The sequence below is a fragment of the Rissa tridactyla genome, chromosome 3, assembly GCF_028500815.1.
Source record: "Rissa tridactyla isolate bRisTri1 chromosome 3, bRisTri1.patW.cur.20221130, whole genome shotgun sequence".
Lineage (NCBI taxonomy): Eukaryota > Metazoa > Chordata > Aves > Charadriiformes > Laridae > Rissa > Rissa tridactyla.
Window position 1 is genome coordinate 50245200 of NC_071468.1, and position 72089 is coordinate 50317288.

Sequence of the window (72089 nt, forward strand, 5' to 3'; positions counted from 1 at the left end):
GTACGTACCTCTACCAACGTTTACCTCTGCAGGCAGGGGTTTTTGTAGTGTAGACCAGCACCATGCTTGGCAGCAATTTCTGACCATGTGAGTGTAGAGAAGATGACATTCAATGGCATGGATAGTATTTTCATATCCCATCGTGAGGTACCTCTGCCAGCAGTAATATGTGTAGTATGCTCTGGAAATCCCTTGATGTACCTGTGAATTCCTTTATGGACTTCTGTATGGATGATTTAGGAGAACTATTAGCCATAGTTCTTGTAAGTGAAGGCAGATTCTTCTTGAAGCTAAACAGTAGGGTAACAAGATCTTCTGCACTGTTCCTTCCAGTAGCACTGCAGTTTAAGGATTCGCCTGTATGAGGAAAATTGATTGGCAGGACTGTTCTCTTCAAGCTATTAGGGTATAATTTAGCTGTTCCAGAATAACTCCCACATGTGGATGAAATATTCCAAAATAAAAATGATTTTATTCTATAACAATTATTTCACTTTGGAAATGGAGTAATTATCCCAGAATAAAATAATCACTCTACTTCCAGAGGAGAATAATTACTACAGAATCAGAGTTGCTTATTTTGGAATGAGCACTGAGGAGCTGTTATGGAGAAGTTATTTTACTTTATTTGCCCTCCTTAATGTTCACAGGCAAGTGAATCCTGCTGGTCATACTGCGCAGCTAGTGGTCTTGGAGTTGTGTTGGGGAACATGCGTGCTGCAAAAAGGGGTCTTCAGTCATATAACCAAAGGCTTCATGTTAAAAAAATCATCTTAGTGTAGAAAGTCTTTGAACTCTACAGTATTTTTAGAGGTTGATTATTAGTACAGGTGATTCAGAAATAGTTTATTTAAATAATGTGTCCATTACTAGCGTAACACAGGGTTTCTTGGGGTTTTTAATACTGAGAGGCCCTGCTTATCCAGGGCCAAAGGGTTGGAAACTGAAGCCATGCTCAAGTGAGAATGAAGCTGTGCCTGTGGGAGGTCAGTCAGGCAATGGAAGAGGCTACCAAGGGGAGAAGGGTAGTTGCTCTTTATTAGGGTCTTCAAGATGTCTAGGGGCCTATGCCTGCCCTAGCCAAACCAGGCTGTCCTTCCCGGGAGAGGAAGAGCAGCCAGGTCCTGATCTCAGCTGGGTGTGTGCCTGGCATGGGAGCAGGAAGTCTCGGGATGCCGATGTCTGAAGGAAACTTGACATATTTCCAGAGTCGGTGCAGTTCACTGGTGACGACATACAATCGCTGTCACCTAGGAAATGAAACACGTTCCCATGGCAACCCCAAGGCTGCGTTATTACTCAGCTTCAAAATGTTGACAGTTGGAAAAAGGCCTCTTCTGATATCTGAAACCTGATAAGGGTTCCCCCCCCCCTTAATAAATGTGCTTTATTATTTCATCTGAAACAGGGAAAAGGCATATATTTAACTCAAGATGCTGCATGGAAATAAACCTTTTGGTGGGGGGAAAAAAAAAAAGGCAGGATATTTTACTCACTAAAAGACTCCACTGCCTCCTAAAATAGTTCCAGATCCTGTGAGGGTAATTTTAATGAAGTGTATGGCGCTTCAGTTGGCTTAAATCATCAGACAGCTCCTGAAATTATTTTGCTGGATCCTTTTACATAGTTTGAATCACTCTGAAAGTCTCCATCTGTAAACCGTAGCTTTGTTTTGTAACCATATAAATAAGTGGGAAATGAAACCTTCATTTTACACTAGTACGAATGGAGACACGCTTGCTATATGCTTGCTGCCTTCAGCATTTCTTCAGTATTTATTTTCCATGGTCTTTTTCCTTCAGTTACCTGCCCAGATCTTCTTGTCAGTCCTACTGACAGCACCTGTGCGTGCACAGACACACTTCTCAAAGCAATGGTTATAAACTTGTAGGAAGTAAATGCTGAAGTTAGTTATTTGTGGCAAAAAGGACCATGCTTCTTGCTGAGAAGCTCACTGACAGCAATGAGGGCTTATGGCCTTAGTACCTGCTGCTGTTTCTGTGGGGTTATGTCCCATACCTGTGTGACCTTAGTGAGGTTGCATGGACGGAGGGATTTCATCACAGTGATTCTCAGTTTGTTCAAGTGTCTTTTTCTTGCTATCTCAAGTCTTGTCAGTGTTGACAGTGCCTCTGAAATTCATGTTTTCTGCACATTTTCATCAGGACTCCCTGCTTCTTCATACTAAAGTCTTTAGTAAAAATATTAGGACCAACCTGTGAGGAACACAATTTCTCTCCTGTAGACAGTGCTTTTCAGCACTACTTGTTCCTGGCTGTTTCTCCACCTTTTTAATAACCCCAAGCAGTCATTTGCTTCCACTAATGAATTAATTTCTACATGGCATTGTATCAAGCACTTCTCAAATAGATGAGAAATACTTCTTTCGATTTTTGTTTGGGGTTTTTTTGTGGGTTGGGTTTCTGTTTTTTATTCCTAGAAGATTACTTTTAAAAAGGTATGTCAAGTTAGACAAGCAGAGTCTATCCTTAGTCTATCCTTATCCTATTTTCTTTTCAGCTTCACGTCTTCTTTTATCCTTTAAGATCTGTTGTAAATCCTTGCATGCAAGTAAGATTCCATGGTTTCTTGGATCCTTCGTCCCCACCCTCTTTTTGAAATAAAGGTCCTGTGTCTCCTATTCTCCAATTGATATCTCCTTGTGCTTGACTTCATTAGGAAGATGTAGAGCTGAATCAGCAATTTTGGCCTTTGGATCATTTCAGAGTCCTATTGCAGTTACTTGTCCCCTTCCCCTATGTACTAAGACATCTGTGAGTACACTGAGCTTTTGGCTGGCTTGCAAAATTTGTTTTCGTATCTTCATTCTCTTTAGTCATCCTGCTATAACAGAGATGTTCATTATCATACTTATTGGTAACTCAGACAAAGCATTGACTTAGGCTTGAGACCATACTTGCATTAGTTTTTGCAATGTGCCAACTGCAATGTGCCCCTTCTTTTTCTGTCTTTATTTTCTTGTTTATATAGCAAAATAAACTTGCCCCTTTCCCCCAACACATAGTAAAGTGTATCTTGGCTGGATTTTTGATAATTTTCACTTACTCTTTCCCTTCTTGATCTCTGATACTAGGAAGATCACATTCTTTGCCATTTCATCCTCTTTTTCCATTACTTGATAGGCTTTCCACTTAGTATCCTCCTTCAGGTATTTATTCAACCACTAGATCTGATGCCCCTTAACAGAAGTCCTCCTAATTACTGAAAATATAATTTCAGTATTTGTATCCTGGGTACCTCTTGGAGAAGTCCCAGACCCGCTTCACAGCCAACTCCCTGACATCCTCAATCCATCTGATTTTACTAATAGAGTTTATCAAAGCTGTCTGTTTTCCATGTAGAAATCTGTTGTGGGCTTGCTTTCTTTGTATTTCTAGTTGATTTAAACAGGGACCTCTTGTGATCATTCTGTCCAAGGTCATGTTCTACAGCTAGATTTTCTATAATGTCCTTACTGCTCACCAAAAGCAAATCTAAATTTGCTTTTGTTATTGCATTGAATAGCTGAAGAGGTCAGAGTAGCTGATTGTATCTGTCATTTTTAGCTCCTTAATTGTATGAGAAAAAGGTTTATTATTGTTAATATTATTACTCCTTGCTAAAGCTGTTGAATAAAACCTATCATTTTACTATGAGATGTTGTATTTATTTCACTGTAAATGCTGAAATTAAACTTCTGATGCAGTCTGGAAGAAAGCAATCTGGAATAGCTCATGATTTTCCATTTGGTGAAATTTTGTGTGCGTTTTAAAGTTTACATGTAGCGCCACTTCATTCTGGATCAGCTAATAATCAGTAATATATGAACAAAACTAGATGGTAATTCCTGTACGTTGAGAAGCTAGTGTGGACTGTTGCAGTGTTTCAGCTGCTAAAACTACTGCTACCTTAAACGGGCATCGGGATTTCTCCCTTGGTGTTTCACATACGTCTTTCTGAGGAATCTTCATCTGGAAATATCAAGGCATTTCAGTACCTGCCTCACTGTTAACTCTCCTCATAAGGTTGATATTGGCAATACTCCCATCAGCTGCTGATTCAGAATGTGCTGACTAACTTAACCACTGTCAGGTAGTCTCTTGGCTGTGACCTCAAGTCAATTGAGATGTTGTGAGGTTGTAGAGATTAAATAACAGATAAATCACAAGGTACACTGGAAAGGATTAAGCCTTCGCAAAGAAGGTAGAAAATCTTGTCCCAGAATTTGGTTGTGTTTATGGAGCCTAGTGTTCAGAGATGATATGAAATAGATGTTAGGTTTCAAACTACCTTGGGAGGCAGCAAGTGCCAGTGGATTAGGACAAGCTTTCTCTGTTGGGCACTGATCAGAACTGCATGGGAAGGTGGAGTCATAATGTAATGAAAATAAGAACAGCACAGATGCAAGGTGTATTCCTTCTTTCAGATCAGGTACTGTCAGATACTTAATGCAGATATCTGAGGTAAAATTAAACATGGATTTTAGGTGGGATATCTTTTTTCCCCCAGCATTCATTAAAACCCGTAAAGGTTAAAATATTTGAGTAGAAGTCAGATATTTGAGGAGTGATGCAGGGACCAAAGCATAGGTAAGCATGTAATGTGGTGGTATGTTTCCTGTGGTACCTGAGACATTGGTAAAGAGGCAGCAGATACAATACGAGGTTTATGGGAGACCCACCCTATTCTAGGGCAGGAGCTGAAAGCCAGACTGGAATACCTTATGACTTTGGAAATGCTCATGCATACCTAAGTTTAAACACTTGAATCCCTCTCCAAATAGCTCTCTGGATCTGGATTTTACCCTTTAGTGTCAGTGCTCTGTGTGTGAATGGACTCGGAGATGAACATCCAAACAACTATACGTGCAGAAGCTGTGATTGCAAGTTGCCTTTTTCTGTCATTTCCTCTCAAACAATAAGCTTTTCAGGTGCTATGAGAGCTGTGAGTCCTTGCTGTTCTGCCTGACAGTCCTTTTTCTTCTATCAAAGGAAGATCCTTCTCCAGAGCTCATCAGAGAAAAGGAGATACTTTGATAAGGTCATTGATTCCTCTCTGCTGACCTTGACAGAAGATCTAATTTTAATTTTATTTTTGTAAGCTTCCTCAAGGTAGAGGACTGCTTTTTTAATTCACTTCAACTTTTCCCCCTGTCCCTCATGTTTTTCGTTAGCCTTCTCCCCCTCCCCCCCAGGTCAAAATCCTGTCTCTGGTTACTCTATAACGTGTTGTACCTCCCTAAACCTATGCAATCATCGGAGGGCAGAATGTCCTGCAAGCTTAGCAGACAGTGCTGTTTCTGACTGTGAGTCATAGTTTGCAGACTGATCAGGGTGAAGACCAATAAGATATTAGAGAACAGGGAGATTAAGGGGGGTGGGGGGAAAGGTTGCTGAGCAACAACATGACATAAGCATCGTTACAATCTATTTTTACAGCAAGAAGGTTGCAGGAGACTATAGAAAACATTTGTTTTCCAGATCCTTATTCATATCTGTGGGATGATAGTGGCCTGAAGGGAAGAAATACTGTACTGACTTCAATAGTAGCTGTGCCCTTATAATTGCCTCACTGTATGGCCAGGGCTCGGCAGCAGATTAGAAGAGAACAGTCATGCATAATGGTCATTCCACAGTTTCTGATGGAAAAGGCCATGGCTATAACACAAGAAGGTGGAGCAGAGAGGCACAACTGCCAGTAAGATCTGGAAGTTACTTTTTCCACACGCATCAGATACATGAAATGTTCTTGTTTTGTAAGAAGTCTAAAATCATAGAATGGGTTAGGTTGGAACAGACCTTAAAGATCATCTGCACCCAGATGAGGGGGACACCTCCCACTAGACCACGTTGCTCAAAGACCTATGCGGCCTGGCGTTGAACACTTCCAGGGATGGGGCATCCACAACTTCCCTGGGCAACCTGTTCCAGGGCCAGTGAAAACTTTCTTCATGATATCTAGTCTAAATCTACCCTCTTCCAGTTTGAAGCCATTATCCTTTGTCCTATCACTACATGCCCTTGTAAAAAGTCCCTCTCCAGCTTTCTTGTAGGCCTCTTTCAGATACTGGAAGGCTGCTGTAAGGTCTCCTGGGAGCCCTCTCTTCTCCAGGCTGAATAACCCCAACTCTCAGCCTGTCGTCATAGGTGCTCCAGCCCTTTTATCTTCATGGCCCTCTTCTGGACCTGCTCCAACAGGTCCATGTCCTTCTTGTGCTGAGGACTCCAAAGCTGGATGCAGACTCCAGGTGGGGTCTCACCAGAGCAGAGTAGAGGGGCAGAATCACCTCCCTCGGCTTGCTGGCCATGCTTCTTTTGATGCAGCCCAGGATGTGGTTGGCTTTCTGGGCTGAGAGCGCACATTGCCAGCTCATGTTGAGCTTCTCATCCACCAACACCCCCAGGTCCTTCTCCTCAGGGCTGCTCTCAATCCATTCTCTGCCCAGCCTGTATTTGTGCTTGGGATTGCCCTGACCCACGTACAGGGCCTTGCACTTGGCCTTACTGAACTTCATGAGGTTGGTATGGGCCCACCTCTCAAGCTTGTCCAGGTCCCTCTGGATGGCATCCCTTCCCTCCAGCGTGTTGCCTGTGCCACACAGCTTGATGTCATCAGCAGACTTGCTGAGGGTGTACTCAGTCTCAGTGTCCATGTTGCCGACAAAGATGATAAACAGCACCGATCCCAGTACTAACCCCTGAGGAACACCACTTGTCTCTGGTTTCCACTTGGACATCGAGCCATTGTCCGCAACCCTTTGAGTGCGTCCATCCAGCCAATTCCTTATCCACCATCCATCAAATCCGTGCCTCTCCAATTTAGAGACCAGAATGTTGTGTGGGAGTGTCAAACACTTTGCATAAGTCCACGTAGATGACGTCAGTTTCTCTGCCCTTATCCACCAATCCTGTAACCCCGTCATAGAAGGCCACCAAATTTTTCAGGCATGACTTGCCCTTGGTGAAGCCACGTTGGCTGTCACCTATCAGCTCTTTATTTTCCACGTGCCTTAGCAGGGTTTCCAGGAGGATCTGCTGCATGATCTTGCTGGGCACAGAGGTGAGACTGACTGGCCTGTAGTTCTCTGGATCTTCCTCTTTTCTCTTTTTGAAAATGGGAGTTACATTTCCCTTTTCTAGTCAGTAGGAACTTCACCAGACTGCTATGAATTTTCAAATATAATGGAAAGCAGCTTAGCAATTTCATCCGCCAGTTCCTTCAGGACCTGTGGATGGATTTCGTCAGGTCCCATGGACTTGTGTACCTTCAGGTTCCTTACATGGTCTTGTACTTGATCTTCACCTACAGTGAAGTTCTTCATTCTCCCAGTCCCTGCCTTTGTCTTCTGCACGTTGGGTGGTGTGGTTAGGGCCCTTGCCAGTAAACACTGAGGCAAAAAAGTTGTTAAAATATGTTAGCATAAATTTTCTTTGGCCAGCCAAGATGTCTGACACATAAATTGTTCAGTGCATGAGACAAGGACATGAGCGTCTTTTCTAGCTTTTCTTTTCACATGCCTTCCTGATCCCCTAGGAACAATTGTGCTCCCCCCATCCACTTTTATGTCCAGAATGGGCTAACTGTAATCATGGAATTTGTCACCTTTTTCTATGGGGCTATTCAAGCGCAGTCAGGAGGGGGAGTCAAGTCTAGCTATCGCAGTGCAAAGATCACAATTTTGATTAGCTGGAGTCCTGAAATCAAACAGAACTGTACCAGTTATGGCATCTTCAAAGGAGGCTGGTTAATCTTTTTGGCAAGAGGTGCATTGCAAACAATTGACATAGCCTACAACTTCAAAATACTGATGATTTACCAACTACGGTAGCATGGATCTTGATTGGTTTGGTATTGGACAGAGAAACAAAGTGGTAAGGTAAGAAGAAAGTGGAAAAAATTATGAACAGAAGATGTAGCATGAATTAAAAATAAATATTTCATCTAAATTTACTATAAAACAATAATGGCTTGAAGGCTTAGACAGAATAACTTTGCACAGTAGCAAAGTTTATAAAGAAAGCATCAATAGAAGCTTTATGAACAAGTTCCTGTGAACCTACTTCATAACTTTCAGTTAAAGGTGGCTCTGCAAAAATTACATTAAATCCTTATTGTGTGCCATTCTAAAAATGTTCTTGTTGGATTGTGAGGTTTTCGGTATTGTTTCTTATTCTTTAGTTTAATAATAATGATAAATACAGAAGTTCAATCCCAGCTTTTGAAGTCTACAACTCACATGAAAAGTTTAAAAAGCCACCATTGGATTTTTTTTGTTCTTTTTCTATATGCTTTGTCTTCTGTTTGAGTTCCTCATTACTGAGAAGGCTTTAAAAAAAATGGTGAGGCACGAATTGTGAACTCCATGCAAGATATATGCACAATTTACTTAATTTTTAAATAGGCAACGTCTTTTAGTTTGCCTGTGGCAAGTGCCCTCAATCAAATGAACCCATCTACGTAAAACATTTTACATAAATTTTTAATGTACCTGAAACAGGAAGAGTATTTCTCTCTTGAGATGAATTTTGAATGTGGGGTTTTTTCCCCCTCTGGTTTAGTTTTTATGGATGCCTTTTCAATATTAACACATTTAAGCAATGTAGTCTTCTCAATTACGATTTACTGTCATTCCACACAAATTTGTTCCCCATCTTAATTTTGCAGATTATTATTTACTTTGGATCAAACAAAGCATCCTGTTAATTCCCAAGTTACATTTTATAATGGCATCCTATATAATTTGATTTCCTTAAGCAATATTTTTTTTTTTAATGCGTTTGACCTGCTAAGGTGTGGATTCATGCATTACTGTGTCTGTGTGCCTGAAGACATGTGTCTTTGCCTATGCATATGGGAACTTGGATTACAGTTCAGGAACTAGTTCTTCTGTTTCAAGTAACAATAATATCTATAAATCAATTGTAATACTCTTGTCTCTTGCTCAGCTGTTTTCTTTATATTCTAACATTTGCTGCCATCCTGTGGTGTACACGGAGAGAGGCACACATACACAAACAAGCGTTGGTAGAGTAATATAAATGGAAAATGTTTAAACATACAGGATGAAGGAAACTGTGGAGATTTTGAGATGAGAAAACACAGGCAAACAGTCTTCGGTTGTTGATAGTTTCAGCAGTGTAGTGTGTGTCTCTTTCTCACAGGTACCAGAAGGAAGGCTTATGTGTCATTGCAAGAATGGAGAGAAGTTCTATGTAGTTCCATTGAAGGTGCTAAGGAAACCTGAGGTTTGGCTTTTTTTTAAATAGGGACTACTTCTTTAAAAAAAAAAAAAAAAAAAAAGACATTCTCAAACAGCTTCCCTCCTTACTGCTTAGCTATTAATGATAAATGTTTCAAGAGCTGTAGAGCTGTTAAGTGCCAGATGCTTGGAAAAAATGTTCCCAGGGAGCTTCATGCAAAGGCTGCTGAGCAGTAAAGCCAGGTTCTTATGCTGGTTTGATCTGCAATGATGAGGCAAACCTTGGGCCAGTTTTTGTGGCAAACTGAGAAAGAAGGTAATAGTGCTTTAGATTAGCTGGTATCTTACTGGCTGTGGATTGTGTAAGATCCAACAAGTTTGCCAGACACTCACCTGGATCTTTTCTGTCGCGTAGGATTGTTACCTTTGAGAGGAGGATGCGTACTCTAAGCAAGATGGAGGACAGAAATGTTTCCATGTTGCTCTTAACAATGAAGTTCACCCAGAATCTGAAACACCTTCTTGATGAATGGTTTGGGTCTTTCTTGCAGAGGGCTTTGGTTTCAACAAAGTGGCATAGTCTGATGAAAGACCTTTTAAAATCAAAACTCAGATCAGCTATAAAAGTAGTGCCTATATTCCTTTATAAAAACGTTTCACAGTTGTATGTAACACTTAGCATCTGAAACAGAAGAAATGCCTTAAAGGAAAGCGGTGGAGAATGGCTCTTCCTTTTCTGTCTTTTCTCACCTGCTCCCTCTCTGCACCTTCTGAGGGCCCAGCCTTCAGCCTGACAGCTGGGACCAGCCTGAACAGGGCTTCCAGAGATTTCTTGCATGCTAGAGAGACCAAAGGACCTCTTCTTGATTCCCAGATCATCTCATGACCCAATCAGTGTTCCCCAGTCCTGTAAAGCATTTCACGATTAATAAACAGGTGGATTAATATGGGCTTACACTGAAAAGCATATGAAAGATGAGATCAAAGATTTCTGGAGGTTGACAAGAAATCCAAAATCTACAAATAGTACTGTTCTTATTCTAGGTGTTGAAGTAGGCAGTCTGTGCCTTTACTGAGGCAGCCATGCTTGGTTGTGTACAGGAAAATTAAATCTTGTAGAACTGGATCTACAAGTGTGAGGAAACAGGGCGAAGTTTGAGTCTAGAACTGTTTAGCCCTATCTCCCAAGTTTCTGTTACTTGCCGTTGGTGTTTTCTGGTAAGATTTGTCCTCTTTTTCCTCTTGGCAAGCCAGTTTGTTTTTTTTCTTACTGCTCTTTCCTTGCCTTTTCAAGATTATGAGGTCTTCTGGCAAAGTAGGAGATGTTCAGATTTCCCCCTCTCCACCAAGACAAGATAACTGAATGTGTAGTTGTTGTTATTCTCTAGTGAGCGCTGCTCTAAGTACTTGTTACTTCTAAGCTTAGTGCCAAGTTGGCTGGCATGACTGGAAAAAGTTTTGTCTTTCCATTCTTCTTGGTGAATAGGGTGGAGAACAGAACCTTCATTAGTTCTAGCAAAGACTTGGTGAGGCTGTAAATGTTAACAGTCCCACAGAAGACCAAAGGCAGAAGACCAGTGAGCTGGCTCTCAAGGCAGAGATAAGATGGGAAAGAACATTCCACAAGCAAATCCTCCTGGAAGCCATTTCCAAACATATTAAGGATAAGAAAGTGACTGGGAGTAGTTAACATGGATTTATGAAGGGGAAAACATGCTTGACAGCTGGATAACCGTCTATGATGAGATGACTGGCTCAGTGGATGCAGGGAGAGCAGTGGACGATGCTTATCTGGACTTTTAGCAAGGCTTTTGAAACTGTCTCTTACAATATCCTCATTGACAAGCTGATGAAGTACAGGCTAGATAAGTGGACAGAGAGGTGGATGGAAAACTAGCTGAATTGCTGAGCCTGAAGGGTTGTGACCACAGGCGTGAAGTCCAGCTGGAGTCCAAGCATTTGGTGTTCCCCAGAGATTGACACCGGGGCAAATACTATTTAACTTCCTCATTAATAAACCTGGATGATGGGAGAGTGTATCCTCAACAAGTCTGCAGGTAATACAAAACTGATAGGAGTGGTTGATGCACCAGGTGGCTGTGCTGCAATTCAGACAGGCTGGAGAAATGGGCCTACAGGAAGCTCATGAAGCTCAACAAAGGTAAAGGTCCTGAGTCTGGGCAGAAAGAGCCCCATGCACCAGCACACACTGGGAGCTGTCTGCAGAAAACAGCTTTGCAGGAATGAACCCGGGTTTTCTGGCGGCAAAGAGGGCCAACAGCATCCTGGTCTGCATCAGGGAAAGCATTACCAGCAGGCTGGGGGAGGTGATCATTCTCCTCTACTTGACACTGGTGAGACACATCTGGAGTACCAGGTCCAGTTTTGGGCATGCCTCAGAGAGGCAAGAGATATGGGTATATAAGAGATAGGGACGCTGGGGTGCGTCCGGCGAAGGGCCATGAAGGTGGTTAAAGACTTGGGGCATGTGATGTCTGAGCAGAGGCTGAGAGAGCTGGGACTGTTCAGCCCACAGAAGAGAAGACTCGGGGGGGTCTGATCAATGTTTATACATATGTGATGGGGGCAATAAAGAAGATAGAGCCAGATTCCTCTCAGCAGTGCCCATCAACAGGATAAGAGGCAATGGACACAACTTGAAACACAGGAACTACTGTTTAAACATAAGAAAAATATTTTTCTAAACTTAAGGGAGATTGAACAGTGGCACGAGTTGCCAGTAGAGGTTGTGGAGTCTCTATCTCTGGAGATATTAAAAACCCAACTAGACATGGCCCTGAGCAAACTCCTGTCGCTGACCCTCCTTGAGCAGAGGGGGTTGAACCAGGCGATCTCCAGAGGTCTCTTCCCACCATCCTGAGATTCTGTGACTGGTGAGCTAGGCGACTGGTGAATGCTGTTAGAAGCACTTTCTTCAGGGGGGAACAAAAAAAACTAAAACAAACCCAAAACCAAGAGAGAGGGATTTTATGCTGTGGAAAGTACTAGATATGGGGCTATTAAGAAACAGAAACTCTCGTTTGATGGGAGAATTTGCTTTAAACAGTATCTTTTCATCCTTAAGCACGTCTCGTTTTCTCTATTTGCTGCAGGCCTTTCCTGCCACGTTAGTAAAGCAGAACCCACAGAGCAGCAGCTCAGAAGGCTTCATGAGTGTGGTAGCAAGGGCATACGTAAAATGTAAGTGTGAAGCACATTAGTATATCCTGCCACTTGTTCAAGGGTGATTTTTTTTTTTTTTTTGGCAGAATTGGGACAGCTTGAAAGTGGGAAAGACCAGTGGTCTGTGTCCATGGAATGCGTGGAAAAGACAGAGGATCCCTGGGAACAGGGCCTGGAGTGTTTATTGTTAAGGCGCTGGGAGCACCATCAGGCCTTGATTGTTCCTGCCTGGCCCCAGCTCAGGACCCCATGTCAGTCCCCGGGGCTGTCAGGCGCTGCCCCAGCGACCCCGCAGCAGGGCTGGTCTCCAGCTCCCCACAGCCCTGACCGTCCACGGGTCCTGGCCCATCCTGGCCTGTCCTCATCCCCAGGGAGGTTCCCAATGCCCGGGGCTGGGGCTGCCCTTGTACCCCGCTGCCTGCTCCTGGCTGGGAGTGGGGTTGGGCCCTGGCTGCCAGACCCTGCCCTGATGGACCCCCATGGGCAGCCTCCAGCGCACGGGGAGCCCCCGGGGCCGTGGCAATTGCTCCACCACCTTTCTAGAGATGTTCTGAGGCTGTTTGTCAGCATTAAGTTATTGCCTCCACTGGGTTTCTTTGGGACCTAGCTCCTGACCAGAACTCCCTTTGTCGCAGCAGAGTCCTTGGGTGAAAATTTCTAAATTTTATCTATGTTTCACTGACTTTGAAAGACACTTGTGCTGGAGTCAAATTAGAAAATGTAATGTGGGTACCTTGAGAACTTTATTCCTCTTATTTCTCTGACAGAGCATCGCTATTAAAATAGCATAATAGATGTGCACTACGTAGTGCATTAGGAGGAAAAACAATGGGAAACTAACTTCTGAAAGGCTATAGATAGTGCACTAAATGGTGACTTTTTTTTTCTTACTAACTTGGGTATCTTGTCATATGTTAATTAAACGCCTGGAAAAATCTTTAGGAGATAATAAGAAGATAATCGTGCATAGATTTTAATGTAAATTGGAAGCATTACGCTAGATGTCTTAGTCTGTCTTACTTTTAAAGTTCAGTAAGAATTCTTTGCTCAAACAATCAATCTTAATGTACTAAAAAGTAAGACAATTTAAAAGTAAATTAGAGAGCTGAAAAGCAAGCTTTCTGAATTAAAGTGATTTGGTCTGTCTCCATCATTTGAACTCCCCGTTTCCCACTTGTTCATGTATCTATTTTAGGGTTTATATAAAGGCTATCCTTGTCCTAGCACATCTTTTCCCACTGTGAAAAAACAGATCTCATATGTATTTCTCTGTTCCTCCTTCCTCCCCATTTCCTTTCACTTTTGGAAGTCTGCTTCCTGTGTTTTTTATCACGGGTGTGGAACTATAGTCTGTGCATTCATGCAAAGGCGTTGGGAAAACGTCTGCCATGGCCGTAATGAACTGAATTCTGCTACCCTTGGCAGAAGATGGGAGAGGGACATGGCTTCTGATTTTCCTCATGACTGCACTGACTGTTGTTTGTCACTGTAAAGGCTGATACTTGCATTCCAGCAGGGCTTGATCCTGCGAACCACACAAAGCAACCTCACCATTCCTCTTTGTCCTCCCCAGCGCTAATTGCAAGAAAGAGCCCTTTGCTCTGAGGAGGAATCCTAGGCAAAGCTGTGCTGTCCTGTCACTATCTTGTTATCTTGTAAGACTGGATAGTTTGCTTATGTTAGATGCAGATAACAAAAAGATGTTTGGAGTGTGTGCAAAGTCTGGCCAATATATTCATCATATAAGTTCCTGAACACCCCGATGCTCTTGCCTTTTAATGTCTTGTGTGGTCCACTGAAATCCTTCAGCAGAGGAATACATTTCTCAAAACACAGGGAAAATAGGAGTTTCTTTTACTTCCTTTCTGATGTCGCTTCATTTCTTTCTTTTCCTTTCTTCCTCCTTTCCTTACTCTCTCCTGGAAAGGGAGACATGACACCTGTATTCTGTATTGAGACCAGTTGTCCCATCTGTTCAAAGCATTACGTTTGAGAAGGCAGTCCTGGCTTTGAACTCTAGCTGCAGGTATCTGCACTTGGAAGGAACCATGCTAATGGCCTCCTGCATGCTTTCATGCAGCCTATGGAAATGGACCACTTGAAATCCCAAACAATCCCAGAGAGACAGTTCAGAGTAGCGGCATTTACTCTGTCAAAAGTAAAGAAGTTATTTGTATGATGTGTAGTGAGTGTTGCGGCTTGGATCAGAAAACAGGGATCCTCCTTTTCCTGTGTTACAGGACAGTCATTTTCTGCAACAATTTCTGTCTGATAAATTTTGCTGGTTTTGCCTGTGAAGTGGAGAGAAATTGATGCTCTCTTCAGTTTGGAAGATAGTGTTTACAGGAACTGCTTTATTCTGCACTGCAGCAGTGGTGACTGCAGACGAAGAAAGACGTCAAATCATACCAGATTTTCTCATCCACCTACAAATCTGTCCAAAGGTGTTGGTGAAGACTTGTCTTGAGACTTTGTGATCATGGCTTCCAGCTATGGGCAGCTCAGCTTGTATACCTCAAAGGCTTGTGAGAAAGCTATACAAATAGCTATTATGACTTGAATGTTTCCTTTGCAATCAAGATATTGCATTGGTGGAAACACCAGCTTCTGTAAGAGAGTGCCTTTCTCTGCGTGATTATCAGTGGTTTTGATGTTACTCTACACCAGGAAGGGGCTCCATGTCGGCAGATAAAAGCATAAGTCATGTCTGTTTTTCAGGAAACTCTACTTGGGGAGCTAAGAACTCATTTGGCACACAGAGATTTCTCATTTCTAAAATATCTAACCATTAAAATACAGAATTAGCATTTTCTTAAATTAATCAGGGGCGACGTTCACCTTTTGCTTTCCAGCTCCGTCATCAGCCATACTATGTTACTTCAGGCAGCCTGAGCTCCCACAGCGCTTACATACCTGGCAACTCAGCTCACCAGTTTCCAGCTCAGGACACCTTTGTATGCAAGAGTAACTGTTTTCTTTAAAAAAAACCCAAACACTAAGAGCATGTATTTGTTCTTCTTTTCCTGGCTTCTGAATGATGCTGTCATAAGATTAATGGGCTCACTTATTGAACTTTGAGTTTGTGTTACGAATTCCATTGTTTTCAGCCAAACAGTCTTTATGTTAGAAATTGTAGCAGACAGAAAGGTAGGTGAGAGGGACAGAACCCCCATCTGACATATTTTATAAAGATGAATTGCTTTTTTGGATCTTCTTTGCTGTTTTTACCTCACTAATAGAAAAAGATTATAGTTGAGATTATGTTGCTATGTAGCATTTTTCCATAAAAACATGAAAAAAAAAAAAAAGGGTTAAAGTAAATTTCACAATTTCAATAATCAGGAAATTCTGTTTCTACCTAGATTAATTTAGCTATTTAAATCTGTCTCTCATATTGTTTTTCATTTATGGGAACAACATGAAAGGCCCATTAATTGTAACACAGGTATTTGGAGTACTAAAGATCCCATGCGAAAGATATGTGGGAATATTAAAAAAAATAATAAAAAAAATACCCATTGTTACTAAATAGGTTATTAGGATTATGTGATTCTTTTGGCTGGGCTAGGCTACAGTGTTTTCAGATCCTCAATGTGTATCCTGTGGTACAGTGACTCAGCAGCAGGGGTCTTTATAGAGAGAAAAAAAATTGAAGTAGCAGTAGCAGAAGGGGTGACTTCTGTGACTGGTTCGTGAGGAGGTGTTGTCCATCTGTATTCAGTGACTGTGCAATCTATAGCTAAGCAGACAGTCAAATTCTGCATCGTGTCCCAGAGAGATGAACAGCTAGGATCTCCTTATATCTCTTTTGAAGGTACAGACACTTGGGATATAGACATGATTCCCAGTTGATTCTGCTGGTTTGAGGAATCTAAGCATGTATATCACCAGTGGAAAATGTATGGGCAATTCACCTGAAGAGCAGAAGCAGCTGTAAAAAAAGTGATGACTTCTCCTTGGTGCCAGTAAATTTCTGTTTTGGCTAGCAGGTTGATCCTGAGCAGTGCTGAAAAAGACTTTTGCAACATGTTCTTTTTTGAAAATGTGTTTAATAGATGCAAAGAGTTTTATGAGCTGTCTTCTGTCACAAGGGAAATGATTTTTTTTTTTTTTAATATCTATTTTTAGGAGCGTACATACAGATCTGATTTGAAGTTATTGCAGAATATGAGTTTTCTTTCATTCCTGTTAATAGCAGGGTCTTCAAAATCCATGGAAACATCTTTTTAAACTTTTTCATTTATAACCTCACATCAACAATTAAATATAGTCATGTTGCATGTATTCATATTGGTGTCTTTAAATGACAGAACCCATGGAGAGCACTTCAGGCTTATGAAATACTTGTTTGTATGTGAATGTCAAAGGGGACATTATTTGTTTTTACGCTGATAGTCTCTAAGGGCCCTGTATGGGATTGGGATGCTGTTGTGCTGGTGGTTTTGGAACCATGAAAGCCTGTACCATTCCGTTATTGCGCAGTGAGATTTTATATAGTTTGAAAAATACGGAGCTAAAAAAAGTGTAAGCGTTCCCGATGTATTCAAAGCATAAGGGATATTCACATGCTTGTCTCTCCCATCTTTTTATTTTACTGTTTTACTACTTCATCTTAGAATGGAATCAATCTGTGGAGCTACGTTAAAACAGCTTTTCATAAGTGACTGCCATTCAAAATCCAGAGGTAGAAATGTCAGCAAAGTCTGAGCAGATGATGAGCAGTATCAATTGATGTATTGTCCTATAACCAAAGGGAGGTGAAGCCAGCTAGCTGGGAAAAGTATTATTTCCTAGGAGTTCGCTAGAGGTTTCCGCACTTCCTCCCCTTCCTCCTCTCTCTTTGGAAGTAGGCTTTTGTTTTCTAAACCTGGAGAAGGGAATAGACAGAGTACTTCACCTTCTTGTCTTTTACTTTTAATGCAGCAGGTGAGATAATAATTTAAACGTACTGTATCCCACAAGCGTCATGTACAAATAAATGTATTTGCTAATTTTCCCTCCCCATCTTTAGTTCTTTCCAGAACTATTATGAGTATGTACAAACCCCTTTATGAACCCTTGGGCTGAAAGGTGCAGCAGCGTCTTCAGTCGAGAGTACCATTTGCGTCAGCATTGAAATTGGAGACTAATAATGTTCATTTTGCTACTTCCTGCTGGTTTTAACCGTCCTATTTGCACAGAATCCCTTCCAGACTTCTTAACAGTGCTGTGAATTTCTCCAGAGGGAATATAGCAATTATGTTGTGGTCACTTATTTAGTGGTTTGGTTGTTTTTGCTTCCTGGACTCTTCTCCTGTGCATTACTTGGGAATTGGTCAAGGGTACGTTCTCTCCTCAGATTAGGTTGAGAAATTACTTTTCTAAGAAAAAGTCATTTGGAGTATTAAAGGATTTGTTTCTGCCAAACTATAGCTAGATATGCCGGTAAACTCAGTTTATTTTGAGCTTATTTTGTGCTACAGATGTTCTAGGAAGTTTTGTTCCTTTTCTGACTTTTCTCAGGATTTAAACAAGTCTACCCAAACAACTGGTTATCCCAAAAGCAAAGATTTTCAGGTTAAGAAACACTCTGTCTGAAGAACCTTTACTTTTGTTGTGGCTCTTATAGTTGAGTAGTAGTTCTTCTTCTATGTTCACCTATTGTCTGAGCCGAAAAGAGCACCAGGTGCTGCTGGACATTAAGACACCACCCCATTTTTAGCAGAGTAGACAGTCCTCAAAGAGCTGGAGGCCTGCTGGCAAGTTGCTCTAAGCCTTCAGATTTTACCCCAAAATGGTGCACTCACTGTTTCTTCTTCAGCTGCCTAATTCTTTGCTGCTTCCTGTCTTGTCTGCCTAGAATTGGGTGACACGCACAAACATTTTGCTTTGCCCACCACTATTTTGAGAATGTGAGTATATTCAAGGAAGAGCCATTGCCTAACGCTGGGGATGATGAGGGTGACCATGCAAGAGGAACGAAGTCTATCCAGATGATAAGAGAAACCTAGTTTTCATATAAGGTAGGGGAAAAAGATCTGAGTTTTGGGGGAAAGCTGAGAGAGACAGATCAGTGTGTCTGGGAACTGGGCAGATTCTGCCACTCCGACTGTCGTTTCAGCCGTGTTCAGACAATGCTGCATCAGTTGCCAATCATGTCATATCAGAAAGTATTTCAGATCATAAGGATAGAAACCTAATGTGGAGCTATACTGAACTAAAGTACACCAGCTAAGATTCTGGTTTAATGGGGAATCAGTATAAGGTTAACAATCTGTAATACCACATTTAAAACAAAAGACAGATTCCCTGGCAGATCCCCTGGCTCTGGGAGAGTGAAATATGGTTGGACCTGAGTGCTATAATTTTTTTTTCTCTGTAGGCTGCTCGTTCTTTTTGTATTGTATAGCAACCACTGCAGTGATGGCTGCATAAATATTCCTCACACTTTATTCTCATTTACTTCAATGCCTAAGGGAAGAATTTTATTGAAAAACTTGAAAAAATAATTTAGGCATCTGTAGAATATAGAAAATGTGTGTACGTTTGTGGTGAAGAAATTTACTACTTACGTGTTCAAAAGCTGAAGGGAAAAGGAAGATAGTCTGTGGTTTGTGGGGATTTTGTTTGTTTTGGGTTTTTTGGTTTTGATGGTTTGGGTTTTGTGGAAATATGCCTTTTGGAGAACTCTCCACAAGTGTTTTAGAGATGTCTTGTTTTGATTTGTTTGCATTATATCATATTTGAACAGCACAGCTATCACACTTCCTTCTGTAGGTCCCTTTGGAATTGAGAGGTTTCACAGAGGCTATGTAGCTTGCTTAAAGGAATACTGAAAAAACTGGTTCTGAGGTGAAACTTAATAAAATCTGTAGTACCCCTTTTGTTTACTTTAATGATCTGTGGACTGGAAACGTGATGGAAACAGACAATGCAGTGAGGTAAAGCTTCACAGGAGTCCTGTGGTCTTTATGGCCTGTCCTACTATGTTAGCGATGAAAGACAAAGGCTTCTTATCTGCATGAACTAATTTGCTAGCAAAATAGAAGCTCTGCTACTATTTAGGTGTATTTAATGAGATTCTGCTTGGAAATTTGTTAAGGTGTGGTGTGGGATGTACTCTGTTACTTGGGAAAATAGTTATACTTGTTAAATGCCTCTGTTGCTTATTAGTTACAATATGCTTTAGGCTTCTAGGTAATTCCAGTAGAGCATAGCTCTATTGCCCTTCTATCTGCTAGCTGATAAAACTGCTGCCCAAACTCTCGGGGGCCGTCCTCACTCAGGCTTTGTAACCCTTCTTTGTATCAGGAGCTGTTGGAGCAGAGCTTTCTCTTTCCGCCTTTCATCATGGACCCTCATTAAGAGACTGCACTGAATAGAGTCTATGGACCTGATCCATTTTTTTCTCTTTCAGTGCTGGGCTCAGCTGCTGTGGTACAGTTTTAGTTTAAAATTTTAGTTTGTCATTTGAAAGACTAGAATAGGCGTGTGGAAGTCTATTGGAGAGCTTGGAGATAATGATGCCAGCCAGCCATCTTTGAGCTTTTAGTCCATGGTAATCCTGTTCCATGTGTGGTCGGAGGGGTCACAGTCCTGAGTTAGTGCCATGGTGTGGTCCACATAAAACTGAATACTATGAAGGAGAGGATTATCCCTGGATATCTGTATCCCTTGAAAGGGGGGAGTTAGGGATGGAAAGGAATCAAGTGAGAGGGAGTAGGGGAGAGATCTACAAAATGCAACGCCAATTTTATTGTTGTGACTGGGAGACTTCCCTGGAACATTACCCAGGCAGGCGTAATCACTCTGCGCTCTGAGGTACAAACCAAACCGTAGAGCTGACGTGAATTAATTCTACTTTTATTTTATTTTTTTAGCTGTAGGGACAGACCAATAAAAATGAAACCTGTGAGGAAAGCTAATACAAAAAATTATTTTTCTTTACGTTTTCCTTTACTGATGACTTTTCAGTCTTGTTTGCTACCATAGATAACTTTTCACCATGCCTTTGCGTGCTTATTGTTCTTTGATAAGCTAAATTGCATCTCTTCCTGGGATACTTCTGATAAGCCTCATCAGTTCACAACCTAGCTTGCGCGTCATATACTCTGCAACCAGCTGGTGAGAGAATGGTGCCCCTCCCCTGTCTCCGCTGCCGTGTTTCTGCGTGCTATGTGCTCTCCTCCCCGCCTTCCTGAGGGCACGGCACCAAAAAGCAAAACTTGCCAAGGCGCTCAGCATGAACTCTTTGTTCTTCCATTCCACAAAAGAGTTTGAACTGAGGTTGGCTTCGCTGCTGGCTGTCATCATTAGCAGCTGTGTCCTGCTTTGAAAGTCCAGTTTGTGGACACTTGCATTTTGGCTGCTGAGAAATTTAGTGTGGGTAGTCCCATTGAAGTCACCTGGTGATATGCATCTAAGGGAGAGACCTGTGCGCTAGCCCTGAGTAGCAGTGATACACACCAGGCATAGAAGGATCCAGTGATTGTTAAGCTTAGTTTCTTGAGGAAATTGGGCTGCAGTGTCTCTGGGTCTCCTCCCTTTGCCCTTTCCTCTTCCCTTTTCTCCCCTTGACTTTTGGACTCTCAGGCTAAATTTAGCCACAGTTCAAACAGGGAGAGAAGTTTAAAATAGACTTAGTTTCGTTACTGTCCCTTGCAATGCTGTTGGAAGAGAACAACCCAAATTAGCAGAGGAAAAACTGGGCAAACTTCCACCACGGGGTATTGTATCCGAGACCATCCAGGTGGCCAGTCCTCCCATGTTCAGGCTGGTCAGCCAACATGCACCTAGCTCCAGAATAGCCACAACATGTATCATCTCACACAGAAGACATTAGGGGCGTTGGCGTTACTGTTGGAGTGAGGAAGGTTTAAAGGATGAAGGACACAAATTGACAGAAAATTAATCTTCCTTAGTTCATGGGATAATCTTTGCAGTTAGATATGAGAAAAAAGATCTTATCTTTTATAGGCAACCGCTGTATATTAGCAAATATAATTTACCCGCTGGAGTAATGCAGCTTATCTGCTTTTGCCTTCATGGCGTGGACCCTCTGTGGATATTATTTGTTCCATGTTGCGCTGCCAGGGTAGGAGCAGCCTGGCTTGCAGCCTCCTTGGCTGTGACAGTTTGCAGATGGAGTTCTGTGGGAAGCATTTTCTATATTTCTTGTATAAGAGTAGAGAGGAGATTGGGCAATTTTATACCTTGGTTTAGAGCCCATACTACAGCTTTCCTGTATTCCAATGCAGCTAATAACAGACTGTCTTTTTTTCTTACATTTCTTTATATTCATATTTTTTGTAATAAGTGTGTGATTAAGAAACTGCATGATATATTGCCTCTTCCAGAATCTTCCTGGAACAGATTTTGTTTGAAGTGTTACAGAAACAACTTCTATGCAAACATAGCCAGAATGACAGTGGATATGGAAAATCTCATGAGCTTTGGCAGTCAGGTGATGCTGCTGCAAGTCACGTATGTGATTTGCATGTTAGACAATTGTATATTTTCAGTTGCTAGCATTTTTTACTATTTTGGAAAAAATCTCATGTGCTATTTGGATCATTTTAACCACTGAAAAAATAAGGTAATACATGATTTTGTCTGTAACAAAACTATCCTGAAGAAGCACTGTCAATTCTGCATGCCAGGTTAACAAAAATCTTTGCTTTTAGCAGTAAATATCATTTAACAACATTATCCAGTTTAATCAATTCTAGTTACTCTTTGGCATTTATAAGACATTTACTTTATATTATACCTGAAATATCTTATTACAGCTCATTATATCCTATTAAATTCTATAATACAATAAGCATTACATGCTTATTTTTAACAGTGACACAAATATTTGCTGTCAGCGTGCTCCTGGGGTATCCTTCTGTTTTCTACGTGTCCTGCAGCCCTCATCATCAGTGTCAGAGACGGTTTTCAGACCTGGGAAGGTTCATAGGAGCAAGGATTAAATTACCCCTGAGTCGCAGAAGGCAAAGCAAAGAGTTCCTGACCGCTGGTCAGCATCATGCTGGTGCACACAGTGCTAGGACTTCATAGAGGACACGTATTAAGTCACAGATATCCAGATTTGATGTTAAAGGTCAAATAAACCATCTGTGTTATTAAAGGATAAGCTTAAGCTTAAATGGACTGGTTTTGCCAAATGTATTGTTAAAGCCTTTAAGCAAGCAGAAATTGAGGGAGAATGATAGAAGTTGTTACAGAGATGGTGTGCTGTCTCCGTAAATTAATTTCAACTTGTGGATTGCTCACAGACTGCGTGGGCTTGATTTGTTTCATATTTGCTGTTCCCAGTGGCATGACTGGTCCAGGGAAGTTCCCTTTCGTGTCCTGTTCCTGTGATTTGGTTTTAAAACACCCAGAAAGACTTCATTAGTTTTGTATGAACAAGCCTGTTTGTAACAATGCAAGACTCAGGCAGAAAACGTTTGTGAGTGGCAAAGGGCAGGCTGAGGTGAATAACATTCTGCTGATTTAATAGCCAGGTAGGCACTGGAAGCAGCCTTCTTGCTAGAGTGGTTACTGATTGCCCCACGGAAACAAATGAGCAGAAATCTTTGTGAACTTATGGGGGAAAGCACCAACCAAAGCAGCCTGTCACAGCATGCAATTAGTACTACAAATGTTTTTAAAAACAGCTGAAACCAGCTCTAAATGTTTCACATAGCTTGTCCCATACCTCAGGCCTGGCCCCAGTGTTTGGGGAGTGTGTGTAATACATATGGGATATATTAAAGATGTATTTTAAGCTTGGTATTTGGTCCTGGGTGCTGCCTGGGAGCAGTGTCCCACCTATGCTCACTACAGCTGCATTTCTGTTCTTTACCAGCATGGTGTATAGCCACAAAGGGCCACTTCATATTGCTATTAGTGAAGCTGATTCAAGATTTTTTTGCTCGACTCCCCTCTTGTTTTCATTGCTGCTGACTGCTCATAAACTTAATAGGAAACTGAGGACACTTGCAAGTCACTCTGGTGAAAGGCAGCTATAAACAGCTCCGCCTCTGAAGTGGTTAGAGGGTATTCCTTCTAAAAGTGCTCCTAGAGATGTGGTGGTGGTTCTGTTACTCTTTGTGATTCCTGCAGAGGATGTGTGCCCCAGTTGATGTGAGACACTTGAAAGTTCACCCCAAGGGTAAGGCTCCCTCCTTTCATACAGGCTTCTCTTACCATCCTGGATATGTCCAGCTGGAGCGGAAAAGCCAGAGGCCGCCAAGGAAAGTCCCACGGACTTCGTAGCAGCTTCGAAAATCTGATCTGACCCAGCATCAGCATCTTTCTTTTCCATGGAGTGTCCAGGAAATAATGACTAATTGGTGATTGATGCTTGTTCATTGTTTCCTTTCAGATGTTTTGAGGTTAAACATAACGCTGTGTTTTGAAATTCATGCAGGAACCAGAAGTCTTGTTGCCATACAATCCTTCTGTTGGCTTCTTAAGCTGCAAACAGGCCCTGCTGCCAACAGTTCCTACCAGATCGAGCTTTCCCCAGTTTTCCTTTCAAGTGTAAATTGCATACTGGTCAAATCGGGTGAAACATGCACTCCTTTCCTCCTTTCCTGTGTCCCAGTCTTTCAGCTTAAATCAATCCTGCTTGGCAAGAAGTCCGGGCCACAGATTATTGCACTTGTTAGACTGCAGCGCTGGAATTGTGAAAATTACCGTATGATTGACAGTCATGAAAATGAATCCCACGGCACTAAAGCAAAGTCTCTCCACTTTTCTTGGCAGACTATTGATTTCAGCTGTGCTTTGCTTGAAAGATAGAGAATTTCTCAGAGGTGCAGAAGCTGATCGTGATCAGTCTTGAAAGCAGTGTCTCTGTGCATATTCTCCTGAGTCACAGGTACAGCTTTCTTGCAGAGCCGCAGGGAGGGCCAGCGTTGCCACTCTCTGCATTCATCATCTGCTGGCAGTGTGGCATTTTTGGGGGAAGCGTTACTCATACAGAGTATGAAGTATATAGAGAATAATCTCTTAGCATGCTGTAATAGGGATGTTCTCAGATTTGAAATATTAAGTGATCAGAGTTCACTGCTGTGAAGTTCCTTAATTAAAAACAAATCTGCTGTGTTTATAAAATGTCTAAACGTGCTGTTATGGTTAGAAGAACACACAAGAGAAGGCTTTGTTGAAATGTAAACACTTTGTGAATTATTACTGCAGCGCACTGTCTGAATGCACTCATCTAATGACACAGTGCTCAACATTCAAGTGAATATAATTGTAGCAAAGCACTATTAAGCTCAGATTCAGTGTTTAGGCTCCTAACTTTCCACTGAAACAGTTTATTGAATCCAGATCTTTTGTTAACTCTTGCTGTTTTCTTTTTTTTCTTTGCCCCCTTTTTTTTTTTTTTTGGTATTTCTGTGAGCTTTTTTCTTTTTAGGGTAGTTCCTTACAGTGATGGAAACTAGTAATTTACTGTTTTGAATGTCATTGTGCGAGATTAATTTGCTGAGGGGGTCATGTTTGTAAATGAGATCTTCAGCACTGTCTTTAACACCCTAAGAAGAAATGGCTCCATCAGAACAGTGGGGAACGTTGTGGGAATCTGAGGAAAATGGTTCTCCCAAAGGGATAACTAAAAGGACGTGGCTTATTTAGGGCAAAATAGGAGTTTAAACTAGCTTTATCACTCAGCTGCAGCTGGTGCAAAGTGTAGAGGAACTGTTGTAGTGGGCTCATAGGTGAGGACAGGGCAGAAGAGACTGTTTGAGAGGTCAGAGATGCAAATGCCACTGGACTCCACCAAAACCTCATCTACTGTTATTGGCTTTTGGATGCCCCACGTGATAGGGGTTAGAACTGGTATCCTTATCAGGGGTAGGTGCTGAGGTGAATGGCTCCTCTAAAACTAGAGCTCCTGAGCAATGGCAGCACAGTAGGTGTAGAGCTTAAGGCGGTGGAGCAGTGGTGTCTGTAGATTGAACAGTTTGCTCACTAAAATCCTTGCAAACTACCTTAAATCTCACCGCAGTGAACAACTCCACATCAGAGTGTCTTTAGAGTGAACTGTGGAAAGTTTGGATGGATTTCAGAAGGAGAATAAGCTCGGCTTTCTATTCAGAATTTGCCTGCTGAAATTTGTAATTGAGTCATCTCTGGCAAAGATTTAGCGCTTGTGGGCATAACAGAGTGTTAATGTTACGCTCACAAACTTGATTTTAGTCGGGATTTTGAAGAATTTACTACAGGCATGGTAACAGGAAATGTCAACCAGACGTCTGAAAACCATGCTGATGGGAGCTTCTGTATTTTATATAGGCTAAAGAGTATATCCTCAGCTTTGGGACTATGGGGATTTGGTCAATAAGTGATTTAATTTTCCAAAGTTATCCGTTGTAGTTTTTTGCTGATTTGAACTAATGAAAACACAAAGGCATGCCATATCAGGAGTATTCCTCAGTTTTGGAAACTGCTGAGTTAATGTGGATCTTGCTGAAATCATCCCCAAAGCTAAAATCTTGAATGTATAGCGTACAGATGGTCTTAAAAGGAGACAGTGGTCTCTGCCCAGTATTTGGCTGAGAATACTTCTACAATTAAGCAGACCAGGGCTAAATACTTTATTCTGCTGAAGTGAGCTGCGTTACGGGCAGGCAAGGCTTGGTGAGGAGATGATGCTGCAGTAGCACAAAGCAGCAGCATTTTGGGGGATCCAGTATCCGCCGCTGAACACCAGAGGGCACAAACTCTCTAACAGTTGCCTCTTCTCTCCCGGCTCTGTGAATTGCCAACATTTAAACAAGTCCAAATAAAAGCAGGCTTAGAAACGCAAATACGAAACTATACTGGAAAAGCAAAGGTAAAGCCAATGCGCTAGCAGCTTCGGAGTGCAGATGAAAGTCTCACACATGCAGGATGTGTACAGCTGTATTATGTGAACTTGTGTCAAGGACCGTTGTATGATGTACACATGTACAGGTTTATTTTTAAATGCAAGAAGGTGTGTTAACAGTATGTCACCACCACATATTGATGAGAGTTGCTTTACGTACGAATGAGAACATACATGGATTAATCAGGTCATTCTGAACAAGCGACAATCAGAATTACTTTATATAAAATGCATTTATTTCTCTAGGTTGTGCTTTGTAGAAAGATCATTTTAGAAACAAGATAGGACAATTTCGAACCACTTACTTATCTGACTGCCTGGTTCTCTTTGCGTCAAACTGAGTAGTTCTGTTCTCATGGACTCATTTGCACAGAGTTGCAGGGAAAAATTATCGATGCTAAATCTAAAGACTTTTCTAAGCCCGGCATATTATTATTGCGACATTAGCCTTTCCTAGCTAAGAATATTAGTGAGAATTTGCAAGTGGGTGCATGTGAGTTTTCAACAGATTTTTAAAGCTAATCAGTAGCCAGACTGTGGTCTCAGAGTCAGTAGCTTGGGCCCTCCAGGCCTCAGAGTAGGTGTTATCTGTCCCCCTTTGTCAAGCTTCTGCTTTAGGAAAGTATAATACTCCTCTTTCGAGCTGTGTGAGGCTGTCAGCTTTACAATGTTGGAATTAAATCTGTAAGAAATAGACTTGAGAGCTGACTGCAATTTATCATGTGATACAATCTCAGTGTATTTTATTTTAAATTTGAGTCTAAAAAGGGTGAATAAAGCTGTAATCATCCTGTCAGCACATGTAACTACTTTCAAAATTAGACAGTGATCAGTCTAACTGAGCAAAATTTGGTTGTAATTTCAGTAATGCCATTAAACTTCTAATTACTAGCAGGTGAGGCTGGTCCAGTGGTCCCAAAGTGTATCTATGATCTGGGAGACCCAAATTTAGTCCCTACATGTCCCATTGGCCTCCTGTCGGATGTTAATCTCCTGGTGCTTCAGGCCCTCAGAGAGAACTAACTCTCAGGAACTTGGGCAGAGTTCAGGATACCCAAACATATCCTAAAAGTGTTATTCAGGGTGCTTATCCAAAGTCTGGGTCTCTCAAGAAGAGGTGAAACCTGTCTGAGCAAGCTCATCTGCGCAGGAGGGGAAATCCTCGACTAGCTTTTCATGTAGGGTTGGCTGGGTGTATAGGAGTTTGTGCTAATGTGGAAAACCCAAACTGTTCTGGTGACACGAGAGCCCTCGTCTGGGCATTTGGTGTGGCTGGCGTGTGGGCTGCAGCCTCCTGCATCAGGGAGAGCCTTTGCTTACATCATCCATAGCTGGTTGCTGGAGTTTATTTTATTTCTTCTTTTTTTTTTTTTCCTGGCAAACGCTTGCATTTAGGATGCTATAGGCCAGAGGTTACATGTCAGCCTCTGGGGAGGATGTGATTAGCTCAGTGTATCACGGCAGGCTGCTGACAGATCACATCAGGCTGGAAATTAGAAATGGAGCTGCCTGCAGATTCCCACCTCTCAACCAGAGTAACAAAAGATGTGTCTTCCTCTATGCAGGCGGTGGCCATAGCAGGAGCACTTCTGGCTTGTGCTCTTGGTCTTTTTTGCCCAGGACAGCCTAAATCAGCAACTGCGGAAGAATATTCCAGTTTGGGAAAGGTCCTGCTCTCCCTGCAGGATGTAATGATGCAGTAGTGGTGGCAGCAAGGCTTCAGGCCCAGCTCTGTGCTGGGCAGGGAGGTAGCTGGGGCTGCTGTCTGGCAATGTTAGACCAGCACAAGAAGACCTTTCCCCTGAGGGGACACAGTGTGCTCCCTGAGGAGGAGCTCCCCAGCAGAAATGTCCTTGCAAGATGGCTCTGAACCAAAATTGTCAGTCCCAGGTGAGGAACCCAGGTGGCAGGACTGGCAGGTGCGTGCTGTGAGTGACAGGGACAGTCAGAAATGTCGTCAGGGCTCCCTTGGTGTTAGCACCCACCTTATGCTGGTTAATATCCTGCCCTTGGGGGAGTTTGAGCTCCATCACACACGTCACTGCTGAGGCTTCCTCTAGTCCCCTTGTGCTCCCAGTCCAATCTTTTAAATTTTGTTGCAACACTGTTAGTAAATCTGATTAGCCATGTCTTTCAGCTTTTTTTGAAGAGGTGCCTCAAAGCAGGATGATTTGGACAGTGCAAGTAGAGACTGGAGCGTGTTGGTACAGCTGCAAAGAGTTATTTGCACTATGCCTGCCTCCAGCCTATGCAAATAGCAGGAGAAGCGATTCCTCACTTCCGTACGACCTGACTCCATTCATGGATAACTGTGTGCACCTGTGCATTTATGGAATATAAACAGACTCTGTGGCAGAATGGAAAATCTACGAAGAAGCACAAAAGTACCTGTTCTGTTTCTGAGACCACAAAGGCACCCAGGAGAGCATAGCATTTGAGCAAGCTGAAGAAATAAATTTGGAGTGTGTTACTAGACATTTTGCAGGCATATTTTAAAAAGGAAAAAAAAAAACTCCTCCCTTGGAAACAGTTGTCTTTGATCTCTGCAGCCTTCGAAGTAGTGCCTCTTTGCTTTTAAAGCAGCCAAGACTCATTGTGCATCAGATAGTTAAAAAATCTTGTGTGAGATCAGGAAAGTGACTGTAAGAAGTGTCTTTCCCTGAATTCAGTGGTTCTTTTATGAGTATATTTATCAAGGAGGTAATGGACAGAGCGATGCATTTAACACTGATGTTACTCATCAGCAACACATCTCTGAATTTTAATGAGTACTTCCTAAGCTTTAAAGAGCCTCCTGTTTTGTTCCCATCAAGTGCCCTGCCTTTTCTGTATTCCAGCTCTGTCACACCCATCGAGGACTGCTCCTTGCTGTCCTGAGCTCCTGGGAAGGTACTCAAGTTTTCTCCATGGGTTTATGAAACTGCATTCTTAACTGCATCATCAAGTTAGGACAGTGATGTGAAGCGTGTAAAGGTCATGCTTAGACTTTCAATGCTGCTCCTTCTAAGCACTTAAAAAATCAGATACTTGCCGTTTCGTACTTGTTGATTTGAGAAAACCCACAAGAGATTTCAATTTCCTGTGATGTTCCAGAACTGAGATGTCCCTAGCTCTCTGATCTTTTTCCTTGTCGGATGGTGGCCACCATTAGTCCAGCTAAAGCAGTGACTACAAAATACTTGGGGCAGACACTTGATTTCTTACACATGCTTCATGACGCATGTTATTAAGAGTAGCAGCGGTGGTGCTCTAACCAACAGTAGTGCCATTTGTTAATAATATTAAGCATTTACTGAAAGAAAGGACTTTCAGGTAATGGTCTATCAAAATTAAGTGTTGGTTTTCTATAATGTGCCTGTAATCTGGGATAAAATCAACTAAACCCCTTAATGTCTGTAGCCATTCTAAATAAAGACCTAATCCTCTGTAAAATATATAATACTCTTATTTTAGTGTACATCAGGATTTTAAATGCAGCTGCATTCACTCGGATGCTTCTAGGCTTGCCTGGAGACCAAAGTTTCAGTTACTCTGTAAATGCAGCGAGTAGAGTATTCTGGTGGGGGGGAATTTAACAATATTTTATTATCTGGTTTATGGCTCCTTGCCAAAGAATAGTGCCACTAGGGCACTCACTACTGTTTATATGATTTTCATTGACTTCAGTGGGCATTGAATCAGGCCTTATAAGCACAATTTCCTCATTGTTAGCAGCTGTTCATTGCTTAGCATTACTTGAGCCACTATTCAGTTGGCCATCTGTGATCTGGGACTTCTCAGACTGCAAGAAAATCGTTAGCTGTTCCATTTTGGCAGGATAATATTGTAACTTATCTGAGGGATGTATTTGTACAAGGAGTAATAATGTTTTTCCCCAATAGCTATTGCTTGTCACTTGCCCATCTGTGGTTCTAACACGCAAATGTTAAATAATAAATACAGTAACAGAACCAGTGCTTCATACATTCAAAGGTATGTTTTTTCACCAGGATGCTGAGCGATTAATTCTGTTAGCAGGAGGCAGTCCATATTATCAGTATATATACTTGTTCTGACACTAGTCAGTCCACAGAGAACCTAGTAAAAGTTTACAAAATTACAAAAATAGGTCCCTGTCCTGGAGATCTTGGATGGTGAGTTATGACACCCAATCATGACTGAGACTCGGATGCAGCTGGATTAAAGGGAATAAGAGAAGAATTGACTGTGCATTACATTAAGTGTTTGTGTGGCTGAGAGCAGCCATTTAGAGGCAGAAGTATTGTCCTCTCCAGAAAGAAGCAACTGTGGAATTGGAGGTCTGTACCACTAAGTTAGCATTTCAGCTAAACTACTAAGTGTTCTTCTGTATGGCTCGATCCCTTCCAAAATACATCTGCACCTACATTCCGCTTCTTGCAGGAGCCACTTGCAAATTCCTGATGACAAATACTTCCCTTAAAACTGAACCCCATTTTTAAGAAGGTCTAAAGGAATGCAGTAAGGGACAGAAAGAAGGAATGAAGGATCGTTACTATAAGTCTACCCATTTCAAGGAAAGGCTATGTTAGCCATCGCAGGTGATGTATATGGAGAGCTTACTAGAAGGGAAATTATCTTTTTTGTTTAGAAATATTTCACCCATGTTTATATAATTCCTGGGCTAAAAGCTGCTCCTCGTTTTGCTCATGTGGTAAAGCAAATGACAGCAGCCATGAGTTTGGCTTCTGGTGAGTAGCCCTCTGTCCTTTATGTGCTTTCAGTCATGTTCTCCGTAGGTACCGGAGATGCACATCTCTGGCCCTGGGTGGGAAAAAATCTTAGCTTTCTCTGGTTTCTGAATTGAGCTTCTTTCACCTTCAGGTTTTCATCTCAGACCAGGAAAATCAATTTCACTGATGCTGCTGAAGCTTGACTGCACATTTATGTGAATAAGAACTACAGAAATGAGGTTGGGGGGAGGAGGGGGATTTCCCTGACTTCCTGAAAACAGGATTTCACTGTGCCCAAATTTTCCATTTCTATTTCCGGCACAGAGCATTATTGTCCGATGATAAGAAAAAAATTCAGTATGTCATCAAAGATTCCCAGGCTATGGGAACTTACCAACTTTTATGCAGATTTCAAAAAGAGTTTTCTGGCTGCCAAAATAAATGTCTGACTTCACTATGCCCTGGGAGGAGAGCCTGCTGAGCTCTCCCGCAGGGGGAGGGAGGGTCTTTGCACTGCACTGGGTTCTTTGTTGACTCTCTGAGTCCGTCAGCAAAGTTTTGGAGAGAGATAATATGCAGGACTGTACCTTGCTCTGGGAACTGGGAAAGACTCCATCCTATAAACAAGACGTGAGACACAAGTTCTCTCTTTCTCAGCCAACTGAGCAGCTCAGAGACCGTTCCCTCCATCAGGCGACAGGGAGGGCGGTGAAAGATATTCATGCATCCTCCAAAGTGTGTATTAAAAGGGTTTAAAATAATGAAAGAACAGTTTCCCCATAGTCAGGCTTTGTTTGCCAAATCATGAAGTCTATGTAGTAAGTAAACCTTATGAAAATGTAATAAATCTTCTACGTATTTAGCAGATGTTGGTGCATTTATCCACTATAGGAAGTTATATATCAAACTGTACAATTTAATGCCTGTTTTGTGTACTCTGTGAATCCCAGACATGTTTAATATTTCTCCCTCTGAGGTTTAACAGCGTATAAATAACATTTAATAAACAACCTTTAACTCTAAACAAACGTATTCAGACATATGAGGTCTGCTCAGATCTCATATTTTAAAAACGCATCTAAATACTGGACAGGACTGATAAAATCTAGAAATATGTCTTTAATTTACATGCATTTCAGACTCTCTCCCAGCAACATCATTTTCAGTGTCCCAGTTAAGGATGCATTACTTCTCTTACAAACTGTTGTTTCAAAGGTGGGCAATTTTGCAATCCTGATTTGCAGAGAATTTAAACTTGGCAGGTGAAATTCCTGCCCAAGAGCCAATTTTTTTTCCCCCTAAATGTATTCAAATAGTTTATTCTTCATGTTTTTATGGTGGAAAAACAATACCTCAGTGCTTTCATTCCTCTGATTTTTAGGCCTAATAAACACAGTGCTTTAAAATTCAAACTTGTGAGATATGCACTAGGATCTTAAGCTACTTTTCAACTAGAAAACTTTAAAAAATTTAAAAAAATCCCAAACAAAAAAAAATTCCCCTTTACCTCCTCCAGTGATGGAGTTATTTTTGGATTAGAAACTTCAAGGCATGCAGCAACTCTTACGTCCTTAAAATTCAGGATTATTTCTTTTGATGATGGCAAATAATGATCTGAGAACAAACCAAGGAAAAAATAAGAACCCAGAGGCCAAATATATGTGGTACAAGAAAATGCAGAAAACAGATTAGCAGGTATTTAAAAAAAAAAAAACAACCCACAAGCAATCAACCAAGGAATTGAAAATAGCAAATTGCTGTAATCAGCAGACTGCTGATGGGCTCTGTATTCTTGGAGCGTCCAATATTGTCAGCTTACCTCTGGTTTACCTTAATGTCTGTCACAATGAGACTTAGCTGAAGAGGTAAGTAGGCTTGAGAAGCTAGTTGTGGTAAGGCACAAGGAATGAAAAAAAAAAAGCAGCCTTGCTCTTCTCTAGGCTTTTTTGTTTGGGTTCCCAGTCCCTCAGTGTGTTTTCTACTCTTCCATCATTTTTAATTGCCTAGAGTGGAGCTTTCACCATTGACTTAGAGAGATTTTTGGGTGCTCAGCAGCTGTTAACGTTTGTCTTCGTGTAGCATTGCTTGGTGTAAGGAGCCTGCTCAGAATAAGTGGGGATGAAGGAGGGGTTGACTGACAACCGAAACTTGAGCTATTGGAGATACTGACACCAGCTTCAGTGAGTGTGTTAGACTGCGATTTCTTGATTGCAGTCGTGTCTGGGGATTTTCTTGTTGCTCACCTCAGAATACAGATGCCTTCTTCAGCATCACTTTAATGTGCATAAAAGGACATTTTGAGTATCTGTTGCTTATCACTTGTGTTTCTTAATGTGCAGCAGTTTTTCTGTGATCACATGAAAAGGGGTTTGTTAGCATTTTGATTAGATTACCTACGGTAAGAATCCCTAATTCAAGGAGACAGACATACAGCTCACATGCAGTAGCTCCCAAAAGCAGAGATTTACGATCCTTGTCGTAATGCAACATACTGTGTATCTCTTATTGTTAATGGAAGTCTAAACTTGAGTGTCCAGAGGGTATCAAGGCAGTCATACTTCACGTTTTGGCTTGTTAATGGTAAAGGCAAAATATCTACTACATGTTTAAAGCTGCACATTAGTTGCTCAGGAAAATGGGAACTGTTCTCAGTTTCATTTCATATTATCCACTGCCTGCTTTGTGCAGAGCTGCATAGGTGATTAGGTAGGGAGTGGAGATTTTTCTAGCCCCTAAACTGCCTGTTCCTTAAGGACAAAAATTGAAGGTAGTAATTCTTGGTGGATCCCAGCTGGTGAAAAGTCCTTTGCCCACACATAGCAGCAAAGTGTTACTAAGTGCTGTACTTTGTCTCTTTTGGTTTAAAACCCCAGAGGAGCTTTCTCAGACTAGTTCTGCAGAGCTGTGTGAAGCGAGTGGTGCTCTAAAACAGTTTGCGCTTGGATTTGAGAGCACTTTATTGTCAGGTGCAAGCATCAACACCAATATGCGTGAAGTGGGTCCTTAGGCTTTCACCCAGGGTGAATTGGTAGAGACACCACTATTTGTTGTTCTGCTGGCTTTGTTCAAGGTGAGGTGACATGACCTGAGGGGAGAGGTCAACAGACCCTTTCAGGCCATCTTCAGCTCAAAACTTCAGGAAGCAGACTGGGTGCATGTTAGGAGGTTCCCACAACTGGCATTGCTGGAGTAAAATCTGGGATCTTATGGATTAGTTGTCAAATTAAAAAAAAATCGCGCTGTGGGAATTCTAACTGTTTTGTATAACCGTTAAGTGAAACATTCCGTTTTCAATCTATTTAATATTTTTAGCTTCTTTTCCTCTTAAATTTGAGTCAGTTAAAAAATTCTGTGTTATAGCAAAACATTGACATGTGTAATAATGTGGAAATGAAACATTTCAACATTTTTGAAATGAATGATTATGGTTAGAAAATGTTGAAATAAAACCTTACATTGTTTAAAACATTTTCCCCATTTTTTCTGGCCAAACGTTTTCATTAGATGTGACCTGAAATGGGAATAGTTCTGTTTTTGCCCCGCCCCCTCCTTTCCCCTGAAATTGTAGGTTTTGGCTAATTTTAGCTGTTTATGAAAAGAAAAAAAAAAAAGTTAAGTCTGGTTGTATTCTTCACTTACTTCTCTAAAATTTAATGCTAAATGAAGATAGGCTTTATAGGTTTCTCAATGGTGTCTTCCACTCCTCAGATCTTGACCTCTAAGGTCAAGGGACTGTATATAGGTGGAGGGAAGCAAAACCAGTTAAGAGAAGAAGAAGTAAATGTAAATGTAGACTGGTCATGTAGGTTTTATGCTTATTGTGAAAGGGCTGAAACATTTCACCCCAGTCCCGACCGGGCTCAAGCGTACCACTGAGTTACCGCAGCTGGAAGCGTTATGACACATTAGCCGAGCTGTGGAAAGTAGTCAACTGATCTGGTAGCTTGGGGCAAGCCCGAGGTGAGACACATTTGTCTAAGCATCTTTCGCTGAGGTTTATGCTAATGGGTTTTACCTCCTGTTCGTGGCAAGCATGCTCAGCTGACATCATTGCGTCCTAGTAATCAGACAGAAGGATCTTCCTATCGGTGAAACACACCGTGGCCCGTAGGGATGATGCGAATAAAGGCCACCATGACAACCAGTTGGCAAGTTTTGAAATGAACACAAAGGGCATGTTTTTCACCTGTGCTTTTTTGTGCCATATTTCAGCTAGCTCGAAGTACAAATCAAGCCCCCACTGTAACGGTGAGTAGTGCAGATAAAGAAAAGGGAGTTAAAAGAAATATTAATTTACTTTGCGGCATCAAGGATGCAAGCAGCATTTTCAGGCAGCAGTCACATTTTTTCTGCGTGTTCGTAGCCTGTCTTGCTCACTACAGGTCCTAGCTTGAGCCCTAGCAGCTGTAGAAGGCAAAGGGTTGTGCGTGAGGCATCTTGATCAGCTCCCAGCTGGCTGCTGCTGTTCCTCCCCATCCCCCTCCAAATTACCAGGGTTACCGCCTGGCTCAGATTTGCTCAGGGTTACGTCTGCAAGCGTCACCTCTGCAACTGTAATACAGATAAGAATTTACCAACAATCTTGAGAGACATTCCCTGGCCTGAAGTGCTCAGAGGCATGTGACAGCAGGATCCAGGGCTGTGCTACCAGCGAGACAAACAAACACAGTCACGTCCAAGCGGTTGTGTTGCCTCGTCAGACCTGGCAAACTGATGATATCGTTCAAATAGTCTGTCTTTCTGGACTGTTCAGAAAGCTTCTGGCTGGGAAGGTTTTTATGCAAAGACTTTTTAAATGTTTCTCTGCCTTCTGCTGAGGTTGTCCTTTGCAGATGCAAGGGGAGGAGGAAGGCGGTGTGTCCAAAAGGCAGGTCTTGGACAAAATGGAAGCTGCCAGGTCAAACTGAAAAACCCAAACTAGGCTTAACTTTAGATCTGCTACATTTCCCCTAGCAAATGTGTCTGTTTTATAATAGGTTCATCCTTACCTGGAGGACTGTCTGTTGGCTGCCACTTCAGTGAACTACTTCTGGCTGTGCACTGTCGCCGGGCTCCGTACAGGGGGGCTTAAGCTTAAGAGCCCTGCCTCTGCTGTGATCGGGCTCTTCCCAAAGAGTTTCTGCTAGTTGACATATCATTTTCTCCTGGTCTGTGTCTACTGGGAGAAGAGAAGGAACTGAAGAAGGTTAAAAGATGTCGTGTTCCCCCCGCCATCATAGCAAAAAGGGGATTATGAAGGATAGCCCAAATGCAGCGTCAGCTCAGGCACGCTCCTCTGGTGCTGGAGTGGATGAACCAGGGACCTGTGGGAGATTGAGGGCATAAAATCACGTATCCACGATGATGATAAGTCATGCTCAAATACTCGGTCATCTGAATGCAGGTATAAGAGGAGCTAGCTGAGAAAAATCTGAGAAAGGGAATAGGCTTGGCATCGTGGTATTGCTAACTGCCTGCTGCTGGGGCTCTGTGGCACCTCTGTGGCTAAGGAAATCCACAGGAGTCCTTGGATCCAAATGTGGTGGGCTTCAAGGACTCCTTTTACACCAGGCTGTCGGTCCTTAATCCATTTTTGTGCATGATTTTTTTTGTTCTCCTGGCTGGTGATGCTGTTCCTAAAGTAATTCAAAGAAATGAACGCAATATGTTTGGTGAGTATATTACTGTAATTAAGAATCCCGGTTGGGTTTCTCATTTAAGCAGCAGGATGGTTGAGAGAATTAAATTAAGAATCGGGAACTCCTCTGTCCTAACCTTACTCTGTTGAGTGATTCATGCCCCAAGCAGGGCCTGTTCACTCACACCAACGTTTCTAGAGTCGAGTGCCTAAAGATAGGCTCTTGGACTTGTATTTAGGCTCTCACATGAATGTTGTTTACTTTGCAGAGGTGCAGAAGGGAGGGGGTTTACAGGCATTTGGCCTCTCTGGAAAAGGAGCCAAGATTTAGACACCCAAGCAGAGATGAATAACTTTACCCTTTGGGGGGCACAGTTCACTCATGTGAATATAACAATAAATACTTTGCCGTATGACAGGAGAAGAGCGAGGCTGAGCTGCTGAAGTTAGCATTGGAGTGGCATTTTTGGAAATAACAAAGCTTTTGGTACATATGCGCTTGATGGATGGCAAAGCTCACAGGAGAGAGAGCATACACTTATGATGGGGAAATAATGGAGAAGGGAATGAAAGCAGAAAAAAACATAATTTTGAGTTTCCTGACTTAATTGTATGTTTAAATCTCAGCCTTAATAAGGATCTAAATTTCCACCAATTAATAAAGCTTTTTCCTTTTTCTTTTCTTTTTCTCATGCAATATGGGAAATAATGAATAGGCAAGCGCGATTTATAAGGCGGGGAAATCCACCAACAGGGTTTGCTGAATTGAGCAATTGAGTCACATTCCTGTGGAGTGGTTTTACACTGTCACTTGAACCCCATGGTTAAGCAGTCTCTAGGTAACTGGAGGCAGGTCTGTTTTCCATAATATATTGACTCAGCCTGGAACTAAAAAAACACACACACACACACGCATAAAAATCCCCAAACCTTGCTGTATCCATTGCTGGCAAAAAATAATAGACCCTGTTTAAAACCTTGTGCTTTTTATCCACATCAAGTGACTTTTAAATGGCTCGGGTACATAAAGAAAAGGGAGATTTGCTTGGCAAGTTGTCTGGAATCATAGTTACTTCTTGATATAAGGCATTTGCAAGAGAAAATGTATGCTCTGCTAGAAGTGCGGAATTCAGAACAAGATGCGAATTTTGTTTGGCTCCGGGACAGAGCTTTGGGGGAAGCGGGCAATGAGGGAAGTGCCGTACTAATGAACATAAAGCCTTACATGGAGGGAAGAGAAACGCGCCTCGTTATGAGAGGACAGAAAGATGGTGGGAGGCTGATGAAAGTGGGTACAGCTTGGGAAATATGAGGGAGGAGTCATGGGAGAGAGAGCGATGGAGTTGGTGGAGGGTGCAAGAGGTGTTCATCAAGGAGCGGAATTTGGTGCTCAGTTTGGTGAAGCCGCTCCGAAGGGCTGGAGGGAAGTCAGAGATGGCAGCGAAGCCTGGAGGAAGCCCAACTAGAAACAAACCAAAAACTTTTCCTCAAAACAGTGCCAGATGCTTCTGGTAGTCTTGCTGGTTCATGAGTGTTGGAGTTCATGATACTGTTTGCAGTGTCTGTATTATTGTTTGGATGCAACTTTGAGGAGGAAAATGCTGCCAGTCTGAATGACTGTTTATCCTAGACTGGTTGTAGGAGACTGCACAAGAGGGAGTTTTTACCACCTTTTGCCACAACAGCCAGGATGGGAAAGTTATAGAGAGAAGACTCCCTTGAAAAAAATAAATTTTGGACTCTGTTAGAGAAGCAAAAGGCACAGGCTGTTTATGTGCAGTAGTTAAAAGAGAAAGGGGAATGCAAGCATGTTTTTACTTCTCATTCAGTCACTTCTCACTGTAGGCAGGTTGACTAAATGTTGGATAGCTGCATTTCCAACAAGGAGGGAGCTGACACTGTATCTGTTGTACCATCTGTTTACCAGTTACCAGTGTACTGGGGAGAAGCTTCAGCGAGGAGTGGGAAAGCTTCCAGAGTTCGCAGTTGTGTTTAACTGCTTGAGTACCAGCGATGTGAAGTCAGCGTACTGGCAAGCCTCCAGTGATCAGAGCTAAAACTACCGCGTGTAGCTTCTCCTTTTCAACTAGCACAACTTTTCCAGTTGGGTGCTTCTCCCTGAACATTGTCGGTGGTGGTGGAAGAAGCCTTCTAGCCAGGCTGCAGTGGGGAGACACTTCCCTACCCATCTTTTAACTGTTCTGTGTGCAGGGAGGAGGAAAAAACCCACCTCAAGCCTGCTAACAGTGGTACCAGAATAAAAGCTGGAAAGGAAAGTTATTTTGTTATAGCTGTGTTGGTCATTCCGCCCCCACCCCCCCCATACAGACAAAGCTGTGGTCTGCATGGTGCTTTGCTGTTATAGCAGTGCTGGAATGTCATTTTATTAATGACTGTTGGTGTGAAATTATCGAGTACTTGGTAACTAAAAGCTCAAAAGAAACTAGTGGAAGCCAATCATCCTGTTCCCCCTGGTTTGCAGTTTCACTTTCAGATTGCAACACGCAAGCAAGTTCCCAGTGAGCTCCTGAAATGCCATTTGGACAAATTCTGCTTTGGTTTCCCCTGACAGGTTTTTCCACTCCAAAGCTGACAAAACCTGGTGGCTGCAAACAGGCTTGAGTCCAAGCTGCAGGCCCTCTCTGGCCCTTGAGATTAGAGGTTTCTGTTTGAAAGTTTCAGTGCAGAAGTAGGTACAGAGCATGAATTTTCTAAGTAAAAATTGTGACTCCGTAGGAGGACTAGCAGAATTAGCTTCAAGCGGATAAGGATTTTGAGCCCAGGAAGAAGGCACTGACTACCTTTGCTTTCTGAATACTTAATTTCCTTATTAAGTCAGCACAGCTCAATTATTTTTGCTGCTGTCTCCGAGTGTCAAAACCTGGGCAAACTGTCACAGTGCAACTTGTAGGAAACAGTTTTGATCTCTTGCAGAACTTCAGATATGGAAAACCCTTATAAAATTCAGTTGTAGTTAGTTTTGCTCTCTTTGAATGGCATCTTTTTCAGGCTTGAGGCTTCCCTCTAGACGAAATTTCCCTAATGTTCATTTACCTTGGCCTATAGACATAGATCCACCCTACAGATCAACTCTGTTGATCCATCAGGTCCAGCTAATTTCAGACACCTGCAGTTCTTCCTCCTATGCATAATGGGACTTGCAGTGAAGAGGACCTATCTGTCCTGCAGTATCTTTGGGGCAGGCATGAGCATGTTCTGCTTGAAAGCTGCATACTGGCGATTAGTGAGCCACTGAGCCCCAGTTAATAGACATGTCTGAGAGTCAGGGCATATGGTTTTTTGCTTGACATTATAATAACAGAGCCAAGTATCTTCTAGCAGGCAGAGTGAAGTGATGTCTGTCTGCAGAATAAATTGAGCTTCACGTGATGGCTGCATGGCATCATTTATTTTAATACTTGAAATGAGGCACTGAGACCAGACATTTTAAGACAAAAAGTATATGTGAATAGTTGTTCCAGAGGCTCTTCTGTTCTGTGAAGATAACCTAAGCAGGCTTACATGCCTTGTTGCCTTTGTTTCTTTTTCTTGAGCCACTGTAACTCCTATCCCCCCTGAGAGAGGCCCTTTTAAAATCACCGGAGCCCTTTGATCTCAGATGCACATGGTTGTCTTCTGGCACTGTCTTAATAACACTCAAGTGTTTGCAGGGAGGAGGTTTTTTTTCATGCCAGTCTGTTTCCTTCTTGCATGTTTCTCCTGAAAGTGATAGTAAACTAGTGTCTACCAAGTGAGCTTTCCCAGGACAAGGTTTTTATATTTGCTTGTCATCACAAAAAACACTCATCTTCCAGGTAAGCATTAAACAAAGCACCATATTCACACAGGAGAGCTCCTGTTCCTTCCTGGTGGTTCCCCTAATAGAAAGTAGTATTTACTGGCCTTAGAGGTCCTTGCCTAGAAACAGTAGCCTAGAGCTCAAGGTGCTTCTCCTGCCCACAGGGCACATCATTTTGAAGGCTGTGCTGTGCTTCACTATGGAGTTTGTATAGCCATCTTTTCTGTACCGGTCAGAAAGAGGGCCTGCTTGGGTGTTTTGGTTTTGGGTTTTTTTTGTTTGGTTTTGTTTTTTTTTCCCTCCCCCAAGAAAGAAATGAAAGAAAACCAAAAGAAAAACCTGACTGCGATTCTTATTGAGAACTGGTTTACTCTGTGCTATATGCCAGTTCTGTAGGGCATGTAGGCTTTGAATGCATCTTCCGTCAGCTTAATCTCTTTCTTTCCCCCTCAAGGAGCACCTGAGGAGTTGGACTCTGAGAGGGAGGCCTTTGCTTTTGCCAGCCTGGAAAGCCTGCAACCTTCATTGCAGGCTCTTGGCTTTCCTTCCTGGTCTACCTGGCAATAACCAAGGACTGTGTGTGTGTGGAGAGGTGTATGATTGCTCTGGCACCTGGAACTGCCACATTATACCCCTCACTGCCCAGCTACTGGAGCGTGCAAGTTGAGAACTCAACCAACAGAAACACAGATTACGGCTATAGCTGTAGAAAAAACCCTCTTCTTTGGTTATGGTCAGATACATACAGCTTGTTCCTTGATGAACATATTATGGAGGAAGACAGTTTTCTTCTCTGATATGCTTTTAAATCTAGACTTACATTTGATTATACGAAAGGAACTGAAACCAGTTCCTTGCAGTAGTCCACCTGTCTTCTTTGTGAGTCTTTGGCTGACTGGAGAGGGAGTCTCTATGCTTGTGCAGAGGTGCTATGGTAAATCAGTTAAGATTTACATACTCATGCTATTCAGCATTTAGCACGTCGGCAAAGCTGCAGAAATGGTCTTTAGGGCTAACTCTCCATAGCTGGTTGCTTCTGCTCTGAATTTACACACATATGCCTAAACGAATGAAACGGCAGAAGAGACTTGGCCCCCATGGTCACAGCCCTCTCCTGGCACCAGGCACGTCCCCGGACACTCACATTCCCTGTTCCCCAGCTCCTCAAAGCTGCAGGCCGCCCTGGGGTAAGAGCAGTCCTCAAGTGAGGTGTGCCGTGCCAGGGTAAACACGAGGGTGGCCGAGGCTGGGGCAGCATGGAGGCTGCAGGTCTGACGCAAGCCCTGCCTTGCTCTCCTCCCTCCCCCCACCCCCCCGGGCTGCGCTGCTTTGCTTCCTTACGGCAGGGCGGTTTGATTCATGAGCTTTCTCTCGGCTCGCCGCGGAGCTGGGTGACTCAGAGCACAGGCTCCGTGTAGGCTTCGTTAGCGGAGATTAACGTCAGCACGCACCTTTTGTTTGTGTGTGGCTCTTCTCTTCTCCCCCCCTCCCCTTCCCTGCAAGCTCCCCTTGCAGAGCCAAGCATCAATAGACAGACCCACGTCTACGTCTTTGCCCCTTCTCCGGTTGCCACCAAAGTGGGCAGGTTTCCAGAGATGCAGTTCAAGTGCCACCAGCTACCTCCGATTAAATCTGGAGTGCAGGCTAGACGTAAGCTGAAACCTCCTCCATCAAGAGGGGGACTGCTGCGAACGTCAGGGCTCCTGCTACAGATCCATAATAACATTTGGCCTCTGAGGGGAAAAGAAAATGGGAGAGGGGGCTTTGAGGGCTTGTCCTGTGTTTGAAAGAGTGGATGTCAGGCAGCTAAGATGTTACAGTCAGCTAAAGAAAAAGCTGGAAATCACAGGAACTTGCAACGTAAAAATGTCAGTCAACAACTTCCAGTGTCCTAGGAGGAGACCTGCAGGGACCCAATGTATTTCCGTCGGAGCAGGCAGAGATGCTTAGCAAGGTTTTTGTCACTGCCCGAATCCCTTCAGTTTGCTGAAGTTGGTTCCTGGAGTGTGGGAGACAATTTTTTAGTGATGCGGGAGAGGGAAGGGGAAGAGCTTTGGTTTTCTTTCTGTCTGCGCAAAGCGGTGAGAGGAAGAAGAGAGGGTTGTGTAGCTTTTGGAGCCAGTGAGGGAACGTGGTGTGTGATCTCTGACTCCTGCTTTTCCAGTCACAGATGGCTTAATTTTCTAAGTCTGGCCTAGCCGCTGAATGCCATTGTCACGCTAAGGTGCTTTGGTAGTTTGTAGCCAAGGTGTTTCTTGTCTTAATCCAGCCCTGACAAGACCTTCCTTCAGCAGGAGAAATATTGCTGCCCCTTGAGTCCTGACAGAATGGTTTGGGTTGGAAGGGACCTTAAAGATCATGTAGTTCCAACCCCCCTGCCATGGGCAGGGACACCTCCCACTAGACCGGGCTGCTCAAAGCCTCATCCAGCCCAGCCTGGAACACTTCCAGGGATGGGGCATCCACAGCTTCTCTGGGCAACCTGTTCCAGTGTCTCACCACCCTCACAGTAAAGAATTTCTTCCTAACATCTAATCTAAATCTGCCCCCATGGGATGGGTGGGAGGCGCAACTGGAGCTGCAGGCACTTCATCTGCCCCCTGTTCTGGGCAACCACCAGCTGCTGGAGAGGAGCAGCAGAAGGAAGATGGGACTCGGTCATTGGTTTTGCTGTCTCTGAACTGTCAGTCCAACACTTCCATTACTGCTGACATACGTGTTTTAAAAAAAAAAGTAAAAAAATAAGTAATGCGTAAATAGAAAAAATATATGCCTGTACCAAGTAAAACAAGAAACAGGATACCGCAGGAAGTAGGTGAGACGTAGTCCATGCTGTGAAGCACGATCTGTTTTAACAACCAGTGGAGTGAAGTATTACTGCATAGCAATCCAAAAGAAGCAAGGTGAGCATACTGTGACAGCAATACAGACTGTACATCAGCAGCGGCTTTAAAACACAAAATGAGAGCAAGCAGGTTAGTAGGGCTGTGCAGTTGATGCTCAGAGATGTAAAGTAACCAGACCTGCTTACAGTGCATCAGAGAGCAAGAAGTGAGCGACTGAAGTTGAATATTACACATCAAAACCAGTTGACAGACATGAGTTCAGCAAGCTGCTTGACCACTAAGTCAAAATAGTCAGTGGGAAATATATGGGTATCTTGTCATGTGGAGAAATGCAGACCCACAAGCGGCCTCAAAATGAAACATTACCTTTAGGTGGCCTCTAAAAGGAGAAAGCAAATAAAGCTTACGTAGGTAAGAAACATGAAGAAATTTAAGACTTCTGAGAAGGCTTTGAAATCAGTACTAGGACACTGCAAAATGGCAGCTCGTGCCTTATTCCAGAGGGCTGCAGTGCTCACGGGCACGCAGACTGGACAGCAGGCTTTTGTGCTTTGCAGGGACATTTAGCAAATCACTGACATTATGAGAAGGCTGTATTCATTCTCTAATAGATGGCAAACAAACAGAATAGCTTCTTGAGTCTTTTGTCCCCTAAATGCAGGGTGAGACGGTTAAAGTACAAGGATTTCTCATAAGTGTTTATGTAGTTCCCTGGTTTTGATGCTGTATTTCAGTTGTAGGTGGTCCTTCCTTAGCAGTATCAAATTCTGTAATAACTAAGAATTTGCTCTTTCGGTCTGGAAATTGAAAGGGTAAGAAAATGCAGGGGGAATAAATGCACAGAAGCCTGCTATTCCATTTTTGTTTCCATTGAACTTTTCAAATCAATTTGCAAACAAATTTCCTAGCATTTTTTGGTGGCAGTTTTAGGCTGTTCTGAAAAGCAACATGGATGCAATCATAGGGGTGAGACAGAGCCTGCCTCTAGATTTCTCTGCACCAATGTTTTACCAGCTCCTGGGATTTCTTCTGTAAGACTCCTGACACTTGACTTTTCTGAATTCGTCCTGGAATCAAGAATTTCCATGAGGTTTTCTGTCCCATCCTTAAAAAAAAAAAAATAATAATAATTTGGAAACCCTTTTGTTTATATAGAAACACATGCTATTTTGTGAACGTGCTCTAAAGCCTCAGAAAACATTATAAGTAAAAAAAAAAAAAAAAAAAAAAAAAGGAAATAGCAAAACATTCCAGGGATACCTGAATGGAGTGAAAGGAGTGAATGAAAGCTGTCCACATATCTTTCATGCCTTTTTTTTTGTAGCATCATGGGATACCTCAGGTGGGAATGGACTTCAGTAGGTCCCTAGTCCAACTTCCTGCTCAAAGCAGGATCAGGTTTCTGATGAGACCAGGTTGCTCAGGGCTTTATCGGGTGACTGCACAACCCCTCTGGGCAACCTGTTCCCATGCTAAGACATTGTCTGTACATCTATCTTGTTGAAAGGCAGCTTTTTCTTGTGGGGGAAAAAAAAATACTGGTAGTATATTTATATATTCTAATGAAAATGTGGTGGCCACCCCTGGGAAAACCCATGGGGAACAACACAATACAGGCAGGTAGCTTTTGTGAGATAAATGACTGGCTGTGGCATTGGTAGAAGATGGGAACAGACTTGTTGGACCTCCTGCTGGATGCCAGATCACTGAGCTATAAAAACCTGTGTTACGTAGTCTGATGGAGAAATATCGTATCTGTTACTGCAGTTGTAAATCAGTGGCTTTATTTTTGATTTTGGACTTCTAAGGATATGCAAGTAGAGCTGCGGGCTCTTTTATCATGATGTTTGTACCAACCCTTCCAGGGCTTGCTTTTGTAAGCCCCTTCAAATTTGCCTATAGATCCATGCACCACTGCTAAAAACTACTGCTAGGAATCTTCAGCAGTTTTTATGTGTTTCTTTTGCTGATGCGTGACTCATTATCTGTAAATACAGGGAAATATTTGTGCTGTCATCCTTCATTGTTAAGGCTAAATGATCATGGTGATACCTTAATCCAATTTTTTGCATAAGGCAAACACAGAATTTTCTGATTCCTGTCTCAAGTCAGTAACTTCTATTTCTGCTGCTGCTCTCCAGAAAGACATCCAGAACTGACTTGCAGGCATCAAACGGTGGAGAATCCTTCACACGTATTGGTAAGATTTTTTACTGCAAAACTGTCTTTGCTGTGAAAACTTGACTAAGATTGAGTTTTCAGTTCTGTAAACACAGTTGGTCTTCCCAGGATATTTTGCTAATTCCAACTATCTGTTTTCTATGGAAAATAAGGTGATTTTGAAAATTCTGATGAAAACGTGCCCTGTTTCCTGTTGGCTTGTTTGTCTCTTCAGGAGCTTGTTTTGACAAAATGCTGCATGAAAGAATTCAAATATTTCATAATATTAAAACCTAACAGGAATCAGTAATAAATTGTAAACACTGTGTTTATTAAAATGAAGCATTTAATTTTCACAAAATGCAAACAAAATAATTGTAAAATGTTTCAATCTTTCATTTCCTGGTAGGAAAAGCTGCTGCAGCAAGAGAATGAAATGCTGCCAATTCTGTTGTAGATTTTCCTGGGTCATAGACAGAAGTGCCAGCAGCAGAGAATGCACTGAAAGGAGTTAATGCTTGTAGGGGGTTGGTTTAGTTTTTTGGGGGTTTTTTTTGGTTTTTTTTTTTTTTTTGCTTTCCTACTTCTAAGCTAAAACTCTTTTCCTGGCTTCCCCATCTTTTTCAATTTATGGTTTATATGGTTTTTTTTCTCTTAAATGCTTACTGTCTTTTTTTTTTGGAAAGGAAGCAAGAACAGGAAACAATTCTGATTAATAGTGGATGTCAGGCAAACAAAATTTGGATGATGTGGAATTCCTTAGGAGTATCTTTCCTTAGTAATTATGCAAATCGGACAGCACAGTCAGTCCTAAGGCTGGGAATATGCCTAATGGTAGCAAACACTAGTAGTTCTGTATCAGTACTTGTACTGCCCTTCTCCACTCGAATTGCTCAGTAGAAGAAATTTGATCACAGTAAGATTAATAACAACATTGATGCTTTCTTCTGGATTTCATACCATGACTGCTTGGACATTGATAACAACATGAATTTTTAGTCTTTAAAGATCTGATACCTCTGATTGATTGAAACTCAAATGAAAGCTCAAAGTCAAATTCTTACTAAGTTGTGACCAGCTGTGCATTGAAATTCATGTCTGGGACAAGAATTAAAAAATTGAAAGTTATTAGAATCTGAGAATTTGACACAATATAACATAATAATAATAGAAACATGTAATATCATACTACAATATTTAATATAGGGGGTGGATTCTGTATTGTGAATCAAGACTTAACTCTTTTCCAAATGCATAAGACAACGCATTTGTTAGTCTGTTTAATATCTTTATCAACAACCTGGATGAAGGGATCGAGTGCACCCTCAATAAGTTTGTAGATGGCACTGAAGTTGGGTGGGAGTGTTGATCTACTTGGGGGTAGGAAGGTCTACAGAGGGATCTGGACAGGCTGGATCGATGGGCTGAGGCCAATGGTATGAGGTTCAGCAAGGCCAAGTGCCGGGTCCTGCACTTGGGTCACAACCACCCCATGCAACGCTACAGGCTTGGGGAAGAGTGTTTGGAAAACTGCCCGGTGGAAGAGGACCTGGGGATGTTGGTCGATTGCCGTCTGAATATGAGCCAGCAGTGTGCCCACGTTGCCAAGAAGGCCAGCAGCATCCTGGCCTGTATCAGGAATAGTGTGGCCAGCAGGACTAGGAAAGTGATCGTCCCCCTGTGCTTGGCACTGGTGAGGCTGCATCTTGAGTACTGTGTTCAGTTTTGGGCCCCTCACTACAGAAGACATTGAAGTGCTGGAGCGTATCCAGACAAGGGCAATGAAGCTGGTGAGGGGTCTGGAGAATAAGTCTTATGAGGAGCGGCTGAGGGAACTGGGATTGTTTAGCCTGGAGAAAAAGAGGCTGAGGGGAGACCTTATCACTTTCTCCAACTACCTGAAAAGGAGGTTGTAGCGAGGTGGGGGTTGGTCTCATCCCCCAGGTAACAAGCGATAGGACAAGAGGAAATCAGGTGTGGCAGGTGAGGTTTAGGTTGGATATTAGGAAAAGCCTCCTTGATTAAATTCTTCGTTACTGTTCGAGAAGAATTAGAAGAAAGTTTTCACAGCTATTTTACTAACTATATAATATCGTTATACTTTGCAATCAAATATCTTTGTATTAATCGTACACGCATAGAAAGTTTAAATCTATTTGAGCATCTTGTCAGCAAATTTCCCTGAACAGTAGATTGCTCTGAAATCTGAACATTTCATTTGGGAAATGAGAAAATATGAATGTATATGGCAGTGTGTTATGTGAGAGCAGAGGGCACTGAGGAAATGAAAAAAAAGCGGGTGGGGTCATTAAAAAAACCCCAAGTCTTCTTGATTTTGAGTCTGGAGCAGTTGTAGGTTCAGATGTAGCGCACAGTGATATGCAAAAGGAACTGCAAGTGGGGCTTTTACTTTGGGGGACTGCAAACATCAGCAAGCTGTTCTATGGCATATAAAAGCCTAAACCACATTTTTCTTCTTTTCTTTTATTTCTGTTTCCATATTTTCCTTTTTACCTCAGAAACTAAGTTTTGTTTTTTCTATTTTTACTAGAGGCCTACTTGGAGGGTGTGGGCAGTAGAAATCTGCTTGGAAGGGCTGATTTGAAGGGGCTGCATTGTTGAAGAAAGATATATTCAAGTTTGTCAGAGGTATAAAGAGACCGATTAAAGCACTCTGAGTTTCTAAGGTACAGATTTTATGTAATCTCATCATAAAAAGAGTTCTCAACAGAAACTGAGGGAACTAATGTGCGATAGTATTTTTTATTAATCCACCTTGTTTCTTGGGCATCAAATAGCTCAGTTAAACTTGTATCATAAAAGTTATGGGGTATTTTTTTTTGTTTATAACAAAGTTGGTAAAATGGAGAACTCGGAATTCTACCTCATTTTGCAAATACATTTAAAAGAATGACATTTGGAGATGTGGTATTATCTCGTCAGAGTTTATGTGCCACTGACTATGTTTTATTCAGATTTTATTGTATAATTGTTGTCATTAGTACACGGGGGGTTTGGTAGTAGGGTGTTTTTCCCACATGAAGAAAATGTTAGTCCTGGTTAGGTAAATGTTTATTTTTCCTTCATTTGTTACGTTTATAGAACAAATGCTGAATGTATGGTTCTGGCATAAAAATGACTATGCAACACAACCTTCTGAAAGTAGTAGGTATAGCTGGATATCCCAAAATTTATTATTAAATTGGCACACAATTAATTTAGTAGTATCCTAAAATTAATTTAATAGTATGCTTTGGAATGAGGACATGCCAAATTGTGGAGTTTCAAATGCGTTTTTCTTTTATTTCACTTGGTAAGCCATTAAGAAAAGTTTGCTGATGCTTTTAGAGTACTATTATAGTCTGAGACTATATTTTCCTAGTGGTTCTATTTGAATAGTATTCACAGAATACAAGATTTTGCCTATCTGGATTTCTTTCTCCAAAAATTATTTTTTAATTACATGTGATGTTTGCAAACGTATTTTTCTTTGCAAATAGCTCAAAACTAGACCTCTCAGTTATTTGAGATACTCAATGTTAAGGATGTGGGTATGGGTTGCTATTATCTTTCCGCTTTCATGAAGCTTAATAGTTGCATGTGCACACACAAAATTCATGTTGATTCCCTGCCCCACCTTCAGCAAAAATCTGGAAAGTAATTGCATCCTTTTTCTATATTGTATAATTAGTTGGTGATATTCTTGATGTACACAGCAGGATAAAAATGCTTTTCCAAGACTGCTAGAAGTAGAAACTTGCTTTCTGCCAGTAAAGCATATTAGTTTTATTTTGAATACGAACGTATGCAAGGAGAAGATGTAATTTTACACAATATTCTTACACAGTCACTTTCTGGACCATTGAACAATAAAAGTTACAAAACTACTTGGCTGAATGAGATCAAGTGGATGGGGCTGACAGATGTTAGCCAAGATCATTTATCTCTCATGTTGCAGTTGAATGCATGGAGTTTCAAAAATGCAGCTTTTGGTTCATAAACCAAATTCTTTCCGTTAGGCTACTACGTTAGGAACAGATTTTAATCTAAGTGTTCGAAGTACTTAAGAAACTTTTTTTTCCAAGTTTGTACAGTAAAAGAAAACGTACTTTAAAAAATCTACTTCAAAATTTGATGCTTCCTTTCATTTACAGATATTGTCTGCAACGCAAATCTGGTGTCTTAAACGAATCTCTAAATATCTAAACTTGCAGATCAAGGGAATAAAAATTAGATTAGCATTAGATTACGGTGCTTACAGTGAACAATCGGTGCATATTTCTTTATTTTATTTTTTTTTCCTCCAGCCTGTATTAGTTGTGTCCCTCTTATTACTTATTTAGATACTCTGAAATCTTTCACAGAACTTTACAGGAGATGCAATAATTGAGATCAGCCTTTGAAATTTTGTCCCTGTGGATGGTAAAGCTAAACGGATGACGTCAGACTATGGTGATAGTTTATATGCTGTGTACTTTTATGGATCTTGGGGAAACTGTGGGAAATTTCTTCTGAAACGTGCCTTTGTTTAGCCTCTGCCATACTATTCTGTAATGGGGTTCATGACAGCTCTAAAGAGTATTCTGTGGAGGCTTTTTTACCCTGCAGTAAATATACTGTTGTTAAAAATTAGTTAATAAATTAGGGGAGGAGTACTCTTTTCTGTTTTGTTTTGGTTTTTTTTTTCTTTTTCTTCTTAATGAATGTGGCAGATGATATACCTTATGCATGAAGAAATCCTAAACACGTGATTTGGTGAACATACAGTCCACATCCATATCACAGTAAGATTTTACTGAAGGCTTGACTGAGGTTCTCTCTCTACTGCTAAATTTTTATTTTTTAAAACTAAAATTAAATTAAATTAAAACTTAAAAACTAGAACTAGCATCTCCGTGGCTAGTTCCCTGTCTCTGATACCAAGTGGCACAGACCACCGTGTCTGTGTTTTATAGTGCCAGGCCCCAAGTCTGATGTGACAGTGGTCCCAAGACATTAGGATTAGTGTCTGAGCAGTGGTTTTGAGGATCTCCTCTCATGTGACTGCAGGCACTTTGGCCCATGTTGGATCCTGATGGTTTTATAGCAGAAAGCTGAGGTGGGGTGCTGTTGAGGAGGCGCTGGTGGGGGAAAAATCTGCTAGATAGTGCTGGAGGACTCTGTGGGGCAGAGGAAGTCAAATATGGTGCAGTCTTCTCCATGCTTCCCCCAAAGAATTGCCTGGGTGCATGCTATACCCCAAAATGTACCCAGGTGTTATGCAGGCTGGCATAGGCCAAAACTCCACTGAGGAGCACGCCAAGAATTAAAGTAGCACAGATGATCACTGAGCTGTTTTACTAATAAACTGAATCTTATAAAAAGAAAAAAAAAAACAACAGACATCTGTCTTTCTAATAATACTTCAGGTTATTAATTTACAGACCTGAAGTAAATACAATAAATTAAGCTTTTTTTCTGTCACTACCAATTTTTGATTGTTAGTGCTTTTTTTAGCTTTGATTCTGAGAATTCAGAAGATTAAACTTCTCTTTCACAAAGACATTCTGGGATCATGTGAATTCCTGAAACTATAGGGGGATGTTTATTTTGTTTTTATTGACATTTTTCTTTCTTTTTAAATCCATGCTTTCTCATACACATTTATTTTGTACTCAGTGTAAAATAGAGCATTTATTTAAATGCCTTCTTTGTGTCTCTCACATAAGGAAGGTTCCACCTCTCCCTTCCCACCCTGCCGAGTGCAAATTTAATCTTTTCAGGCTGCCTGCCTGGTGGTAGGGGCAACAAGATGTCAGGTTGGGGACATGCAGCATAAGAGGGTCGTGTGTGCCCCAGCTAGAGCTGTGTCTCCCTGACTGCTCACACTGTGCCGTGGCTTCTGGGTCAACCCATCACCTGTGGGGACAGACAGGTGCTGGGTGTCCTGGTGATCACCGTGGGTTTGGTGTCAAATGCCAGCAGAGGCTGCAAGGCTGCAGCACGTCCTCAAGCACGCTCCCATGCTTCAAGGAGCCTGTCTGATGACACTTTTCCTAATTAACTGACTGGGAGTTTTATAAAAGGGGTTGTGTTTGGAAGGAGAATTAGAGGCTGTCAAATGTGTGTAAAGGGATGGGTCTTTATTTCCTTCTGTCTGCTTTCTGGGCAGTCTTCCGAAGGTCCCTCTCAACCTCTGTAGATCACATCAGGACAGCTTAAGAGTTACTCCCTGGCAGAGCAGCCCCATGAAGGCAAGGCAAGCAAGGCATACTGTAAGCAACTCCACCTCTGTTAACGTTGTATTTCAAAAGCTCCTTGGAGAGGTGCGAACGAATGAAAAATAACTTGGATGCTTTCTGGAATTATAATTCTTCCTTTCTCATTACTCTGTCTAGAAACTGGTGAATTCTTTGGATGTTTTCTGACTTAGAGCACAGGTGGTGATTACAGGGCCATTAGGCTGGACACTTTAAAGGAAAAATTGTCCCTCCCCAAATGTTTTTCCAAGAAGAAAAAAAAAATATTGCAAAAAAATGAAAAAGTCTGCAGTAATTATTTGGTTATTCTGGTGAAATTGTAATTATTGAAATTGTAATATCAAAGGAACTCTGAAGGTCAGCTAGTCCAGCCCCCGCTCGACAAGGCCCAACTCGGACGTTATGTTGTGTGGCTCAGAGTTCTCTGCATACTTTCCACATAGAAAGTACTGCTAGATTTATTCACCAAATAATGTGCTATAAATTGTTGATAATTACAGATTTTTCTAGTATTGGAGTTCTGGTGCACCTGGAGGTTCTTCAGTGCTTTTCTGTCATTTGACAGATTTTGAAAGCTGGGGGGACAATAATGCTGAAAATAGGAAGTATCAAAGGTCTTGATCAGTAAGCAAAAAGAAAGGCTATAGCTGTAGTGTTTTAACAAATAAGCACAAAGAAACGTGTATGTTTGAACACTTACAATGTAGTTAATGCACATATTATTTACCTACAGGATAAAGTTCCAAAAGAAAAGGAAGGTAAGGAAAAAAAAAAAGAAAAAGAAAAGTATCTGCACAATATCAAAACTTCTGAAATGAAATGACTTCATTTGAAATAGATATCTATTATAGAAAAAACTTCTGAAAGATTGACATGTAGAAGCAATATCATTTTTTAAAGTCTAAAAATATATCGCTCTTAGTTATGAAAGAGAGTATTTCATTCTCCTCCAAATGCGTCTCTTCTTTTTCTACCAGACCTGCAGTAAACGTGGTGGGGGTAAAATGTTTTCCTCCCACAAATCCATCAGTTAATATTCCTATTACTTTCATAGTGTTGACCACTGTGGAGGTCCAAGGTGGTTACCACAGCAAGAGATGATTGGACCTCATCATGTGTTACCAAGCAGAAGGTTTGGGCTGAGGCTGTGCATCTGGTTGGAGTGTCGTCCTCCTCAACCTCTGGGTTGGGCTACTACCTGGTGCAGGCTCTGGCCGGCTCCTTTGGAGTCCTACCTATGGGAAGCACTGGTCCCAGGCAGTCAATAGAGCTGACATATTTGCCTGCAGTGGTCTCTCTACTGCTTCTAAGGGAGCCTGGAAAATGAAAGCTGCTTTTAGAACCTGAGGCTTCTACAGCTGTTCCTGAGCTTCTCTTTTCATGATCTTAGAAAGGGGGAAGAGGTACACAAAAGTAATGTGAAAAGTGGCCAGACTCCTCCCTGTATCTGCAGTGTTCCTGCTGGAAAAGGAGAATTTGTCATTACTATCTGGTTGGTTTTTTTCCTAGCAGTGAGGAAAAAGAGACAGTTCATCTCAGAGGACTGTGGAGGAGTAGAAAAATAGAAAGAAAGGTGAGGTCTTTTATATATGTGTGTGTGTGTATATATATATATTACTAGCAAAAGAGAGGCAGCTTGGGCTTTTGAAGGTCAGATGCAGTACCTCAGCAACCAACTTCACCTGTGATTTTGGTAAATCACATAACCTTGGCTATCTAGAAGCCCCATCTGTAAAATGTGACAAACACACCTGCCTCACTGAAACACGGTGTGGGTAAAGCTCATTCATGTGTTGGATTCAAGTGTTGATACTGCGTTGATGGGGTTGACACAAATCCATGTAGAGAGAGTCCCATTGCTTTCCGGAGTTATTAGCTCTATATTCTAAACCTTTTGGAAGGAGAAGGAAAACTGCTTGAAGGAGCTGCCTTATTGTAAATGGAAGGTAATTTACTGCATGATGGAGAAGGTTAAAGAGAAACAATTTAAATTTGTGATCTTTCAGGCTTTGTGGTGGCTGGTTTTCTTTTAAAGTGTTACAAACACACCTTCCCTTTGCCTTACAACTCTGAAATAGTGGCATAGGACTACATGAAAGAAGGTAAAAGCATGTCTTCCCACAGCAAGGCTTGTGCAGTTACAGCATCAGATTTTTTATGGCCCGTGATTTCTGGAACGTGTTGCAAAACCGTTGATGCTTTGTTCCGTTTAAATCCCAGGAATCTGTTGTCCATCCCTTGGGAAAGTTTTAGTCGGTGCAAAGCTCAGCATAAGCTCGAGTCCTCTGAGTCTTTCTGAAAGCAAGCGGGTTTCCTTTTAGTGAATGCTGGGGCTGTGTACGACACTGTACTGCCATACGCAAAAGCTGGCTGTTTGGCTGGTAATACGATACGCGTGTAAGGATATGCAGTTGCTGGTGCAAGGGAGACAAACAAGGTCAACAGCCTCTGCCACCACACCAGAAGGTCAGCTTTATTTACAGGAACAGCAGCAGGCTTCTTCAGCTTACTTAAGTTAACCACCTTTCCGATCGTTTCCTTAGTGAATAGGACTATTTAAAACTTCAATAGCAATCTGCATTCAAAGAAGACAACTAACTTTTTATTGCATAACTTAAAGATATCACTGATCTTTCTCCCTCCCCCACACCGACAGAGCTGTCAAATTGAAAACATTTTCAGCATGGAGCACAAGCCTACTCCTTTCAAACCTCATCAAAATTAACTTGAGAACACTTTTAGAGAGAGAGAGAAATGCTGCAGAGAAACAGCTGCAGCATGCTTGATCTTGCTTTCTTTTGGGGGACCCATGGAATTGTGAAAGTTCAGATCTTTGAAAGGTAGTGATTATTAAAAAGTAAAATCGAGCACTGCTAGTTGTGAAATAACACTTTCTTATTTGGGCTGTTTTCAGTGGTCAGTTGAAAGATGTGAGCAAATTTGTAAAGGAGGTTGCTTTACTGCTGGCATGGAGTCTTGGAGTCTTCATAGCATGTGTGTCCTCCAAGAAGAGGCAAGTTAGAGCAAAAGTTTCAGCCATGATAACAGAAGTGCTGAAGGAGAAATGTTCAGCTGCATTGGTCAATAGGCTACGTATTCATGATTCAGCTCCCTTGCACATCTTCCTAACGTCTCAGGGAGGAGTTCAGAGGAGCCTCGGAAACTGTGGAATGAGGAGAGACTGTGTTGATCTAAGTTAAATGACAAAATGGAAAAAATTCTGGACTCCCTGCATCTCAGTTTAGGCACCATCCTGAGCCTTCCCTCTTCCAGGGTTGGTCTCTTATGCTGAATTGCCCTCTAGGGTAGATTTTCCTTTCACACATGTAGCCTAATAAGAACCCCCCTTCCAAAATCAGTTGCTTGTGTTTGTGCAGCAGCAGCGCTTCTCTTTAGGCAGAGGGATTCAGTTGTCCAGTACTAGGTGGAACAAGTCTTGGCTGAAGAGTTTTGGAATGCTCCTTGCCCTTTCCTCTTCCAAAGAGATCTCCAGCCAAGAGATGATCCCCTATATTACTTGTTCACATCCCCTCCTGTTACTTGAAACAGCACAGTGGATGATGTTTGCGGTTTCTCTTGCTGTCTTGTGGTGATTTTCAGTAGGTTGTCTGATCAAAAAGGGCTGTGAATGGTGCAACCAAGAACGCTCAGAAGGGCATGTGTTGTAGAGGTGAAAGAATTTACTTTTCAAACTACATCTGCGTTAATCCATACTGTGTGAGTGATAACTCACTTTTAAAATCACAGCAGTGTGATTTGGGCTTAGAAGAAGATGGCAGCATGGGTTTGGATGGGCATAGCTAGAAGCAGGTGTTTGTTTTAAAACAGATCCCTCTTCTGTGGATTTGGCCGTGACACCTCTGAAATATAATCTTAACTTCGGTAGATCTAGTGCTTCTAGGATTTTTTTGTGTAGTAGTAACCACTGGATTAACGTCTAAGAATTTAAGGCATATTCACATGGCTGATACTTACATGAAAACATCAGACTGCCAGGAGCTGGGTGTACAGCACAGCTATTCTGTAGTTTTTAAAGCCCAAACACTTTTGTTGAGTGGAGGATTGCCTAAGATACATCACTAAACATATATTGGGAGGTTGGGAAAACAGTTCCAATTTCTCATTTACACTTTTCTCTTTCCCCTGTTATTCTACATCCGTCCAGGTAAGTGGGGAGCCATTAGGGTGGGGATGGGGAATCCTGCAGGAAGAGTTTGGCAGCCGATAGGGCAATCATGCATTTCATTACAGGTTACATGTTCAAGGACGCTGTCTACAGCTCAGCAGTGACCTGGAACAAATTCTACAGCATGAGGGGAAAAGAATGCTGCCTGGATGCCTTCCTAATGAGAGCAAAACAGAGGGGACCTGAGATAAATTCAGAACCTGAACTACAAAGCAGGAGAACCAATGGGGAAAGTGAAGCAATGGGAACTTGGCAAGAGGTGGCACAAATCCTCCCCCAGTGCATTTGCTACATAAAGCTGTTGAAATGTTGCTCCCTTTCTAGTGATAATGCAGCAGCCTTTTTAATGATGGTTGCTGCAGATAATGTGGCAGCCGTAATGAAATATAACCCAGGCAGTGAACCAGAGAGAGCTCCAGACTTGCTGGAGACTGAGAGAGAAGGGATAAGCATCAGAAATGACTGAGAGGATAAGTGGCTTGCTGAAAAGAGCTGAAGGACATCCAGTAATGAGACAGGTAGAAATTCATAGAGCAAAATGGTAGTAAATAATGGGCCCCAAAAACATTTTAAGAAATTGTTCCTAACAAAAGTTCCCAGACTCATGGGAAGTTTTGTGAACAACAGTGTTCCCTGTGACAATTAGTTTAGGAATAGTGTAATGTTATGACACAAGAGTCACCATAGAATTTTGAAATAATTGAGATTATATCAATCAATGGAAATTTCAGGGGAAGAAACGGTACAAGACTGATTGCTTGTAGACTTACTTCTGGTCTCATGTCTGCCAGAAGGTCTCTCTGGCATCTTGGACAAGATTTTTCCACTGCCATTCTGGCAATGCCAGAGCTCCTTGCAATCCAGAGTATAGTTTTCCATACAACGTTGCTGTTTTCCATGGCTTCAGATAGGAAACTGGACGCACCATCTGGATGCATAGAAAAATTTGTGGTAGGACTGGAAACTGGCTTGAAGGTTTAGGATGTTTAGGTGCCGCTCTTAGGAGCGTTTGTGCTTCACTCATTCTTACTGTGTATAAAATGAACAAACATGCTCCAGCTCAGAAGGTGGTAGAGAACTTTACTGCGTTAATGTGTTTATACGTAAGTAGCAGAACTGAACAGGTCAAAAAATGTTCTGTTTGATTTGCTAAATGCTGCATTCATTTTAAAAATATAAAGAACATGGATATGATATCATAATGCTTTTCTTTTTTATGTATAGCAAATTGTGGATTTCACTTCGACTCTTCCAGGCACCTTGAAATCATGGAAGTTTTATTTATTCTCAGCTATATGTTCATCTTCCTATCCTGAGAAGCTCTGAGGATCGGCAGGGGTTTCAGGCAGATACAAAATGTAGATATTTAGTAGTTCCCAGGATTGGGCCCGGATTGAAAGAATATCAAAGGCAAGGTTTCCAGCCACAATATAGTATGACTATTAGAGTGTTAATATTTTGTTTTACTATATAGGAATACATTTTAATAACATAGTCTGTATTTGAGCTGGAGAACTGGATTATGGGGTTGAAGTACAGCATATGTGACCTTTGTCTGATGAACTTTGTTGGGAGTTGCTGTGACGTTGAATTCGCCCTTCTGCTCAATCCAAATACTAGTCATCATTTCCATAGCGTGTAAATGTTCATCTAGATGATGACATTTCATTCCCGCCTTATCCCGGCTCACGTTACTGCTTTGGGAATATCTATTGTAACTCTTATCCTTCCGCACATTCTGCTGTCGTCACCACTGCTGTGGCTAATCCACTACTATTTGGCAAGAAAACTGTTTATCCATCCTGCGTTAGGGCAGATAGCTGAAGTAAAAGCTGGTCGTAGTACATAGTGTTTGTTCTGCAGCGCATTAACATGCTAGCTGAGCTAACAAGGAGAAGACGACCAAATGATTTAGTCACTAGACTAATTTTGTCGTGGGGTTTGACGCCATTCTCCCAGATGCGCTACAAGGTTACTGCGATCAGTCAGAAAGCAGTAAAGGCCATATCCATGTAGATTTCTGATTGTGTAGATTCCTGATTACTAATGTTGAACTGCTGAATCACTGTCTTAAAACGTGAATGTTTATGGCCTGGTGTATCCAGTTCCTCCATTTTTTGCTATCTTTATGTTTGTTTTGGCTGCTAATGGCTCAGAGAGCAGCCTTTTTTGTCACCATAAGCCCCAGTGTTGAGTAGGAAGAGAAACAAGCGAAGGGCCATCCATCTGAGGAATAACTGCAGACAGTATTCACCTCACACCCTTCCTTTTTTAGGATTTTGAGGGGGGGCTTGGTGTGGCTCCCCCTCCTCTTCCCCCATTTTTTACAATATGTTGGCTTATTTCGATAACTACTTATGCTAGGAAAAACAGAAACCAGAACCAAAACCACGCTCTGAGGCTGCATCCACCCTCAGGAAAAAGAGAAAAGAAAATCGTCAGGGGAAACTTAATCCATCTGTCTCTCCAAAACCTAAATTAGCAAGTCCAAAAGAATGGACTAAAGCTTGTTACAATTCCTATAACCATTCTCTACTTCTTTAAACACACTACTTCCATTTGATTCTCCTTAACTAAGAGTTACTCACCATACTGTACCTCCTTGAGTTCTTGCTGATTAGCAAGAAGTAAGAAAGTTTTATTTGAAAATAGCTGCGTCTTTGTTCAATACTTGTGCATTTGTCAATTTTTTTGAATGAGTTTTCCCCCTAGGTGAAGTAGCGTCTCTCTTGTCCAGCTCAGCCCTGTGTTGAGAAAGGTTTTCATTCTGCTGTCTTCCAGGTAGCTCCCTGCCTCTGCACTGTATCCCTTCCACCTATGCATTTCTTATTGTTAAACATGAGCGAGAAAAGGGAAAAGAAAAAAACAAACCACCACAAACAAACCCCAACCAAAACCACCAAGCCTTTTGATGGTAAAGGCATTGTTTGTATCTGAAAATTTTGGAGAGAATACCCCCTCGCAACTTTAATTCCGCCCCTGCGTCCATGTGCTTGACAGTAACCTTCATGGCAATGAGCACACCTGCTGTTTTCCTTCCCTCCCTCGTGGGGATCCCCCATCCCATCCCATCCCAGGTGTGCACTGTCCTGCCTGCATGGGAGCCCACCAGCCGTCCCTGCTGCCGCGCTGTCGGCCTGCAGCCATCCCCTGCAGCTGGTGGTTGAGAGCAGGCAGCCACCGGCTGTGCCCAGGAGGCACTGGAAGAAGGTGAAGAGCAGGAAAAAGGTACATTTTAGACAGTGGGAAAGCAGTGTTTCTGGGGGGGGGGGGGGGGGTTGTTGATTTTTTGTTTGTTTGTTTGTTTTCATCTTCTTTTTTTTGTCCCTAACTCTGTCAAGAAAAACTGAAATAATCATAATCTGGGGGAGAATACAGCCCATCCCGCCTCACATCCCCCCAATACTGATTGGGAGCAATGCAGAGAAACATGCTTAGTCGGAGGGAATGTCTAGAGATCTTACTAAAGACTCTCACAAGCTTTGCTGAGCTTAACGTGGTCAACAGATGGTGATTCACTGCTGCTCCTAATGTGATCCTTTCTGAATGAACGTTCCTAGTGACAGCAAGCAACTCCGGACCGAACAGGAGCTCCCGGCTAGATTCACATTTCTCTTGCAAACCATGATGGAGCTTTTTCTCCTAAAAGAAGTTTCACCTTTTTAAAACAATGAAAAACACAAGGCAAGCTCAAGATTCAACATTTCAGTTTGAGTGAGATTTCAGATGCTCATTAACATTAGACAAGAGTATTAGGTTAATCTCAGCCTACAGAATTTCTCATGACCACAATATGCTCTCTGAGGTCTAACATTTAATAATATTCTGCTCATGAAATGCAAATACAAAAAAGGAATGAATTATTCTGTTCATTCTTTTTCCAATAGCAAATATTTCCTTACTCTGTCACCTTATTTATGGAACTACTTGTTCTCTAGCATTTTTCAAACCTCTGATATGCTTTAAAAAAACCTTTTTCTTAGTCTTAATACTCCTAGCTATTTGTGCTTCATTATTCCTTTATGCACTTCAAGTACCATCGTTACATCCTTTGATTTTTCTTTTTAGATATAACAATGCTGTAGTTTTATGCTCCCTGTAATTTTTAGAGCTCCGTTTTTACTTGCAATTAACTTAACCAACTTGTCACTCAGACTTATTAGTTTTGAAATTCTATGCTTAATTTTGCATAATGGTACACACTCCCCCTGAGCCACCTTCATCATGTCTTTAAAGTTTAGCCAAATTTTAACAATTTATCAGCATATCACTAATAAGCTTTGCCAGTTTATTTCACTTGTAATTCTCAGGTTACACAGTTTATTTTATTCATATTTCTCTCTGAATGCCCTGCAAGAACTGCGTTAGATGGCAAATTCTGATCCTCAAACAGTCCCTAACTCTCAGTTCATCTCTGCTGTGTGAAACATTTTGAAAACTCTCTTTTGCTTTCTGTTGTCTGCAGCTCAGACTGCTGTGAAAGCAGAGCTTCTGCAGGACTTGAAGAAGTGCTCCTCATGCGATGTTCGAATACTCTGTTCTTCTGAGGTAAATTTAAATTATCTAGGTGCGTTATTTCTAACCTCACAACAGTCACTTGTGCAGCAGTTGCCGCTGAGGCTACTTCCTTCATACAGCAGTTTCTGCAGAAATGGGGGCTGAACCGTAGTGGCGTAAGAGTCTGCTCTGAAGGTGGTTATAATAGTCAAAACCAGCTGAAGGTACGCCCAAGGGTTTGTCTAGAGTTCACTGGCCTGAAATGGGGCTGGTGCTCCTCCACTCTCATTGTGACTTCCAAAATAAGTTTAGTTTGTTAAACATGATAGATTAGGGGGTTTTCTTTGCCAGCTAGGGGCTAAGCAGAATCAGCTCAGACTCTGCTTCATATGTCCTCTTCTTTAGTTTGAAGACTATTCCTCCCCCCGCCAACTTGTTGCCTAAAAAATATATTCAGGGGCTAATCATATTCCCTCTCAGTTTCTTTTCTGCAGAGCTAAATAAGCCAAACTCTTCTTTATCCTCCTCTTGCAAGGTAAGATTTCCAGTTTCTCTGCTTTTTGTAGCATCACTTTCCTGTTTGACTATTTCATTCTCATATGTGAGTTAACCAGAAGTACACACAGGATTGCAGATGAGATATATGTGTCAGATGTCTCATTCAACACACTGTTAAATCACATTTGCCTCTTTCAGGCTGCTTCATCCATGGTGGTTCACTGTCATCTCTGAACCAATCCTGGGATTACACCCCACTCTTCTCTAGTGCCTTCTACTTTGGGGTTCTGACGTTTAACGCTTTACATTCATGTTCCTGCATTTCAGCCTGTTTCTGAACACTAGTTTTTCCTGAATGATACTTCAATCACATCAGTATTGGTGAGAATCAAGGCTTAGTCTTTTCAGCAGATTTCATCCTCTTGTGCCTAATTTTTGTGCCAAAATTATTATAAAAAATGTTGGTGTCAAGATTAAGTCTGGAGGAACTCTATTAGACCTTCTGCAGCTTGCGGTAAGGCTATCGTAGTATCGACTTTAGCTGTCTTTCCCCACATAATAATTCTGTATCAATCTCCATTTTGTGGTTTAACCCTGGCTGGTTAAACCCAGACGGAGTTAAACCCAGAGCGAGCCATTTGGTCACTCACCCCTGGTGGGATGGGGGAGAGAATAGGAAAATTAGAACTGAGAAAACTCATGGGTTGAGGTAAAGACAGTTTTATAAGTAAAGCAAAAACCATGTACACAAGCAAAGTACAATAAGGAATTTAGTGCTTCCATTGGCAGGCAGGTGTTCAGCCATCTCCAGGAAAGTAGGGCTCCATCACAGTTAACAGTTGTGAAGACAACCTCCATAACACTGAACATCCTCCCTTCCTTCTTCTTCCTCCAGCTTTATATGCTGAACGTGACGTCATGTGGTATCGAATATTCCCTTGGTCAGTTGACATCAGCTGTCCTGGATGTGTCCCCTTCCAACTTCTTGTGCGCCCCCAGCCCACTCGCTGGTGGGGTGGAGTGAGAAACAGAAAAGGCCTTGACTGGGTGTAAGCACTGCTCAGCGATAACGAAAACATACCTGTATTATCAACACTGTTTTCAGCACAAATTTAAAACGTAGCACCATACTAGCTACCCTGAAGAAAATTAACTCTATCCCAGCCAAAACCAGCACACTTCATTTTAACAACTTCCCCTCATGGCACGTCACCAAATGCTTTATTAAAATCTGGATAGCTAGGATCTACTCTGTTTTATTTTTCCATAAAATTAGCTATCCTCTGAAAGAATAGGCTATTCTGACACTACCTGCCTTTGATAAATAGTAATGTTATCAAATTCCCTTTTTGTCTATGTCTTTAGTTGTTTTTCATCATAGAATGGTTTGGGTTGGAAGGGACCTTAAAGATCATGTAGTTCCAACCCCCCTGCCATGGGCAGGGACACCTCCCACTAGACCAGGCTGCTTAAAGTTCCATCCGAGCTGGCTTTGAACACTTCCAGGGATGGGGCGTCCACAGCTTCTCGGGGCAACCTGTTCCAGTGTCTCACCATCCTCACAGTAAAGAATTTCTTCCTAATGTCTAATCTAAATCTCCCCTCTTTCAGTTTAAAACCATCACCCCTCATCCTATCACTACACTCCCTGATTTTATGTTGGTTTTAAAGACTTTTATACTACTGTGAACAAGCTAATATTATCTTAGGCCTTAAGTTTAATTTGCAGCTACCTCACTCACATCTTTTTCCCTTTTAAATGCAAATGCTATGCTGCTTGTTCCCCAGTGATGTAGTAGCATCTTGTTCTATAGAGGGAATTCTAGAGGGAATCCCTATAGAAAGAATTCATTGTATTAAAAATTTATTTTCCTGGATTTGCAGTTTCTCATGTGAGGTATTTTAGTGTTCCGGGGTGGAGATTCCCCAGTCGCTACTTAGCAAACTGCAGCATGCACACTTAGGTTTCTTTCCATCTCAGATACGGTGTTTTCTGTTCTTTTAATTTCTATACAAAATAGTGGTTTTCAGTTCAGACCTGCATTGCATTTAAGCATCTAACTTTTCTTTGAAATCATGTAGATTATCTGCCTTAGCTATTTTAAAGAGGTTCGGGTATTATCTCGTAACGACAAAAGTTAAGACAGTAGGTAATGGTCGTCAGCCTGACTGATGATGATAGCAAAACTAGACCTTGCGTAGTATTTCCTATGGAGTGTGGTAGTAATTGCAAAATTTTCTTTTTGTTGGATTAATATTGGTGAGAGAATGATGGAATCTTCATAGTGTTACTTAACTTTTGCTTATGAGCATATTCAGGCGTTGCCACTAATTCACTGTTGTGCATATAAACATTAATGTGTGATTACTTTGATGTATTTATAGGTGAGGAAATGAAAACCTTGCATAAAGAAATCAGACTCCCATATGTTTGGGAAGTAGCAAGAATTGTTGCTCATTCATTTGCCTCCTGAGAGCAAACTGTGTTCAGACCTTTTTCTGGTGAATCTTTTGCCTGTTTCTTGTTGGTCAAGAATTATACATTTCCAGTAATATGTAGCCGACAGACATGGGTCTGGATCAAATGTGATTCCTTTGGCCAGATTCTGTGAAGGTCTTTGAATGTCACCACTCTGATGGGATTAAGTATTCAATGACAGCATAAAGATGATGTGTTCAGTGTTATCTGTATCGCTGAACAGGCTGTCACCTCTTATGCCAGATGGAGGGTTTTTCAGGATGTGTGTTTTCACTTCCAGATATGAATTACAGTAATCAACTTAGCTGTGCTCTGCAAAGCTTTCCCTTTTGTTGCATAATTTTAACTTTCACCACAGCTGTTAAGACCCTCTGTGATAATAAATATATATAGCTCTATTATAATGGAGGAATTACTACTTTCAGTGAGCCGCCTTTTCCAAGTTAGGGTTTTTTTTAATTGAATGTGCTTCTTTTGCTGTGACAGTTCAGCACTCTCAGACCCAGCAAGTTCCGTGTTAATGTGTACTGTGTGGCCATCGGTGAGTGCCATTCTCACTTGCAACATCAGCGTTAGAGCCAAGAATGCACGTAAGTTATATTTGGATATAACTGTTCTTGTTGACTTCTCAACTTGCATGGGACTCCCTGGAATTTCTATAAAGACCACTCTGATACTGATTACCGTCATGTAAATGAGGTTTATGATTCAGTTTCTGTGGTAATTTTTTGACAATACCTAAATACCTCTGTAACGCATGCTGAAGACTGCAGCCCAAGCCAGCTTTATTTAACATTTAGGGACTGAAACATGTTTTACTGTCACTTGCTTTTTGCCTAATGCAGTTACTGTTCAATGAAGTAATTTTTAAAATATGCAATGACCACATTTGAGTCAAATGCCAATCTTGTTGGACTTCAAATCCTTAACAAAGGGAAGAAACATCTGCTCTGCGTGTGGGAAAGCTAGTACCTAAAGTAGTTCTTTTGGGAGTTCAAGGAAGTAGGCAAGATGAATACGCTTAACTTTCAAAGTGTTCTGATATGGGAATTTCTCAGGAGGATTACTTCTGCAAGGAGACTACTGTTTGACTTGCTACAAGTACATAGTCCTTTATTTCCTTATTTATTCCTGCGCCTTTCTATAAACAGCTTGAAAAATAATAGGATTTACTTCTGTGCTGTCTGCCTAGTGATAAGTATTTCTCTCCCGTAGAGAAATTTCATTCATGTGTTGAAAATAATCTCCTGTTGTTTGGAGGATCCACTTGGGAAGTAGGCTGAAGGCCATGTGCCTGTTTGCCATTGTCCAAGAGCTTGTAACTAAGGAAAGGGATCTTCAAAATCATCTAAGAGTAACACAGTGTGTGCGATAACATAATTCTGAGGTTTGAGTCATTAGGGCGTAACTAAACCAGACTTTTGGACTACTAGAACTAGAAATTACTATTTTCTTAAATGACTGTTCATATCTTTATACAGTCACCTGAGTCACCTGACTGTGAGAGCTGGGGCTTGAAGATAAACATAAAGTTGTCATAACAGCTATGAGAAAAGTGCAGCACTGTGTGCCAGTAGGTTGAGGGAAGGATATTAAAGAAGGTTATTTAAAACTTACTTCTAATAAGAAATTAAAGGCAGACGTACAGATTATTGTCCCCAGCAAGGCAAAATTACATTCCAGTTGTGATGCTTTTTGATCTTTATCTCCTTTTAATGTGTTTTGGCTTTTAACTTTCTTTTGACTGTCCAGCAGTGAAAGCTACATCTTCTGTTATATATTAGACTACTTTCACCAAAATGAAGGATGCTATAGATATTTATGTAAAATAAAGAAGTGGTTCTAATTAGTATATTTTGTAGTTAGGTAGTAGGAAATTAATCTGAATCCACAAGGCAACAACATGCAGGACTTGTCACGGCAGTAAGCATTTTTGAAAACTTGTAAATGAGATTTAAAAATTTTCCATTCCTTTTGGGGTTTGGAGAAAGCAAACAGGTATTTTTGTATTTTTTTCTACTATTGCAAATTTAGCCACGCTTATAATACTGATTTCAGTTCACAGTGGTGCACCATTAAATTATTTAAACTTTTTGAAACAATTTAGAAACAAGTCTTTAAACAAAAGAACATAACATTTTTGTGGATGTTCTGTTACAAAATCTTGAACTATTTAAAAGAAATATTTGTAATATGCTGCACAACTGCTGTGGATCATTACCACTCTGTTTTAAATTCTTCAACCTTTCCAAAGACAGATGTTTACCTAACTCATCCACGTTTTGAGGTATACGATGCAGGATATATTCCGTTGTCCAGAAATTGTTGTGATAAATTCAAGAAGGCTTTTTATTCTCTCGCATTTGTTCTCTACAATGCTTTTTACTGTGAAAGAAAAGAGAGAGAATTTCAGATAACCATACTCATTAACATGGGAGTTACATTAAATTATTACACTTTCCAAGCATGGTTGCATCTGACCACAGATATTGGTAGCCAAACTTCCTTTGCCTTTTGAAGCATGTGTAGATTGTTGGTGTATGCAATTGCTTTGACTTTGTAGTGTCTTAAAAGGCCTAGCCTGATTTATATGTGCAAAAGAAAAATATTGATGGAGACAAGTGACTTTCCAGTCATGTTCCAGTACAGTTTATACACCTTTCATGAGGTCTGTTTTATCCTCTTCCTGATTCTTGACTTTGCCAAAAGTTTTACATAAGAGTATAAATTTCAGCTTAAAGGTTTTTGTTTTTTCCTCCACAACCCTGGTTCTTTTTCTCCATCCATCCTTTAGTCTATAGACTGAAACTGTAAAGCTGACTATTTATGTAAAAGGCTTGTTGGGAAGCTTTACTTTATTTCTGCTTCAGTACAGCTAAGCCAGAGTTCAAAGAATTTAATCCCTCCATTTAGACAAATGGGTTTGAAAGCCCATACCCCAAATTAAGTGTGAGTTTCAAGTGTTACTGAACTGAGGAGGCTGCATTAGGATGTCCAAGCAGCATCTGGGGAACAAAATGAGGAAGATGGCTGATAGCAAGAGGAAAATCAGAACCTTGCAGGTTTCAGTTGTGTATTTAAAAATGTCAAAATTGGCAGCAATTCTGTTTTAAAGCAGAAAAAGATACCTGTTTCTTATGTTGGGGAAGGGAGGTTTTCCTTCTGCTTTTCATACATTGACTTCTTTCTCTTTCCTTCAAAGATATGCTTTCATGAAATGAACCTACTTTCTTCCAAGTTGTTGTTCTGAGACAACTTGAAAACAGGGGTCAAATACTGAACTCGGTTTTCACTGGAAGGGAGGAGGGGAAGGAGATTGGGCAAACTGATCAGGGCTAACAAATAATCTAAGTCTAATGGGAGACTTAAATGCTCTGCTGCGAATGTTTGAAAGTTCATATTTTCTATTTGCTAAGAGTACTGTGTGCAAATTACTGGAGGATGTTCTGGGGGAGGGATGCAGCGCTCTCCTCTGCAGAAGCTGTCCTAGTTTGAGAGAGGAGGTCTGAAATGCATAGATCCCAGCTCCCAGGTGTAAGTGCTGTAATATGGTCACTTTCTCAGGTATATTTCATTTTTTTAGAACAGATCTAGCAGGAGACATTGTAGAGATTTTCATGGATATTCTATGACTGGAGGCTTGAACCTTTTTCTTAAAGAGAAAATAAATGTATTTAAATCGCTTTGGACAGGGAAGAGAATTTAAATGGGGTACTGAGATTGAAGTGCGATGTATACGCGTGAGTGCTCTGACTACTCTTGAACCAGTTCGATATTGGATGGATAGGTGACGACTTCTCAGAAGTTGTGAGTCTAGCCCTTGCTTGTACTCCTTCACTCTTGTAATTGTTCAAAACAAATTATACTCTGTGTGTGAACAGCATGTTTTTTGTTTTAATACAAGGAGGAAAGACTGGAAATGTCAAGGAGGGTTTATTTTACTGAAAACTTCCTTGTTTTCCCTCACCTCTCTCTTACAAAAAAATCAATGAATTTCAAAGTTGGTTTAATCCAAGCACAAGAGGTTTTTCTTATTATTCAACAACTGAACTGAGGAAAAAAAAAAACAACCCAAACCTCACACAACTTTACTCGTAATTTGTTTAATATCATGAGCACAGGATTTTTTTCCCCAATATTAAGTTCTTAAGTGTAACATCATGAAGAAAGCCCAGCCAGCCAAGTAAAAAGACTGGAGATGACTGTTGACCTAAACAACAGGAAGAAAGCAAAGACTGCGGTTCTAAGAGAGCATCTAAAGATTTTAAAAGAGGAGCCTTTTGGGGGCCAAGCAAGGTAGTTGTTACATGCTGAAAACAGCAATGTGATGCATCTATTTGCAAGGCTGATAGTGGAAGATAGGTTTGCTAAGCCCTTAGAATTTAGATATGTGAGGTTTTGCATAGCAGGCTTAAAATTGTATAAAGTCACTGCAAAAATAGGGGTATGGAAATATCTGTGTGGCTTTTAATATGTGAAGTCTTTTGAAGTTTTTTAATGAATTGAACTTTTTAATAGTGTTATATGTAAATACAGATCATTAATTTTAAGTGAAATTGTAGAATCAGGAAAACTAATTTTCCACAGAGTTAACTGAAAACATATTTCTTTCCAGTATGCTCCTTAAAAGTTAGCTTAGAGACAACCTTAACAGATTAGCCATGTTCTTTCAAAATGGCCGTGGAAATTATGGTTTTTATATGCTATATGTTTATGCATGTAGTGTTTTACAAAGACGTATGAAGGCATTTCCCTTTTCACGAGTAACTTGCAGTCCAAGGTCCTGACCCTACGGAGATACTTTTGTGTGATTCACAGAGTCATCCAGGACCTAAGGCCAGATGGGACATTAGATCGCCTTGCAGGATTTGTTCTGCAGTGCAGGCGGTTTCACGTTACCCATCTCAACTGTCTTGTACCAAGAAACATTTGTTTGGCTAAGCAGGTCTTCCAAAGAAGTGTTCAGACATGATTCAAGGATCTCAAGGGGTGGAGAGTCTGTCGCTTCTCTTGGTAGCTCGTTTCAGTGATTAATCATCTCCTCTGTTTAGAGTTTGCACCCTATTTTCAACTTGCATCTGGCTTCAGCTTTCAGGCTCAGGGCTGGTTCTCTGCTGCCCAAGCTGTCCCGCTTTAACTCAGAGCGTTATGAAACATCTCACCGATTCTGGTGAAACATCTGCTCTTGAATACATGCAAAACTCTTGGTGGAGTGTGTTTATGCCCGTGCGTGCTTTGGGATAGAGCAATTATTGCTGTCCTTTAAAGCAGGAACTAAAATTGCATGTTCCTTACAGTAGGTTAGGAGAACGGCACACATTTTTTTTGTTTCCTACCTGCTGTATGTTTGTGTAAAGACCAGCTGTGACCTAGCTTTGAATGGTTTTATTATGGAAAAATACTTTAATAGGCTGTTCTTTAATCTGTGGTAATTAAAAGCAACGTTTGCCTTTTATTTCTAGAAAGATGGTTAAGGGGAAATGATTTTTCTGGTTTTACTGTGAAGTGTTTCTTACATATGCTTGGTGTAATAAGAATCTGACCCAAATGCGTCTTAGTGGTATTGCTTGTGTATCTTACAAAACCTGTACGGCATGCCCTAAATTGCCTTGTACTGCATGTATAATTTTTTTGCAGTTGATGTCTGTATTGACTCATTTGAAGATTCATTCTTTGTTTGCTTGCCTGATGCACACGAAGACTTTACGTTTTATATTTGCATCATGCTGTTTGTTATTGATTGCAGTCCTGTATTTTCTAAATATTTTAGGTGCCAGGAAGGTGTTTCCTGCATCAGTTGTTTTGCTTCCACATATCCTGCGTCAGAGTATTCTTTAAAATTAAAGTGTGAGGGGCTTTTGACTCTTGAATTACAACAATTTGGTTTTGTTTTAAAAAGTTCTCTTGTAGCCCAGTAATTTGTTTTCAAGTGGAGGTTATTAGTCTGTTGTGGACAGAGCCACCTCTGATCTATGTTGAAGGGAGGCCAGGCTGCACCTACACCAGATAACAGGAGGTATGCACTCCACATGCGCTTCTGCTGCACAAATCTGTTTAAACCTCCTGGGAAATCTGCACTTGTCTATACTTTCACTGTAAGAGAGGGTAAAACTGTTTTCTTGCTAACACCTAATGGCACATGTGGTTCGTAATGTACAGCCCAAGTAAAACAGACACTCTGAAGACTGGATAAGTCATCTGTGACACTTCTCTATTGTGTTAAGGTATTACTGGATTTATGTTCTTGTGCATATAATTAGTTTCTTTTAAGAAAACCTGATCATGAGATATATTGCTTAACATCATTTGTGCTATTTATGCATGGATCAGAAGTTTTTAATGGTTCTCAGTTTTATATAAGCCATGTCACTGCAAGTGATTAGCAGAGGTATAGATAGTCATGAAGTTGAGCTTTGTGGGGCAGCTGCTTGCACGCACAGTTTTCAGTGGCCTTGCAGTAGCTGTACCTCATGTGGCCTACGCCGTCTATATAAAAAAATAGCCTTGGTGTGCCTCCCAAGCCAAGGTATTCCTGAGCCCAGTCTGATGCAGTGTCAAGTGAGAGAGGTCAGAAGAATTCCATTCAGTGGGAGAAGCTGCCCAGAGGAGTCTTTGGGGATATAAGCCCCTAGAAGTAGCATAGTTGCCTCCTATGACAGCTTGTTTTCCTCTCCAGCTTCTGGCATCATTATTAGGAGGAGCCAGAACAGGCGTGTGGTGAAGTGGAGCTGCTGGCTGCCCTAAGTATAGATGCCATCCCAGGAGCAGATGTTTTAGTAGTTGCTTGCTGGTTTCATTTATCCTGCAGCTAAGCTGCCAAGGATGGGGAACGATAGTGGGTTCCTTTTAACTCCATTGTGCATCCCACTACAGTTTGCATGTATTAGGAATTAAGGATTAGCTGTTATGTGCTTTAAATACTGATTATGAAGGATGTGTAGGAAATAGGATTCCTCTACAAGAGAAAGGATCTGGTCTTAAATCTTGATGTTCATAATTCACATGAAGCTGTGATGCTGCACCTGATATACACCATTCCAGTGTGGGAGCATAAAGTATTGTCAAATTCTTGATCAGGCAGGAACAAGGAGGCCAGAATTCCTTCTGTCAATGTCTAACTGGCCTGTTGTTGTCCAAGTCACCCCAGTTTATGTTTACTGAAGCGTTTGCACTAATTTTGCATACCTAATACTGGTGAGGCCACACCTTGAGTATTGTGTCCAGTTTTGGGCACCTCAATACGAGAGAGATATCAAGGCGCTGGAGTGAGTGCAGAGGAGGGCAACGAAGCTGGTGAAGGGCCTGCAGAATAAATCTTATGAGGAGCGACTGAAGGAACTGGGACTGTTTAGTTTGAGGAAGAGGAGGCTGAAGGGAGACCTCATCACTCTCTACAACTACTTGAAAGGACATTGTAGAAAGGTTGGTGCTGGTCTCTTCTCACGGGTAATTAGCGATAGAACAAGAGGGAATGGCTTCAAGCTGCAACAGGGTAGGTTTAGGCTGGACATTAGGAAAAAATTCTTCACAGAAAGAGTGGTCAGACACTGGAACAGGCTGCCCAGGGAGGTGGTGGAGTCACCATCCCTGAATGTGTTTAAGAGTCGCTTAGGTGTGGTGTTAGGGGATATGGTGTAGGGGGGAACTTTGTAGGGTGGGGTTGATGGTTGGACTCGATGATCCCAAGGGTTTTCTCCAACCTAAATGATTCTATGATTCTATAATGCTCAGGCAAGTGAAGTTTTCAGGTAGTTAGGCAGATTTTTTTATAAGATGTGGATTGTAAGATGGGACCCCAAATCTGAGGTACTCGAAATGATTATTATTAAAATACTACATTCATATGATGTTCTGGTGTCTAAACTCCAGTACAAGGCTCAGTCCTTTTGTGCTATGAATTGCACAGAACATAATCCAAATGTCAGTCTGGATTTCAGAGAGTGTACACTGAGGCACTTACAAACAATTTGCTCTTAACTCTGTTGTGATGATGGCCTGCATGTAAAGACAAGTGTTATTAATCAATCATTTGTAACAAAATCATGGATGTAGGCTGTGCCACATTAAAAATTCTCCAGCAAGGGTAGGCATGTTTAAGATAACTCACTGAGAAAACTGCAGAAAGTCTTAAAGAAAGTTTGTAACAAAAGACAAGGAGCTGCATGTAAAATGAAATGAGACAGCTTGTCAATGTATTTAACATACAGCTTACAGGTGGCATTTCACATTAGTTGAAACACTGAGCAGTACAGTACACATCAAGGCAGTTTCTGTGTAAAATGAATATTTTAATAACTAGTTGGTTTTGTCCTTCCTGAAAGACAGTCTTACGGGTTTGCCTGTTTTGTTCCATTTTGTTTTGGTTTTTTAAAAACTTCTCCACCTTCTCCCCTAGTCATTGGCTGCTGAACGGAAGTAACGATCAACTGTCCTCTGTTTTCAGTATGATGTGATTAGGATCCAAACAAACACATCAGAGCAATGTAATTCTCTCTGTAATAGTCTCCTGGCTTGCGTTTTAGAAGCATTTACTTTTCTGTTATAAAGAAAACTTGACTACCCTGCCTGTATATCCCTGTTAGGCCTTGGCAGTGCATAAGAAGGGTGGAGTTGACTGTTTGAGTCAGTTGCATACAGTGAGGCAAAATGGAGTCCTGAAGTTGGAACCCAATGTTGTCACTTCTCTTTGCTTCTGTGCATTTTAACTAGAGGAATGTTACTGCTTTCTGATGGTGTTTCTCCTCCTAAAAGTCATTCAGGATTTTAACACAGTTGGTGCATCACAGGATATATAGTCAGTGGCGCAGGTATTCACTTAAAATCAAATCTGTTGTCTTTCAATAGGGCTT